Source organism: Tasmannia lanceolata, unplaced genomic scaffold (genome assembly GCF_043159265.1).
Source record: "Tasmannia lanceolata isolate RefF3 unplaced genomic scaffold, GAP_Taslan_0.1 ptg000008l, whole genome shotgun sequence".
NCBI classification, from domain to species: domain Eukaryota; kingdom Viridiplantae; phylum Streptophyta; class Magnoliopsida; order Canellales; family Winteraceae; genus Tasmannia; species Tasmannia lanceolata.
Window position 1 is genome coordinate 65,824,836 of NW_027518685.1, and position 72,089 is coordinate 65,896,924.

The 72,089-nt window shown below is 38.6% G+C and overlaps 5 protein-coding genes and 1 pseudogene across 5 annotated transcripts; all 6 read left to right on the forward strand.

The window, feature by feature from the left end:
• The first annotated feature begins 7,994 nt into the window (after positions 1–7,994).
• On the forward strand, positions 7,995–8,957 carry LOC143883741 (germin-like protein 8-2). The gene is made up of 2 exons (XM_077387061.1): positions 7,995–8,144; positions 8,370–8,957. The coding sequence occupies exons 1-2, from the start codon at positions 8,027–8,029 to the stop codon at positions 8,924–8,926; spliced, it is 675 nt and encodes a 224-aa protein (XP_077243176.1). The 5' UTR covers positions 7,995–8,026; the 3' UTR covers positions 8,927–8,957.
• Positions 8,958–13,263: 4,306 nt separating this feature from the next.
• On the forward strand, positions 13,264–14,180 carry LOC143883180 (germin-like protein 8-2). The gene is made up of 2 exons (XM_077386531.1): positions 13,264–13,381; positions 13,607–14,180. The coding sequence occupies exons 1-2, from the start codon at positions 13,264–13,266 to the stop codon at positions 14,161–14,163; spliced, it is 675 nt and encodes a 224-aa protein (XP_077242646.1). The 3' UTR covers positions 14,164–14,180.
• A 12,777-nt stretch (positions 14,181–26,957) lies between these two features.
• On the forward strand, positions 26,958–27,927 carry LOC143883742 (germin-like protein 8-2). Its single transcript, XM_077387062.1, has 2 exons — positions 26,958–27,109; positions 27,335–27,927. Exons 1-2 carry the CDS (start codon positions 26,992–26,994, stop codon positions 27,889–27,891), a joined length of 675 nt encoding a protein of 224 aa, XP_077243177.1. The 5' UTR covers positions 26,958–26,991; the 3' UTR covers positions 27,892–27,927.
• Positions 27,928–32,220: 4,293 nt separating this feature from the next.
• Positions 32,221–33,137, forward strand: LOC143883181 (germin-like protein 8-2). Its single transcript, XM_077386532.1, has 2 exons — positions 32,221–32,338; positions 32,564–33,137. The coding sequence occupies exons 1-2, from the start codon at positions 32,221–32,223 to the stop codon at positions 33,118–33,120; spliced, it is 675 nt and encodes a 224-aa protein (XP_077242647.1). The 3' UTR covers positions 33,121–33,137.
• A 9,487-nt stretch (positions 33,138–42,624) lies between these two features.
• On the forward strand, positions 42,625–43,572 carry LOC143883745 (germin-like protein 8-2). Its single transcript, XM_077387064.1, has 2 exons — positions 42,625–42,775; positions 43,007–43,572. Exons 1-2 carry the CDS (start codon positions 42,658–42,660, stop codon positions 43,561–43,563), a joined length of 675 nt encoding a protein of 224 aa, XP_077243179.1. The 5' UTR covers positions 42,625–42,657; the 3' UTR covers positions 43,564–43,572.
• Positions 43,573–65,401: 21,829 nt separating this feature from the next.
• Positions 65,402–66,325, forward strand: LOC143883182 (germin-like protein 8-2; annotated as a pseudogene).
• Positions 66,326–72,089: the final 5,764 nt, after the last annotated feature.

Consider the following 72,089-nt stretch of genomic DNA (forward strand, 5'->3'; position numbering starts at 1 on the left):
ATAAATCAACCAATGGGATCTCTCATAACTGTTATCCAATAGGATTTGAGCATTTAATAAGCACATGTTAATTAAGACATGTACACACCATAATATGGTGTATCTCATCTTTAATACATGTGTGTGCACCCTATGTATGGTGCTCTTCCTCCCTGTATCACATATAGTGGATCCAATCCATATCACACATACGATCAAATCTGAAACCCATATTGTCCAACAATCCATAAGGGTCTAGCGAGTTGTGAGTGTGATCGGCCCAGGGATCCAATGATCATTCTCACAGGGTCCACAATGGGCCCTACTGTGATCTCACGCAATGTAGTCCAACTACGATAGCATTAGGCAAGTGACCCCCACCATGACGTTACCCTGAAGAAGACCATTAGATCAAATTACCCAAATCACATCCAATGTGTAGTCCTTCCTCCAATCCTTCATTTACCGAGTTGGGTCTTGTGGAGGGTGGACATCAATTACCCCATGGGCTCACTCAATGGTATACCTTTCTATCTATCAAGCTTGGGCCCGCAAATGCATTTGCAGCTCCCTTTTGAAACAATCAATGTTTTTGAAAAACTTTGATAAACAATTTATCAAACGGATTGGCCAGTCATTATTTAATGGCCTAGCTGAGATCGAAATTGCAAATGATTTTCCTCTATGGGAGGGGTGGAGGATTCAATGATGGGCATCACTATTGACCCCACGGGTTTACCCCATGACCCAGCACTACCCGCTGGTAACCCCGGACCGGGGACTACTGTTAGATAGACCAAAGCCATAAGGTGCGCCCACAGACTAAAAATATCCCTCAGGTCTAAGGACATATCCAAGGGTCCTGTCTGACAGAATAACCTTATCCAATTCCTTGTCCACAGGTTATTCTACGAAGCCATCCGTTCAGTGTGTGATCCAATCATTTCGCCCATTCCACCTACTTAGAATCAACTACCTCAGTGACCTAGATAGGCCACCCCAATGCGTATATGGAGGCAGGTTCGATTCTAGTTGTGTACAGGTACGAGATGTCCAATCTCAACCCCAACCAAGAACATTCTAGGTCTGCAAAGAACCTGAAGATCATATCTCCCCACCACATAATCTCAATGTGCATGACCTATCCTACGATGCTACCTAAGGATAAAGGTGTGCCTAGAAGCACATTAGGTTAATGGTTTATCTATCTTTTAAGGGTTTCTAACATCTAAAACCTAAGGCTCCATGGGTTGACCAGTCTCATGCTTGGGTTGCATTCATGGAAGAGAATTGTGTCTCCACCCTTAAACAATTGGGCATATAAGTTAATAATATATTGTTGCCAGGCATATTCTCACGATTCACTCCAACAAATACCCAATAGATGTCATGTAACAATAAATAATAGTTGCAACATTACAACAACTGGATTTTGATTAGGGCACACACCCTAACAATGACGGCTTCTGAATGCGCTTTACCCAGATTCCCCATAAACCGGCTTAAAACTCCAACCACGTAAGTAATTTTTGGCCTAGTATATACCATGGAAAACATCAAGCTCCCGACAAGGGTAGCATATGGGATTCGATCCATTTTCTTCACATCCTCTTCCGATTTTGGGCACTGATTGGAACATAACTTAAAGTAAGCTGCTAATGTGTCTTTATCGGCTTAGACTTGCTCATCCCAAACCATTCAAGCACCTTTTTTATAAACATCTTTTGTGAAAGCAACAAAGTTCCAAGGATAAAAAGAATGGAACTTTGTTGCTTTCACAAAATATGTTTGTAAAAAAGGGGCTTGAAAGGTTTGGGATAAGCAAATCTAAGCCGATAAAGCCATCATCAGCGGCTCACTTTAAGATATGTTCCGATCAATTCCCAAAATCGGAAGAGGAGATGAAGAAAATGGATCGAGTCCCATATGCTAGCATTGTTGGGAGCTTGATGTTTATCGTGATATGAACTAGGCCGAACATTGCTTATGCGGTTGGAGTTTTAATCCGGTTTATGGCGAATCCAGGTAAAGCACATTCGGAGGCCGCCAAATTGGTGCTTCGCTACCTAAGAAGTACTACTGATTATGTTATGATATATGGAAAGGATTCGAATCCGTTGCATGATTTTGTTGATACAAGTTATGCTAATGATATGGACAAAGAAAGATCTACTACGGGTTATATATTTAGGTTTGGGAATGGTCCTATTAATTAGATGTCAAAGCTGCAACCAACGGTTGCATTATCCACTATCGAGGCATTAAGTTAAAACCTATGGATTTATTTTGTGATAACATGAGTATCATTTATTTGGCCAAGAATTCAATTTTTCACAAAGGACCACATATATATCGGTTCAATATCACTACATTTAGGAAGTCATTAAAGATGGAAGGATCTATTTGTTGAAGGTGTGAACCAAAGAGAATGTGGTGGATATGCTCATAAAGATGGTTCAAGGAGAGAAGTTATATTGAAGTTTATCTTCCCCCAGTCTCAAGAAGGAAGGGTTGGCACGCTGGTGATTGTGCATCAAGGTGGAGATTGTTAAAATGGTGACGCATGAGCACCATTTTTTTATTTCTTTTTTCGAAGTCGGTATCTCTTGGTCTTTTAAATGGGATGTTTTCCTTGCCTCTCTCATATGGTTTTTTAAAGACAAAAGATAAATAGGGTTTAAAAAAGGAGAAGAGTGAGAGATTTGAGAGGAGAAAAGGTTTAGACAAGAAAAGAGGGGTTTCCTCTTGGGGCTTTAGGAGGGCTTTGTGGTAAAGCGAAAACAAGTTTCTTCTTCTTGGTTTTCCAAGGTGTGTTCCTCTTCTTATGGTGTGCCCATCAAATGGATGGTTTGGATCTTCCTATGGTGTGGCACGTACAGTACTTTTTGGCAAGTGGGATTGGAAATTAGGGATCTGCTAGGGACTATCGATCAATTAAATGAATCTGAGAGCAACCACCTTTGTCCTCAGGTTAATAAAATGAATAAGACAAAATCTTAGCCTGTGTGGGTTGTGTGGCTACTCTCACATGCAACAGCCAAGCCGCAACATGCCTGAAGTGATTGTCCCTAGTAAATCTTTAGTTTTAAACCTAACATTTAACAAAGTAAAGTGATTGTCGCCAAAGGATGTGGGGCGGGGATGGGGATTAGATATTCCCCATGGGGAGGGGAGGGGGATTCCCCATGATCCCCGCAGTGGGGAGGGGAAGGGGAGGGGGAAAATTCCCCGCATAGGGCAAGGGGTAGGGGACCCCAACATCCGGCCCCGACCCGCCCCGTTGCCAGCCTTAAGAAAGATCTCTCAAGGAAGAAGATGCTAGTGTGTTTAAATCTGTCAGTGATAACAAACTGATCTTGATCAGTTCTTCTTCATGCATTCAACAAGAAAATAATGGAATGAAGAGAAAAAGGACTATAACACTAGTCTACAATTCCAATTCATTAACAAGGAAAGAAAGAATAAAGGAGAAGAGCCTCTCTCTCTCTCTCTCTCTCTCTCTCTCTCTCTCTCTCTCTCAAATCAATGTCATTCTCAGAAATGAAATGAGATTGGCTTCATATAGACAGCCCTTACAACTAACATCAACCAACATAACCCCCAATGGTAAAGAGACTAAAAAAGGACATGTATAATAATCAAATGATTAATAATGATGACTACTAAATATAACAAAATATGGAAGGACAATAGTATAATAACATTACTATTGCAAGTAATGGTGAAGCAGATGCACCAAAGGATGTAGTGCATCACACTTGCCTTCTTAGAAAGAACTCGGCCCTGAGTTCACATAAATTCCACCCGGGAATTAGTCCACCTGGATCAAAGATGAAGATATACACACCCTCGTCCCAAGGAATATAACCTCCCACCTTAATTCTCTTATTGAGTTGTATCTTACCATGTGATGTGCGTGGGCTAGTAGAATACCTATAATCCCCAATTCAATGTCTGCTGAATATGACATATGTGTAGTAGTCCGCTGTTTAAACCAAATATGACATATGTGTAGCAGTCCACTATGTAAACGTATCATATATAGAATTGACAACCATTAGCCCCATCTCCTTCTCTTTGAAATGACAAGTGTAAGGGCCGTCTCTCTCTCTCTCTCTCTCTCTCTCTCTCTCTCTATCAGCATTAAAATCATTAAATGTTAAAAACGAAATAAATGTAAAGTGTAATGATAAAGGGCGGTGAAACTTTGAGAAATTCGGGTGATAGAATTTTTTTTTAATACTTTATAGGTTCTAATAGTTTATATAAAAATAAGCCATGGAAAATATTAATTATAAGGGCCGTGACTACAAGGTTCTAATTCTTCACACGCACACACATGCACACGCACGCACGCACTAGCACACTGGCGCACACGCACATAGGGATTTGCTAGCATTCATCGCAGAAGCCATTTTACGGCTGCGCTGTTGTATGTGAGGGCAGCCACCTCGTGAATGAAGACAAACTCTCACATCGCGGATGGTCTGTTGATGGATGCTAGCAAATCCCTACGTACACTCACACACGATATAGGTACTTAACTTTTAAAGAGGCAATTCCTTAATATTCTATTTGTAGATACGATTAATTTAAAATTAACCTATTTACACATTATGCCCCTTCGTATTTGATTGTTTAAGGCGTTCATATATTTGGCCCGATTGCGGATGGACCATTGTTTCAAAAATCTCCATTGTGAGACAATCTTAGAATCTAAATTTATGGCATATAAATGGATGAAAATGAATTATTGTAAGTTTAAAAAAAAAAAAAGATTAGCGGCATTAACTTATCTATTTTAGGAATGTTTTAAAAGATCAAGAATGGTAGGGATTATTATTTAAAAACAAGAATAAGTCGCATCCTTAGCGAATTCATCAGAATGATAATCTCTTCAAAATTTGGGGAGTTTTCTTAAAAAAATTGGACCATTTACAAATCCTAATTATAAGATATATAAGACCATATGTAGATACATAAGACATGAGAGATATAATAGCTTATATTACGAAATTTTATTAGTTTTTTTATAAACACATAAGATATAAGAGATTTACTCTTGGCATTTACACTTATCTGTTCAGATTGTATAATTATCTTCGTCATATGCAAAAGAAAATTTAGGGCAGAATGTGAAATTCTCATCATTTTTATTTGTACCATGAGCTTTATCTTAAATGCGAATGATTTTTTAAATTAAAAGAAATTTTGTGTAGTTGTTTGATTTTTTAACTTTTAATAATTTATGGACAAAGGAAGATCTATTATGGGTTATGCTAATGGGAATGGTCCTATTAGTTGGATGGCAAAGTTGCAACCAACGGTTGCCTTATCCACTATCGAGGCCGAGTACATGGAGACAGCGGAAGCTTGCTAGAAAGTAGTTTGGCTTCAAGGTTTGATGGGTGAGATTGGCATCGAGTCAAAACCCATGGATTATTTTTTTGTGATAACATGTGCATCATTTGTTTGGCCATGAATTCGGTTAATCACAAAAGGACCAAACATATATCGGTACAATATCACTACATTCAGGAAGTCTGATGGAAGGATCTATTTGTTGAAAGTGTGAACCAAGGAGAATGTAGTGGATATGATCGTAACGATGGTTCAAGGAGAAAAGTTAGATCGAAGTTTATCTTCTCTCGGTCTCAAGAAGGAAGACTTGGTATGCCGATGATTATGCATCAATGTGGAGATTGTTAAAATGGTGACGCATGAGCACCAGTTTTTTCATTTTTTGTTTTTTTGGAGCGGGTCTCACTTGGTCTTTTAAGTGGGATGTTTTCCATGCCTCTCTCATATGGTTTTGTAAAGGCAAGAGATAAAAAGGTTTTTAAAAAGGAGGAGAAGAGTGAGAGGTTTGAGAGGAGAAAAGGTTACTACAAGAAATGAGGGGTTTTCTCTTTGGGCTCTAGGAGGGCTTCTCTGGTGAGGCGAAAACATGTTTCTTCTTCCTGGTTACTTAGGGTGTGTTCCTCTTCTTTCATTCTTCATTTCCATTAGTTTTTCCTTGCAACCCTAGCATAATGTTGGAGGTTTTTTTAAGGGGATTTCTCCTCATACTTAGTGTATAGATTTGGGGGTTTTTTGTGATTGTATAGAAGGTTGGAGAGAAGGGTTTTTCGGTGGTTTTTACAAGTGTGGAGGTAACGTTGTGCTATTTGGTTTGAAATAATGGACCTGTGTTACCTTGTCGTTGGATGTAGCCCATTATGGTGAACTGCATATATTGTTTTCTTCTTGTGATTGCTTGTGATTTATTTCTTTTGCTCCTCTTAAAAACTGGGCTGCTGTTGGATCAAATATCAAGGGGGTACCGCCCACATGGGACTTGACCGTCGGGCACCGTATTAAAACTCTTGTTTTATAATATTGTAAAGTAGTAACGGTTTGCTAGAAGAACTCTTAATTTGACAATATATTTTCTGAATTATAGTTTATAATGTAAAAGATATTAACAAGGGAAAAGTGTTTCTACTCGGTCAAAAGTAGATAACGTCGTCTACTACGTCGCATGAAACAAAGTGGGCCCACATTGCTTGGATAATCCAGAGCATTCATTTGTTAGGCCCTGAGATAGATAGGGTGTGCCCTAAAAATCAACTTCAAACGATCATCCTAACCCTTCAATTTGTGGAGGTTAAAAATGGGAGGTTCATAGCCCTCCATATTTAACCTCCACAAATAGAAGGGTTGGGATGATCTTATGGTTTTTATTTTATTTTATTTTATTTTGGCACACCCTAACTATTGCGATCAGGACCCAAACAATGTGGGCCCCACTGTAACTTTGGCCGACGGAGTAGATAACGTATCTACTCGGCCGTGTAGAAACACTTTTCCCTATTAACAATTAGATTGGTATGGTAATTCCATCACAATATTATCCGAAAACATGAAATTGTCAAAACGATTTCCCGAAGGAAATGATATATTAAGACGTTTTTTGATAAATTTGCCATCAGTGGATCAGGATCATCCTATCATAGTTTTAACGTAGATGATGGATGGATTTTTTATGTGAGTGGGGGTCCACCATATCAACAGCTTGAACGACAGAAAATCGACACCAATTATTTCTCAAATCGCATATTTGAAAAACATCCAAATGGTCAAAGGAGTTTAAAATATATTTATTTACCATTTAACCAAGTTTTGGCAACTAATCTTTAATAGCGAAGTAACGAAAATAAAATTTTTTATAGATGCTGTAAGTTTTTTTATAATTACAAGTGAAATTTTATTTTCTACCCCATTCCTCCGCATATCCATCCTTTTGTTTGTGCTTTCTTGGAAATGACTATTTTCAGGGAAAGGCAAACAAAAGGTGGAAATATAGCCATTCTTAAGAAAAGATAAACAAGAGGAGGTGGTAATGCTGAAAAGGGGTCGGGAAAAATCAATTTCCTAATTAGAGTGGTATTGGCCAACCTTAAAAAAAGGTCTGCAAATTAGCAATCAAATGGGTAGGTATAAATAGGGTAGGCATTGTTCGAGACCATGTGGGAGATCACCCAGTTTGATTTCAGCATGTCCTTCGCTCGGCTAATAGGGTAGCGGACCGTTTCGCGAGAGATGGAGTAAATTGGATCTTTGATTTTCTTCCTCCATAATATGTTGTTTCTTATTTTTCTTTGTCTGTACTCATGACCAGTTGGGTGGTGGGGCAAGCCCCACTTATTAATTTAGATCTAAGCATTTAAAAAAAGGGCAGGCATTTTTCAACTCAGATAAGTTACATTATAATTTAGTTACGAAAAGATTGTTTCAACTTTCACAGAAAAAAGAGTCTGACGACTGCTTCTATTCTTTGCGGGGAAAGATCTACTTGGATGAAAAAAATAGATTAGATAGCGTAGTTGTTAAACCATATATTGATTAAGTTGTAACAAGACCATTTCCATGAAATCACATGACACTTAAGCCATGCATCTATTTCTCTCTCTCTCTCTCTCTCTCTGCCTATAAATATGCACCCATTCTAAGCTTCTTCCACACCATCAAAACACTCGCACCCAATACTCCTCTTTAGATTGATAAAATGGAGAAGGCTACTCCCCTCCTTGTACTTGTACTCCTTTCCTTGGCATCTTCTCTTACCTTTGCCGCTGATCCCAGTCCTCTACAGGACTTTTGTGTTGCTGACAATATGTCTCCAGGTACAAATGCTTTTTTTTTATTTCTCAATTTAACTTCCATTAGTATCATGATAATCACGTGTTTGTGCAAACCCAATTCCATTTTTGGTAGGTATTGTGGGGTTTGGCTAGATGACTTGAGAAATATTGTTATTGCATTTACTCTGCGTGTGGACACCGGCCCTACGTGCATGGGTTATGTTTTTTTTTATTGGCTGATCTTTTTTTGATGTTTTTCCTTCTCAGTGTTAGTCAATGGCGTGGTTTGCAAGGACCCAATGCTCGCTCAGGCAAGCGATTTCTTCTTTCCAGGGCTTGACATGCCACGCAACACAAATAACCGAGTTGGGTCCAATGTGACAGCAGTGAACGTGGTCCAAATACCAGGACTCAACACTCTTGGCATCTCCATGGCTCGCATAGACTTTGCACCCTACGGACTAAACCCTCCCCACACACACCCAAGGGGCACTGAGATGATTGTAGTTCAAGAGGGCACCCTCCTCGTTGGTTTCGTCACCTCTAACCTTGCAAATGGCGAAAATCGGCTCATATCAAAGGTCCTCAATAAGGGTGATGTGTTTGTGTTTCCAATAGGTCTCATTCACTTCCAATTCAATGTTGGACAGACCAATGCGGTGGCCATTGCCGCTCTGGCAAGTCAGAACCCAGGTGTGATCACCATAGCTAATGCCGTCTTCGGATCAAACCTGCCCATCTCCGATGATGTTCTCGCCAAGGCCTTCCAACTTGACAAGAAAGTAGTTGATTTTCTTCAGGCACAGTTCGGGCCCAAAAACTAGATGACTACCGACAAGGATCCCATGCATTAACTACCATAGTGTATTGGAATATGCAAACTTGATGTTTGCATTTCTTAAAAGAGTAATAATAATACAGTCTGAGTATGTCACTGGGGAAATCAAGGGATTGATTGACTATACAATCTTGTTTTTCATGAATTCGTCTCTCTCTCTCTCTCTCTCTCTCTCTCTCTCTCTCTCTCTCTCTCTCTCACACACACACACACACACACACCGATCATGAAGTCTGCAACAGGATGATCCTAACCCACTGATGGGAAACATAAAGTCAAAGTGAAGCCCAAACTTAAAGCGAGGGATACACTACACATTCTGATGGTTATCTTTTATAGTTCATCACAAAGAAATTCACATAGGGTTCATCACAAGTGATTTGGAACCACACAAGGACCAATGTGAAGTAAAATAGGCATAGAATGAGTAATCAGAGAATCATTTTGCCAAGATACGAACCAAACAGGATCAAATCACATCCCGAGACTAAAAATGTAGCTGAAACTGAAACATGCAACGAGAAGCATGGTCGCGTATTTCAAAAGTTCACAGTGGAGATTTACAAGCATGATCAAACACAAGTAACTAAGATCAAAATATACGAATGAACAAAGTCGCGATATTCAAAAGGATTCATATATCACGTGACATAAACGATGTCTTCATCATAGTAGACCAAAACTGAAAATTAGCACCTTTAAACAAACGAACGTTTTGCTGAAAACTTGAAGAATTGGTATTGCCTGCCATATTGCCAACTTACCGAACCCGTGCCGGTCTTCTTTCGAAATTGTCCCCAGCCTTTCTGCTCTGATACCACTATGTAGAATTTAAAGAACAAGTAATACAGAAACACAGAAGAGAACAGAACACAAAAGAACTTTATTATATTGCTGAATGTATTTAACACACACGAAATAGCCTTTCAATAAGACTTTGACTTTGTATCTCGCGGCCAATCCATAAAGCATGTTTCCTATCTACTTTTAACCGATACAACACTACTCCAATCCGGTGTCTCTCTCTCTCTCCAACGTGCATGAACTGTTGGTGGGCCCAATAATTAATTTGTTTTAATTTGTGAGGAAGGTAGGTCCCACCATAGGATGATCCAAACCATCCATTCGATGGCCCACAACGTAAATAGGTTGCACCGCGAAATATTATTTCCAAAGCTCTGATCTAAAGAGAAACCTCTATAGATTTGAGGGTTGCGATCATCCTTTGAAAATGATATTTTGAAAATGATATTCTGGAGTGAAACCTATTTAAGTTGTGGGCCATCGAATAGATGGTTTGGATCATCCTATGGTTCAGGTCTTACAGTAACATTAAGGCCCAATTGTAGGTAGGGGTGGTTATTGGGTTTAACCGAACCGAATAGACCGAAATTTGGTAACCGAAATAATTTCAGTTACCAAATTTCGGTAACCGAAACCGAACCGAATAAAAATTCGGTTATTCAGTTATAACCGAATAACCGAATTGTAGGAGAAATAGAGGGGAAAAATTAAAATCTCGGTTTGGATCGGAGGGCTAGGATCATCCGATCAGAATGATTTTTTGAGCACAACCTAATTAAGTTGGGATCAATCAAATGGACGGTTTTAATGGACGATCAATCAAAAAAAACCAAAACCGAACCGAACCGACCAATTCGGTTCGGGTATTCGGTTTTAACCGAATAATGCTCACCCCTAACTGTAGGCCCCACTTATATTTTTCAAAATGAACTGTACGGTCCACACAATAGGAGGATCCAAGCCGTTCATTTGATGGGCCGCAACGTAAATAGGTTGTTCCCCCAAAATCATTTCCACGGGATGATCTCAAACCTCCGATCTATAATATTTTGGGGTGCAACCTATTTATGTTGTGGGCCATCAAATGGATGGTTTGGATCATCCTATGGTGGGGCCTACCTTGCTTGATGTAGTGTTGTACAGCTGTAGAGTAGAGTGGGGTGATTTTATCCTGGAAGGGGAGAGAAAAAGGAAATGACTGCTTCGTCGGTAAAAAGTAGATGGGAATCGTACTTTATAGTTAGTGGGCTGTCAAGAGGGAAACTAGCCTCCAAGGGGGCCGTCAAGGGCGAAAATATCAGCGCCCTAAAAATAAATTAACATGCAAAAGGAGTTTTGTATGCTTTCTAGATGACTATACGATGGACTTGAATTAGGTGGGCCCCACAAGTTTTTAATTACTTCATCTAACAATCTCGCAAGGGGGTTTTCCACATCACAAGTTCACAACTACCTCGTCACCTAGTTTAGTGAAATGACGTATACTCAGCTCAACAAATCAATAATTAGTGGGAACAGAAACTTTGAAAATGTATAAAACTGGACGTGGCATGGAACTGCATTGTTCTCTGTCGTTGGAGGATACACATCCTTGGATAAGCAATTCTTTGGATTGGCCTCCTTTCATATATAATTTCAAGACGAAAATGCTAAAATGAATGGTGCCCTTGCAAAAAACCATCTGCATGGGCGCTCCTATTGGGACTTCTGATCAAGGTGGATTTCTTTTTCCATTAATTTAATATCTGTCCGTGCCATTTTCATATTTTTCTGTGCTCTTTCAAATGATTTTTGTTGGGATGGACCAATGTGGAGCGACCTTTAGCTGGTTTTTGCAAGGCAGCCATTCCCATTATCATTTCTCTAATTTATATATGGAATAAACCCCTTGGATTAGCTACATATAGAGTATGCCTTTCCCGCTCAATAAGTGGTGCCCTTTTCAAGATAAATAGGGCATTAATTAAAGGGAAAAATACAGGATACATCCCCTCAACTAGGGCGAAATTCCACTTCTAACCCCGTGGTATCGAAGGTACCAAAGGCAACCCCTCAACTTTCTGACATTTTTAAGTAGATCCCCTACTTTTCACCCTATAGTTCAAAATCCATCAAAGACACCCCCTAACAATTTATTCGTTCCTGTACACCCCGTCATATAACAAGCATTATTGAAAACTAAGGGGGTGTCTTTGGTACCTTTGATACCACGGGGTTAGAAGTGGAATTTTACCATATTTGAGGGGGTGTATCTGTAATTTTCCCTTAATTAAATTATCCAACCTAATGAAAGTCCAGTTGGGAAAAAAGATGTATTAGGTAGTAGTAGATATACTATTGGAGCCATATTGGTACAAATATATAGATAAGGGCGTCTTAGTTGCCCCCAAAATTTATGATATTAAGTTATTGAAAAAATCGTTTTTAAATTCTTTAAGACGTTTTTTGAAAAATTTGCCATCAGTGGGTTAGGATCATCCTACCATAGTTTTAGCGTAGATGATGGATGGCCTTTCGGTGTGAGTGGGGGTCCACCAGATCAACAGCTTCAACGATAGAAAATCGACGCCATTTTTTTTTCTCAAATTGCATATTTGAAAAACAACCAAATGGTGAAAGGAGTTTAAAATATGTTTATTATTTTATTTACAATCTAACTAAGATTTCGCAAAGAATCTTTAATAACGAAGTAACTAAAATAAAAAATTTTAGAGATGCCATAAGTTTTTTTTAACAATTACAAGTGAAATTTTAATTTCTACCTCATTCCTCAGCATATCCATCCTTTTGTTTGTGCTTTCTTGGAAATGACTATTTTCAGAGAAAGGCAAACAAAAGGTGGAAATGTAGCCATTCTTAAGAAAAGATTAACAAAAGGAGAAGGAAATGCTGAAGAGGGGTCGGGAAAAATCAATTTCCTAATTAGAGTGGTATTGGCCAACCTTAAAAAAAGGTCTGCAGATTAGCAATGAAATGGGTAAGTATTTTGGGAATATATACATGGTATAAATAGGGTAGGCATTGTTTGAGGCCGTGTGGGAGATCACCCAGTTTGATTTCAGCATGTCCATCCCTCGGCTAATAGTGTAGCGGACGGTTTTGCGAGAGATGGAGTGAATTGGATCTTTGGTTTTCTTCCTGCATAATATGTCGTTTTTTATTTTTCTTTGTATACTTACGACCAGCTCGGTCGTGGGGCTCGTTCCACTTATTAATTTAGATCTTACCATTTCAAAATATTAAAAACAAAATTTACACACAAAAACAAGTCCGACGACTGCTTCTATTCTTTGCTGGAAAAGATCTACTTGGATAAAAAATTAGATTAGATAGCGTAGTTGTTAAACCGTGTATTGATTTGGTAGTAACAAGACCATTTCCATGAAATCACATGACCCCTAAGCCATGCATCTCTCTATCTATCTCTCTCTCTCTCTCTGCTATAAATATGCACCCTTTCTAAGTTTCTTCCACACCGTCAAAACACTTGCACCCAATACTCTTCTTTAGATTGATAAAATGGAGAAGGCTACTCCCCTCCTTGTACTTGTACTCCTTTCCTTGGCATCTTCTCTTACCTTTGCCGCTGATCCCAGTCCTCTACAGGACTTTTGTGTTGCTGACAATATGTCTCCAGGTACAAATGCTTTTTTTTTATTTCTCAATTTAACTTCCATTAGTATCATGATAATCACGTGTTTGTGCAAACTCAATTCCATTTTTGGTAGGTATTGTGGGGTTTGGCTAGATGACTTGAGAAATATTGTTATTGCATTTACTCTGCGTGTGGACACCGGCCCTACGTGCATGGGTTATGTTTTTTTTTATTGGCTGATCTTTTTTTGATGTTTTTCCTTCTCAGTGTTAGTCAATGGCGTGGTTTGCAAGGACCCAATGCTCGCTCAAGCAAGCGATTTCTTCTTCCCAGGGCTTGACATGCCACGCAACACAAATAACCGAGTTGGGTCCAATGTGACCGCAGTGAACGTGGTCCAAATACCAGGACTCAACACTCTTGGCATCTCCATGGCTCGCATAGACTTTGCACCCTATGGACTAAACCCTCCCCACACACACCCAAGGGGCACTGAGATGATTGTAGTTCAAGAGGGCACCCTCCTCGTTGGTTTCGTCACCTCTAACCTTGCAAATGGCGAAAATCGGCTCATATCAAAGGTCCTCAATAAGGGTGATGTGTTTGTGTTTCCAATAGGTCTCATTCACTTCCAATTCAATGTTGGACAGACCAATGCGGTGGCCATTGCCGCTCTGGCAAGTCAGAACCCAGGTGTGATCACCATAGCTAATGCCGTCTTCGGATCAAACCTGCCCATCTCCGATGATGTTCTCGCCAAGGCCTTCCAACTTGACAAGAAAGTAGTTGATTTTCTTCAGGCACAGTTCGGGCCCAAAAACTAGATAACTACCGACAAGGATCCCATGCATTAACTACAATAGTGTATTTGAATAAGCAAACTTGGTGTTTGCATTTCTTAAAATCGTAATAATAATACAGTTTGAGCATGTCAATGGGACAATCAAGCGATTGATTGAATATACAGTCTTGTTTTTCATGAATTCTCTCTCTCTCTCTCTCTCTCACACACACACACACACACACACACCCAAATCCGAGATCCAGGCCGGGCAAACGACGGTGCCTCATACCTACAACGCGACCCTCACAATCTGGTAAGGTAATTAGAATCATATATCGGAAATAAATCCAGGCATATATCAGAGTAGTAAAGCCAATGTAAAACTAAAACATCGATATCCATCAATACTATTAAAAGATGTATACACGCTCAAGTGCAAATTACTAGTCCTTTGACCAAATAAAACGAGGGTACGCTCCCACTCCAGATCTTTGCACAAGTCCAATTTCAATATCTGAAAATTTTAAACTACGAGTGAGCTAACGCTCAGATAGTAAACAAGCATTACTCTAGCTGGGTCTAGCATGGTAGGGAAACAGAAGGCTGCAACAGAAAGTCAAAGTGAAGCCGAAACTTAGAGTGAGGGATACACTACACATTCTGATGGTTCAACACAAGTAATTTTGAGCCACACAAAATATGCTTAACACAAGGTAAATAATCAGGGATTCATATTACCACAAATGGATAAGAGCCAAAATAGAACATACAAAATTTGCATGTAGAAACCGAAACTGAAATGAGAAGCATGGCCACAATTATAAAAGCCGAAATAGGAGGCAAGGAGCAATGTGAAGTAAAATAGGCATAGAATGAGTAATCAGAGAATCATTTTCCCAAGATACGAACCAAACAAGATCAAATCACATACCTAGACTAAAAATGAAGCTGGAACTGAAATATGCAACAAGAAGCATGGTCGCGTATTTCAAAAGTTCACAGTGGAGATTTTACAAGCAGCATGATCAAACACAAGTAACTGAGATCAAAATATACCAATAGACATAGTCAGGATATTCAAAAGGATTCACTTATCACAAGACATAAACAAGGTCTTCATCATAATATTTTCAAGAAGATCAAAAGTTTGAACCTTCTTCCAAAAATGATTTTAGTAAAGAACTTGAATATTTGAAGAAAGAAAATGAAACCCTCAAGGAAGAAAATGAGGGATTAATTCTTGAATTTTCTTATCAAATTGTTGAATTAAAAAGTGATCATGAAAATTAATAAATACTCAAACAGGGAAAATCAAGAAGAAATTAATGATTTTTTAAACCAAATTCAAGATCTTAAAAGAGAAAATGAAAAGTTGAGAATATGTCTAAATAGGTTTATTAATGGGGATAGAATTGTAGACATTATTCTTAAAAGATCTAGATGCACAACTTACTATAGAACATATTTTGCATCTAGAAGGCATGCTAACCCATCCATAAGATGTCACTATTGTGGATCTTATGGACATTATAAATTTCAATGTGAGCATAGAAATCAATATTCTAAATGGGTTAGAAGGAATGGACCCAATAAAACTTGGGTTCTAAAAGCTCCAACATGAATCATTGTTTGAGTTTTTACTCAGATTTAGGGGCTGGAGCTAAAAATTGAAAAATCTTTACAATTTGAAAATGAATGTTGAAAATCATTTTGAGATGATGAGTTAAGCCGAAGGTTGAACTTAAAATGAAAATTCTTGAGTCCTTGGCAATTTCTTTTTGAAAACCCCCTCTTATATTGAATTTCTAAATAAAAAAAGAGGGAGTTGTAGTTTTAAATTCTATTTGACTGAGGCGAACCTAAAACTTATGTATTAATATTTCAAAACCCCTTGATATTTTGATATGCTCTCATCTCTTCTTTATGTGGATGACAAAGGAGGAAAGAAATTTGGTGTTATGTTTTAAAGTTCTAAGTTGGAATATCATTTACTTCGAAACATATTTTATTGGAAAATCCCTTGTATGATGTCATCAAAAAAGGGGGGAGATGTAAGCCTAATTGTTCAACCCTTGGCTATCTTCTATTTTATGATGATTCAAAACACAAATGATTATATGTACTAATTGTGTTTGTTATTTAAGTTGAAGGTTCGTCAAGGTTCAAAGTCAAAGCAAGAGGAGATCCATGAAGTTGAAAGGGACTAGAAGACACAATTTGAAGAAGATCAAAAGTCAAGTCTTGTGTCAAATAGAATGTAAAATCCAATCCCACACTTAGGATCCAAACAAGGCATCAAAAGAGGGTTAAAATACCCCAAGTAAGCTAATGGAATGAAGAAAATCAAGCGGACCAAGTTCCCAAGGCAAAACAATAGGAAAATATGAAATGGCCAAAATTCAGGGGGGGGGACGATCGATCGAGACATGGTCGGTCGACCGGTGCCATTCTGATATAAAAAAAAGGAAAAAAATACATTTACACCCCCTCTTGTTTCTGACAACTCTAACCCTGACTTTCAAAACGTGACAAGTACACCCCCTGAGGTTTCAATTTGTGACAAGTACACCCCCTCCTTCAACTGTCCGTCGGTTTAACCTGATAGAAAGACTAAAACTAACCATGGTTAATATTTTGACGCCAGAAACACCCTCATTTGCAGAGGGATTAGGGTTACGCCATTTTCCACTGCTGCCGTCGCCACCTTCGGCCACCGCCGACACCTCCGGCCACCGCCGTCACCTCCACCACAAACAATGAAACCCCACCCATGGCTACATCAAAGCCACATTTCAAGAAAAAAAATAAAACAAAAAAAGCCCTAAAATATTAGGGTTTATGTGCAATTCATGATAATGGTGCGAATGAAGATAAATAAAACTCCTAAATCAAGGGTTTATGTTGATAAATAAACAAGGGTTTGAATCAAACCCTAATTTCAGTTTTTAAGTAACCCTAATTTCAGTTTTTAAGTCTGAAAACCTTAATTTTCAGTTGGGGAAGACGAGGGCATTTTGGTCATTTCTACCTCGCCATCTACTCCGTCACGTTAAAACAACTTCAGGGGGTGTACTTGTCACGTTTTGAAAGTCAGGGTTAGAATTGAATGTGTTAGAAACTAAAGGGGGTGTGTCTGTATTTTTCCCTTAAAAAACATGAGAGAGCCTCTGGCGGTCCACCGTGAGTGACTTCGCAAGTATTTTAAATAGCCTAACGGCTAGTTTAAACTATCCATTACAGAGCCGTTGGGGGTGTCCCAAATGGCTAGTTTTTGGGTTTTTGGCTATAAAAGGGTTCTCAAACCACTTAGACAAAATCAACAAGCTCTAATATACACTTAAAGCATCTCTTGAGTGAAAAGTCACTCCTTGTGCCTCTCTTCGAGAAATCTTATGAGGGATTGGATTCAAGCTTTAAATTGTATATCTTTATGAGAGCATCTTGTGTAATTGCCTTTGAACAATGCATTCCTTCATTCTTTTAATCTTATATTTGGCAAGTAATCAGAGATGCAGAGCCTTCTCCGAAGGTGAGTGTTGGGAGACATAGATCCGTCTCCGTCGACAAGTGTTGAGGCGCAGAGCAACTTCGTTGTATTGGTTTGATCTTCACCGTTAAGAACAGATTTTAGTGACCATCAACAGTTGTGGTGGAGATGTAGGTCTGGGGTTTTAAACCGAACCCCTATTAAATCTCATTGTACTCCTTCCCTTATCTCCTTTACTTTACTTGTGCATTGATTTTAAGTTCTTTGTGTTTATTGTTAAAATTTTCTTTGATTTAATTTCTTAATCAATCCTTTAAAAGGGCACAATTTTATAAATCTAATTCGCTTCCCCTTTGGGTTGCAATCACCTAGGCCTACACATATTTATTTTCAGATTCCTTGCAAGATTCCATTGCCGCCATGTATTCGGGCTCGGTACAGGATAATGCAACCGTTGGTAGCAAGTTTGACATCAAACTAATAAGACCATTCCTAAACTCGAATACATTACCCATAATAGATCTTCCTTTGTCCATAACATTAGCATAACTTGCATAAAAAAAACCATGCAGCGACTTCGAATCCTTCTCATATGTGATAGCATAATCACTAGTACCTCTTACATAGAAAAGCGCTCATTTGACTGAAACTCGGCAGTGGAATCAATATGCACGGCAGAAACAAGATTGAGCTAAAAACAAAAACTTTTCGATCCACCAACTGAACCAAGATCTTAGTTGCTAGATTAATCAATGTTTATGAATTGAAATTCGGATGGTTAAGGACATTTACCAATTGGTTGACCGATACTGCCAATCTCTGCTTGATCTACTCCCCATTAGGTACCCGACGTTTCTGAAACCCAAGCTGGTCCGGAAGTCGAAGTAGTGGCTTCTCAAACCGTGCGGTTGAAGGAGAAATAGGAGAGAACTTGGAATCCTCTCCCAAACTAAAACCAATAAGGCTTTCAAGTTCTTCTAAAGAACTAGAAACAAAACTAGAAGCGGGAAAAAGAAAGGAGAAAAATGAAATTGGGAGGGGAGATGGGCTGGACGAATTTTGCATATGGGTTTCCAAATTGTGCAAGTAATCCAAATTGTCCACCCATCCCCTCCGTTTATAGAGTTCCCTCTAGCAATTCGTTCCCTTGTATGTGTCCCCTTGATTTTGGAAACTAAATTCAATTAAAACTCTCTGTTTCTTAAACATGTAAAACACATGGATACTCAAAATGATTTTTTCTTATTGAATGTTACCAATAACCAATGGGACTTTTAGAAATAGGAAACCTTCTCCAACTCAAATTCTCTCTTTTCCTTTTTAAATTTCCACCAATAGGAAATTAGAATAAATCAACCAATGGGATCTCTCATAACTGTTATCCAATAGGATTTGAGCATTTAATAAGCACATGTTAATTAAGACATGTACACACCATAATATGGTGTATCTCATCTTTAATACATGTGTGTGCACCCTATGTATGGTGCTCTTCCTCCCTGTATCACATATAGTGGATCCAATCCATATCACACATACGATCAAATCTGAAACCCATATTGTCCAACAATCCATAAGGGTCTAGCGAGTTGTGAGTGTGATCGGCCCAGGGATCCAATGATCATTCTCACAGGGTCCACAATGGGCCCTACTGTGATCTCACGCAATGTAGTCCAACTACGATAGCATTAGGCAAGTGACCCCCACCATGACGTTACCCTGAAGAAGACCATTAGATCAAATTACCCAAATCACATCCAATGTGTAGTCCTTCCTCCAATCCTTCATTTACCGAGTTGGGTCTTGTGGAGGGTGGACATCAATTACCCCATGGGCTCACTCAATGGTATACCTTTCTATCTATCAAGCTTGGGCCCGCAAATGCATTTGCAGCTCCCTTTTGAAACAATCAATGTTTTTGAAAAACTTTGATAAACAATTTATCAAACGGATTGGCCAGTCATTATTTAATGGCCTAGCTGAGATCGAAATTGCAAATGATTTTCCTCTATGGGAGGGGTGGAGGATTCAATGATGGGCATCACTATTGACCCCACGGGTTTACCCCATGACCCAGCACTACCCGCTGGTAACCCCGGACCGGGGACTACTGTTAGATAGACCAAAGCCATAAGGTGCGCCCACAGACTAAAAATATCCCTCAGGTCTAAGGACATATCCAAGGGTCCTGTCTGACAGAATAACCTTATCCAATTCCTTGTCCACAGGTTATTCTACGAAGCCATCCGTTCAGTGTGTGATCCAATCATTTCGCCCATTCCACCTACTTAGAATCAACTACCTCAGTGACCTAGATAGGCCACCCCAATGCGTATATGGAGGCAGGTTCGATTCTAGTTGTGTACAGGTACGAGATGTCCAATCTCAACCCCAACCAAGAACATTCTAGGTCTGCAAAGAACCTGAAGATCATATCTCCCCACCACATAATCTCAATGTGCATGACCTATCCTACGATGCTACCTAAGGATAAAGGTGTGCCTAGAAGCACATTAGGTTAATGGTTTATCTATCTTTTAAGGGTTTCTAACATCTAAAACCTAAGGCTCCATGGGTTGACCAGTCTCATGCTTGGGTTGCATTCATGGAAGAGAATTGTGTCTCCACCCTTAAACAATTGGGCATATAAGTTAATAATATATTGTTGCCAGGCATATTCTCACGATTCACTCCAACAAATACCCAATAGATGTCATGTAACAATAAATAATAGTTGCAACATTACAACAACTGGATTTTGATTAGGGCACACACCCTAACAATGACGGCTTCTGAATGCGCTTTACCCAGATTCCCCATAAACCGGCTTAAAACTCCAACCGCGTAAGTAATTTTTGGCCTAGTATATACCATGGAAAACATCAAGCTCCCGACAAGGGTAGCATATGGGATTCGATCCATTTTCTTCACATCCTCTTCCGATTTTGGGCACTGATTGGAACATAACTTAAAGTAAGCTGCTAATGTGTCTTTATCGGCTTAGACTTGCTCATCCCAAACCATTCAAGCACCTTTTTTATAAACATCTTTTGTGAAAGCAACAAAGTTCCAAGGATAAAAAGAATGGAACTTTGTTGCTTTCACAAAATATGTTTGTAAAAAAGGGGCTTGAAAGGTTTGGGATAAGCAAATCTAAGCCGATAAAGCCATCATCAGCAGCTCACTTTAAGATATGTTCCGATCAATTCCCAAAATCGGAAGAGGAGATGAAGAAAATGGATCGAGTCCCATATGCTAGCATTGTTGGGAGCTTGATGTTTATCGTGATATGAACTAGGCCGAACATTGCTTATGCGGTTGGAGTTTTAATCCGGTTTATGGCGAATCCAGGTAAAGCACATTCGGAGGCCGCCAAATTGGTGCTTCGCTACCTAAGAAGTACTACTGATTATGTTATGATATATGGAAAGGATTCGAATCCGTTGCATGATTTTGTTGATACAAGTTATGCTAATGATATGGACAAAGAAAGATCTACTACGGGTTATATATTTAGGTTTGGGAATGGTCCTATTAATTAGATGTCAAAGCTGCAACCAACGGTTGCATTATCCACTATCGAGGCATTAAGTTAAAACCTATGGATTTATTTTGTGATAACATGAGTATCATTTATTTGGCCAAGAATTCAATTTTTCACAAAGGACCACATATATATCGGTTCAATATCACTACATTTAGGAAGTCATTAAAGATGGAAGGATCTATTTGTTGAAGGTGTGAACCAAAGAGAATGTGGTGGATATGCTCATAAAGATGGTTCAAGGAGAGAAGTTATATTGAAGTTTATCTTCCCCCAGTCTCAAGAAGGAAGGGTTGGCACGCTGGTGATTGTGCATCAAGGTGGAGATTGTTAAAATGGTGACGCATGAGCACCATTTTTTTATTTCTTTTTTCGAAGTCGGTATCTCTTGGTCTTTTAAATGGGATGTTTTCCTTGCCTCTCTCATATGGTTTTTTAAAGACAAAAGATAAATAGGGTTTAAAAAAGGAGAAGAGTGAGAGATTTGACAGGAGAAAAGGTTTAGACAAGAAAAGAGGGGTTTCCTCTTGGGGCTTTAGGAGGGCTTTGTGGTAAAGCGGAAACAAGTTTCTTCTTCTTGGTTTTCCAAGGTGTGTTCCTCTTCTTATGGTGTGCCCATCAAATGGATGGTTTGGATCTTCCTATGGTGTGGCACATACAGTACTTTTTGGCAAGTGGGATTGGAAATTAGGGATCTGCTAGGGACTATCGATCAATTAAATGAATCTGAGAGCAACCACCTTTGTCCTCAGGTTAATAAAATGAATAAGACAAAATCTTAGCCTGTGTGAGTTGTGTGGCTACTCTCACATGCAACAGCCAAGCCGCAACATGCCTGAAGTGATTGTCCCTAGTAAATCTTTAGTTTTAAACCTAACATTTAACAAAGTAAAGTGATTGTCGCCAAAGGATGTGGGGCGGGGATGGGGATTAGATATTCCCCATGGGGAGGGGAGGGGGATTCCCCATGATCCCCGCAGTGGGGAGGGGAAGGGGAGGGGGAAAATTCCCCGCATAGGGCAAGGGGTAGGGGACCCCAACATCCGGCCCCGACCCGCCCCGTTGCCAGCCTTAAGAAAGATCTCTCAAGGAAGAAGATGCTAGTGTGTTTAAATCTGTCAGTGATAACAAACTGATCTTGATCAGTTCTTCTTCATGCATTCAACAAGAAAATAATGGAATGAAGAGAAAAAGGACTATAACACTAGTCTACAATTCCAATTCATTAACAAGGAAAGAAAGAATAAAGGAGAAGAGCCTCTCTCTCTCTCTCTCTCTCTCTCTCTCTCTCTCTCTCTCTCTCTCTCTCAAATCAATGTCATTCTCAGAAATGAAATGAGATTGGCTTCATATAGACAGCCCTTACAACTAACATCAACCAACATAACCCCCAATGGTAAAGAGACTAAAAAAGGACATGTATAATAATCAAATGATTAATAATGATGACTACTAAATATAACAAAATATGGAAGGACAATAGTATAATAACATTACTATTGCAAGTAATGGTGAAGCAGATGCACCAAAGGATGTAGTGCATCACACTTGCCTTCTTAGAAAGAACTCGGCCCTGAGTTCACATAAATTCCACCCGGGAATTAGTCCACCTGGATCAAAGATGAAGATATACACACCCTCGTCCCAAGGAATATAACCTCCCACCTTAATTCTCTTATTGAGTTGTATCTTACCATGTGATGTGCGTGGGCTAGTAGAATACCTATAATCCCCAATTCAATGTCTGCTGAATATGACATATGTGTAGTAGTCCGCTGTTTAAACCAAATATGACATATGTGTAGCAGTCCACTATGTAAACGTATCATATATAGAATTGACAACCATTAGCCCCATCTCCTTCTCTTTGAAATGACAAGTGTAAGGGCCGTCTCTCTCTCTCTCTCTCTCTCTCTCTCTCTCTCTCTCTATCAGCATTAAAATCATTAAATGTTAAAAACGAAATAAATGTAAAGTGTAATGATAAAGGGCGGTGAAACTTTGAGAAATTCGGGTGATAGAATTTTTTTTTAATACTTTATAGGTTCTAATAGTTTATATAAAAATAAGCCATGGAAAATATTAATTATAAGGGCCGTGACTACAAGGTTCTAATTCTTCACACGCACACACACGCACACGCACGCACGCACTAGCACACTGGCGCACACGCACATAGGGATTTGCTAGCATTCATCGCAGAAGCCATTTTACGGCTGCGCTGTTGTATGTGAGGGCAGCCACCTCGTGAATGAAGACAAACTCTCACATCGCGGATGGTCTGTTGATGGATGCTAGCAAATCCCTACGTACACTCACACACGATATAGTTACTTAACTTTTAAAGAGGCAATTCCTTAATATTCTATTTGTAGATACGATTAATTTAAAATTAACCTATTTACACATTATGCCCCTTCGTATTTGATTGTTTAAGGCGTTCATATATTTGGCCCGATTGCGGATGGACCATTGTTTCAAAAATCTCCATTGTGAGACAATCTTAGAATCTAAATTTATGGCATATAAATGGATGAAAATGAATTATTGTAAGTTTAAAAAAAAAAAAAGATTAGCGGCATTAACTTATCTATTTTAGGAATGTTTTAAAAGATCAAGAATGGTAGGGATTATTATTTAAAAACAAGAATAAGTCGCACCCTTAGCGAATTCATCAGAATGATAATCTCTTCAAAATTTGGGGAGTTTTCTTAAAAAAATTGGACCATTTACAAATCCTAATTATAAGATATATAAGACCATATGTAGATACATAAGACATGAGAGATATAATAGCTTATATTACGAAATTTTATTAGTTTTTTTATAAACACATAAGATATAAGAGATTTACTCTTGGCATTTACACTTATCTGTTCAGATTGTATAATTATCTTCGTCATATGCAAAAGAAAATTTAGGGCAGAATGTGAAATTCTCATCATTTTTATTTGTACCATGAGCTTTATCTTAAATGCGAATGATTTTTTAAATTAAAAGAAATTTTGTGTAGTTGTTTGATTTTTTAACTTTTAATAATTTATGGACAAAGGAAGATCTATTATGGGTTATGCTAATGGGAATGGTCCTATTAGTTGGATGGCAAAGTTGCAACCAACGGTTGCCTTATCCACTATCGAGGCCGAGTACATGGAGACAGCGGAAGCTTGCTAGAAAGTAGTTTGGCTTCAAGGTTTGATGGGTGAGATTGGCATCGAGTCAAAACCCATGGATTATTTTTTTGTGATAACATGTGCATCATTTGTTTGGCCATGAATTCGGTTAATCACAAAAGGACCAAACATATATCGGTACAATATCACTACATTCAGGAAGTCTGATGGAAGGATCTATTTGTTGAAAGTGTGAACCAAGGAGAATGTAGTGGATATGATCGTAACGATGGTTCAAGGAGAAAAGTTAGATCGAAGTTTATCTTCTCTCGGTCTCAAGAAGGAAGACTTGGTATGCCGATGATTATGCATCAATGTGGAGATTGTTAAAATGGTGACGCATGAGCACCAGTTTTTTCATTTTTTGTTTTTTTGGAGCGGGTCTCACTTGGTCTTTTAAGTGGGATGTTTTCCATGCCTCTCTCATATGGTTTTGTAAAGGCAAGAGATAAAAAGGTTTTTAAAAAGGAGGAGAAGAGTGAGAGGTTTGAGAGGAGAAAAGGTTACTACAAGAAATGAGGGGTTTTCTCTTTGGGCTCTAGGAGGGCTTCTCTGGTGAGGCGAAAACATGTTTCTTCTTCCTGGTTACTTAGGGTGTGTTCCTCTTCTTTCATTCTTCATTTCCATTAGTTTTTCCTTGCAACCCTAGCATAATGTTGGAGGTTTTTTTAAGGGGATTTCTCCTCATACTTAGTGTATAGATTTGGGGGTTTTTTGTGATTGTATAGAAGGTTGGAGAGAAGGGTTTTTCGGTGGTTTTTACAAGTGTGGAGGTAACGTTGTGCTATTTGGTTTGAAATAATGGACCTGTGTTACCTTGTCGTTGGATGTAGCCCATTATGGTGAACTGCATATATTGTTTTCTTCTTGTGATTGCTTGTGATTTATTTCTTTTGCTCCTCTTAAAAACTGGGCTGCTGTTGGATCAAATATCAAGGGGGTACCGCCCACATGGGACTTGACCGTCGGGCACCGTATTAAAACTCTTGTTTTATAATATTGTAAAGTAGTAACGGTTTGCTAGAAGAACTCTTAATTTGACAATATATTTTCTGAATTATAGTTTATAATGTAAAAGATATTAACAAGGGAAAAGTGTTTCTACTCGGTCAAAAGTAGATAACGTCGTCTACTACGTCGCATGAAACAAAGTGGGCCCACATTGCTTGGATAATCCAGAGCATTCATTTGTTAGGCCCTGAGATAGATAGGGTGTGCCCTAAAAATCAACTTCAAACGATCATCCTAACCCTTCAATTTGTGGAGGTTAAAAATGGGAGGTTCATAGCCCTCCATATTTAACCTCCACAAATAGAAGGGTTGGGATGATCTTATGGTTTTTATTTTATTTTATTTTATTTTGGCACACCCTAACTATTGCGATCAGGACCCAAACAATGTGGGCCCCACTGTAACTTTGGCCGACGGAGTAGATAACGTATCTACTCGGCCGTGTAGAAACACTTTTCCCTATTAACAATTAGATTGGTATGGTAATTCCATCACAATATTATCCGAAAACATGAAATTGTCAAAACGATTTCCCGAAGGAAATGATATATTAAGACGTTTTTTGATAAATTTGCCATCAGTGGATCAGGATCATCCTATCATAGTTTTAACGTAGATGATGGATGGATTTTTTATGTGAGTGGGGGTCCACCATATCAACAGCTTGAACGACAGAAAATCGACACCAATTATTTCTCAAATCGCATATTTGAAAAACATCCAAATGGTCAAAGGAGTTTAAAATATATTTATTTACCATTTAACCAAGTTTTGGCAACTAATCTTTAATAGCGAAGTAACGAAAATAAATTTTTTTATAGATGCTGTAAGTTTTTTTATAATTACAAGTGAAATTTTATTTTCTACCCCATTCCTCCGCATATCCATCCTTTTGTTTGTGCTTTCTTGGAAATGACTATTTTCAGGGAAAGGCAAACAAAAGGTGGAAATATAGCCATTCTTAAGAAAAGATAAACAAGAGGAGGTGGTAATGCTGAAAAGGGGTCGGGAAAAATCAATTTCCTAATTAGAGTGGTATTGGCCAACCTTAAAAAAAGGTCTGCAAATTAGCAATCAAATGGGTAGGTATAAATAGGGTAGGCATTGTTCGAGACCATGTGGGAGATCACCCAGTTTGATTTCAGCATGTCCTTCGCTCGGCTAATAGGGTAGCGGACCGTTTCGCGAGAGATGGAGTAAATTGGATCTTTGATTTTCTTCCTCCATAATATGTTGTTTCTTATTTTTCTTTGTCTGTACTCATGACCAGTTGGGTGGTGGGGCAAGCCCCACTTATTAATTTAGATCTAAGCATTTAAAAAAAGGGCAGGCATTTTTCAACTCAGATAAGTTACATTATAATTTAGGTACGAAAAGATTGTTTCAACTTTCACAGAAAAAAGAGTCTGACGACTGCTTCTATTCTTTGCGGGGAAAGATCTACTTGGATGAAAAAAATAGATTAGATAGCGTAGTTGTTAAACCATATATTGATTAAGTTGTAACAAGACCATTTCCATGAAATCACATGACACTTAAGCCATGCATCTGTTTCTCTCTCTCTCTCTCTCTGCCTATAAATATGCACCCATTCTAAGCTTCTTCCACACCATCAAAACACTCGCACCCAATACTCCTCTTTAGATTGATAAAATGGAGAAGGCTACTCCCCTCCTTGTACTTGTACTCCTTTCCTTGGCATCTTCTCTTACCTTTGCCGCTGATCCCAGTCCTCTACAGGACTTTTGTGTTGCTGACAATATGTCTCCAGGTACAAATGCTTTTTTTTTATTTCTCAATTTAACTTCCATTAGTATCATGATAATCACGTGTTTGTGCAAACCCAATTCCATTTTTGGTAGGTATTGTGGGGTTTGGCTAGATGACTTGAGAAATATTGTTATTGCATTTACTCTGCGTGTGGACACCGGCCCTACGTGCATGGGTTATGTTTTTTTTTATTGGCTGATCTTTTTTTGATGTTTTTCCTTCTCAGTGTTAGTCAATGGCGTGGTTTGCAAGGACCCAATGCTCGCTCAGGCAAGCGATTTCTTCTTTCCAGGGCTTGACATGCCACGCAACACAAATAACCGAGTTGGGTCCAATGTGACCGCAGTGAACGTGGTCCAAATACCAGGACTCAACACTCTTGGCATCTCCATGGCTCGCATAGACTTTGCACCCTACGGACTAAACCCTCCCCACACACACCCAAGGGGCACTGAGATGATTGTAGTTCAAGAGGGCACCCTCCTCGTTGGTTTCGTCACCTCTAACCTTGCAAATGGCGAAAATCGGCTCATATCAAAGGTCCTCAATAAGGGTGATGTGTTTGTGTTTCCAATAGGTCTCATTCACTTCCAATTCAATGTTGGACAGACCAATGCGGTGGCCATTGCCGCTCTGGCAAGTCAGAACCCAGGTGTGATCACCATAGCTAATGCCGTCTTCGGATCAAACCTGCCCATCTCCGATGATGTTCTCGCCAAGGCCTTCCAACTTGACAAGAAAGTAGTTGATTTTCTTCAGGCACAGTTCGGGCCCAAAAACTAGATGACTACCGACAAGGATCCCATGCATTAACTACCATAGTGTATTGGAATATGCAAACTTGATGTTTGCATTTCTTAAAAGAGTAATAATAATACAGTCTGAGTATGTCACTGGGGAAATCAAGGGATTGATTGACTATACAATCTTGTTTTTCATGAATTCGTCTCTCTCTCTCTCTCTCTCTCTCTCTCTCTCTCTCTCTCTCTCACACACACACACACACACCGATCATGAAGTCTGCAACAGGATGATCCTAACCCACTGATGGGAAACATAAAGTCAAAGTGAAGCCCAAACTTAAAGCGAGGGATACACTACACATTCTGATGGTTATCTTTTATAGTTCATCACAAAGAAATTCACATAGGGTTCATCACAAGTGATTTGGAACCACACAAGGACCAATGTGAAGTAAAATAGGCATAGAATGAGTAATCAGAGAATCATTTTGCCAAGATACGAACCAAACAGGATCAAATCACATCCCGAGACTAAAAATGTAGCTGAAACTGAAACATGCAACGAGAAGCATGGTCGCGTATTTCAAAAGTTCACAGTGGAGATTTACAAGCATGATCAAACACAAGTAACTAAGATCAAAATATAGGAATGAACAAAGTCGCGATATTCAAAAGGATTCATATATCACGTGACATAAACGATGTCTTCATCATAGTAGACCAAAACTGAAAATTAGCACCTTTAAACAAACGAACGTTTTGCTGAAAACTTGAAGAATTGGTATTGCCTGCCATATTGCCAACTTACCGAACCCGTGCCGGTCTTCTTTCGAAATTGTCCCCAGCCTTTCTGCTCTGATACCACTATGTAGAATTTAAAGAACAAGTAATACAGAAACACAGAAGAGAACAGAACACAAAAGAACTTTATTATATTGCTGAATGTATTTAACACACACGAAATAGCCTTTCAATAAGACTTTGACTTTGTATCTCGCGGCCAATCCATAAAGCATGTTTCCTATCTACTTTTAACCGATACAACACTACTCCAATCCGGTGTCTCTCTCTCTCTCCAACGTGCATGAACTGTTGGTGGGCCCAATAATTAATTTGTTTTAATTTGTGAGGAAGGTAGGTCCCACCATAGGATGATCCAAACCATCCATTCGATGGCCCACAACGTAAATAGGTTGCACCGCGAAATATTATTTCCAAAGCTCTGATCTAAAGAGAAACCTCTATAGATTTGAGGGTTGCGATCATCCTTTGAAAATGATATTTTGAAAATGATATTCTGGAGTGAAACCTATTTAAGTTGTGGGCCATCGAATAGATGGTTTGGATCATCCTATGGTTCAGGTCTTACAGTAACATTAAGGCCCAATTGTAGGTAGGGGTGGTTATTGGGTTTAACCGAACCGAATAGACCGAAATTTGGTAACCGAAATAATTTCAGTTACCAAATTTCGGTAACCGAAACCGAACCGAATAAAAATTCGGTTATTCAGTTATAACCGAATAACCGAATTGTAGGAGAAATAGAGGGGAAAAATTAAAATCTCGGTTTGGATCGGAGGGCTAGGATCATCCGATCAGAATGATTTTTTGAGCACAACCTAATTAAGTTGGGATCAATCAAATGGACGGTTTTAATGGACGATCAATCAAAAAAAACCAAAACCGAACCGAACCGACCAATTCGGTTCGGGTATTCGGTTTTAACCGAATAATGCTCACCCCTAACTGTAGGCCCCACTTATATTTTTCAAAATGAACTGTACGGTCCACACAATAGGAGGATCCAAGCCGTTCATTTGATGGGCCGCAACGTAAATAGGTTGTTCCCCCAAAATCATTTCCACGGGATGATCTCAAACCTCCGATCTATAATATTTTGGGGTGCAACCTATTTATGTTGTGGGCCATCAAATGGATGGTTTGGATCATCCTATGGTGGGGCCTACCTTGCTTGATGTAGTGTTGTACAGCTGTAGAGTAGAGTGGGGTGATTTTATCCTGGAAGGGGAGAGAAAAAGGAAATGACTGCTTCGTCGGTAAAAAGTAGATGGGAATCGTACTTTATAGTTAGTGGGCTGTCAAGAGGGAAACTAGCCTCCAAGGGGGCCGTCAAGGGCGAAAATATCAGCGCCCTAAAAATAAATTAACATGCAAAAGGAGTTTTGTATGCTTTCTAGATGACTATACGATGGACTTGAATTAGGTGGGCCCCACAAGTTTTTAATTACTTCATCTAACAATCTCGCAAGGGGGTTTTCCACATCACAAGTTCACAACTACCTCGTCACCTAGTTTAGTGAAATGACGTATACTCAGCTCAACAAATCAATAATTAGTGGGAACAGAAACTTTGAAAATGTATAAAACTGGACGTGGCATGGAACTGCATTGTTCTCTGTCGTTGGAGGATACACATCCTTGGATAAGCAATTCTTTGGATTGGCCTCCTTTCATATATAATTTCAAGACGAAAATGCTAAAATGAATGGTGCCCTTGCAAAAAACCATCTGCATGGGCGCTCCTATTGGGACTTCTGATCAAGGTGGATTTCTTTTTCCATTAATTTAATATCTGTCCGTGCCATTTTCATATTTTTCTGTGCTCTTTCAAATGATTTTTGTTGGGATGGACCAATGTGGAGCGACCTTTAGCTGGTTTTTGCAAGGCAGCCATTCCCATTATCATTTCTCTAATTTATATATGGAATAAACCCCTTGGATTAGCTACATATAGAGTATGCCTTTCCCGCTCAATAAGTGGTGCCCTTTTCAAGATAAATAGGGCATTAATTAAAGGGAAAAATACAGGATACATCCCCTCAACTAGGGCGAAATTCCACTTCTAACCCCGTGGTATCGAAGGTACCAAAGGCAACCCCTCAACTTTCTGACATTTTTAAGTAGATCCCCTACTTTTCACCCTATAGTTCAAAATCCATCAAAGACACCCCCTAACAATTTATTCGTTCCTGTACACCCCGTCATATAACAAGCATTATTGAAAACTAAGGGGGTGTCTTTGGTACCTTTGATACCACGGGGTTAGAAGTGGAATTTTACCATATTTGAGGGGGTGTATCTGTAATTTTCCCTTAATTAAATTATCCAACCTAATGAAAGTCCAGTTGGGAAAAAAGATGTATTAGGTAGTAGTAGATATACTATTGGAGCCATATTGGTACAAATATATAGATAAGGGCGTCTTAGTTGCCCCCAAAATTTATGATATTAAGTTATTGAAAAAATCGTTTTTAAATTCTTTAAGACGTTTTTTGAAAAATTTGCCATCAGTGGGTTAGGATCATCCTACCATAGTTTTAGCGTAGATGATGGATGGCCTTTCGGTGTGAGTGGGGGTCCACCAGATCAACAGCTTCAACGATAGAAAATCGACGCCATTTTTTTTTCTCAAATTGCATATTTGAAAAACAACCAAATGGTAAAAGGAGTTTAAAATATGTTTATTATTTTATTTACAATCTAACTAAGATTTCGCAAAGAATCTTTAATAACGAAGTAACTAAAATAAAAAATTTTAGAGATGCCATAAGTTTTTTTTAACAATTACAAGTGAAATTTTAATTTCTACCTCATTCCTCAGCATATCCATCCTTTTGTTTGTGCTTTCTTGGAAATGACTATTTTCAGAGAAAGGCAAACAAAAGGTGGAAATGTAGCCATTCTTAAGAAAAGATTAACAAAAGGAGAAGGAAATGCTGAAGAGGGGTCGGGAAAAATCAATTTCCTAATTAGAGTGGTATTGGCCAACCTTAAAAAAAGGTCTGCAGATTAGCAATGAAATGGGTAAGTATTTTGGGAATATATACATGGTATAAATAGGGTAGGCATTGTTTGAGGCCGTGTGGGAGATCACCCAGTTTGATTTCAGCATGTCCATCCCTCGGCTAATAGTGTAGCGGACGGTTTTGCGAGAGATGGAGTGAATTGGATCTTTGGTTTTCTTCCTGCATAATATGTCGTTTTTTATTTTTCTTTGTATACTTACGACCAGCTCGGTCGTGGGGCTCGCTCCACTTATTAATTTAGATCTTACCATTTCAAAATATTAAAAACAAAATTTACACACAAAAACAAGTCCGACGACTGCTTCTATTCTTTGCTGGAAAAGATCTACTTGGATAAAAAATTAGATTAGATAGCGTAGTTGTTAAACCGTGTATTGATTTGGTAGTAACAAGACCATTTCCATGAAATCACATGACCCCTAAGCCATGCATCTCTCTATCTATCTCTCTCTCTCTCTCTCTGCTATAAATATGCACCCTTTCTAAGTTTCTTCCACACCGTCAAAACACTTGCACCCAATACTCTTCTTTAGATTGATAAAATGGAGAAGGCTACTCCCCTCCTTGTACTTGTACTCCTTTCCTTGGCATCTTCTCTTACCTTTGCCGCTGATCCCAGTCCTCTACAGGACTTTTGTGTTGCTGACAATATGTCTCCAGGTACAAATGCTTTTTTTTTATTTCTCAATTTAACTTCCATTAGTATCATGATAATCACGTGTTTGTGCAAACTCAATTCCATTTTTGGTAGGTATTGTGGGGTTTGGCTAGATGACTTGAGAAATATTGTTATTGCATTTACTCTGCGTGTGGACACCGGCCCTACGTGCATGGGTTATGTTTTTTTTTATTGGCTGATCTTTTTTTGATGTTTTTCCTTCTCAGTGTTAGTCAATGGCGTGGTTTGCAAGGACCCAATGCTCGCTCAAGCAAGCGATTTCTTCTTCCCAGGGCTTGACATGCCACGCAACACAAATAACCGAGTTGGGTCCAATGTGACCGCAGTGAACGTGGTCCAAATACCAGGACTCAACACTCTTGGCATCTCCATGGCTCGCATAGACTTTGCACCCTATGGACTAAACCCTCCCCACACACACCCAAGGGGCACTGAGATGATTGTAGTTCAAGAGGGCACCCTCCTCGTTGGTTTCGTCACCTCTAACCTTGCAAATGGCGAAAATCGGCTCATATCAAAGGTCCTCAATAAGGGTGATGTGTTTGTGTTTCCAATAGGTCTCATTCACTTCCAATTCAATGTTGGACAGACCAATGCGGTGGCCATTGCCGCTCTGGCAAGTCAGAACCCAGGTGTGATCACCATAGCTAATGCCGTCTTCGGATCAAACCTGCCCATCTCCGATGATGTTCTCGCCAAGGCCTTCCAACTTGACAAGAAAGTAGTTGATTTTCTTCAGGCACAGTTCGGGCCCAAAAACTAGATAACTACCGACAAGGATCCCATGCATTAACTACAATAGTGTATTTGAATAAGCAAACTTGGTGTTTGCATTTCTTAAAATCGTAATAATAATACAGTTTGAGCATGTCAATGGGACAATCAAGCGATTGATTGAATATACAGTCTTGTTTTTCATGAATTCTCTCTCTCTCTCTCTCTCTCTCTCTCTCACACACACACACACACACACCCAAATCCGAGATCCAGGCCGGGCAAACGACGGTGCCTCATACCTACAACGCGACCCTCACAATCTGGTAAGGTAATTAGAATCATATATCGGAAATAAATCCAGGCATATATCAGAGTAGTAAAGCCAATGTAAAACTAAAACATCGATATCCATCAATACTATTAAAAGATGTATACACGCTCAAGTGCAAATTACTAGTCCTTTGACCAAATAAAACGAGGGTACGCTCCCACTCCAGATCTTTGCACAAGTCCAATTTCAATATCTGAAAATTTTAAACTACGAGTGAGCTAACGCTCAGATAGTAAACAAGCATTACTCTAGCTGGGTCTAGCATGGTAGGGAAACAGAAGGCTGCAACAGAAAGTCAAAGTGAAGCCGAAACTTAGAGTGAGGGATACACTACACATTCTGATGGTTCAACACAAGTAATTTTGAGCCACACAAAATATGCTTAACACAAGGTAAATAATCAGGGATTCATATTACCACAAATGGATAAGAGCCAAAATAGAACATACAAAATTTGCATGTAGAAACCGAAACTGAAATGAGAAGCATGGCCACAATTATAAAAGCCGAAATAGGAGGCAAGGAGCAATGTGAAGTAAAATAGGCATAGAATGAGTAATCAGAGAATCATTTTCCCAAGATACGAACCAAACAAGATCAAATCACATACCTAGACTAAAAATGAAGCTGGAACTGAAATATGCAACAAGAAGCATGGTCGCGTATTTCAAAAGTTCACAGTGGAGATTTTACAAGCAGCATGATCAAACACAAGTAACTGAGATCAAAATATACCAATAGACATAGTCAGGATATTCAAAAGGATTCACTTATCACAAGACATAAACAAGGTCTTCATCATAATATTTTCAAGAAGATCAAAAGTTTGAACCTTCTTCCAAAAATGATTTTAGTAAAGAACTTGAATATTTGAAGAAAGAAAATGAAACCCTCAAGGAAGAAAATGAGGGATTAATTCTTGAATTTTCTTATCAAATTGTTGAATTAAAAAGTGATCATGAAAATTAATAAATACTCAAACAGGGAAAATCAAGAAGAAATTAATGATTTTTTAAACCAAATTCAAGATCTTAAAAGAGAAAATGAAAAGTTGAGAATATGTCTAAATAGGTTTATTAATGGGGATAGAATTGTAGACATTATTCTTAAAAGATCTAGATGCACAACTTACTATAGAACATATTTTGCATCTAGAAGGCATGCTAACCCATCCATAAGATGTCACTATTGTGGATCTTATGGACATTATAAATTTCAATGTGAGCATAGAAATCAATATTCTAAATGGGTTAGAAGGAATGGACCCAATAAAACTTGGGTTCTAAAAGCTCCAACATGAATCATTGTTTGAGTTTTTACTCAGATTTAGGGGCTGGAGCTAAAAATTGAAAAATCTTTACAATTTGAAAATGAATGTTGAAAATCATTTTGAGATGATGAGTTAAGCCGAAGGTTGAACTTAAAATGAAAATTCTAGAGTCCTTGGCAATTTCTTTTTGAAAACCCCCTCTTATATTGAATTTCTAAATAAAAAAAGAGGGAGTTGTAGTTTTAAATTCTATTTGACTAAGGCGAACCTAAAACTTATGTATTAATATTTCAAAACCCCTTGATATTTTGATATGCTCTCATCTCTTCTTTATGTGGATGACAAAGGAGGAAAGAAATTTGGTGTTATGTTTTAAAGTTCTAAGTTGGAATATCATTTACTTCAAAACATATTTTATTGGAAAATCCCTTGTATGATGTCATCAAAAAAGGGGGGAGATGTAAGCCTAATTGTTCAACCCTTGGCTATCTTCTATTTTATGATGATTCAAAACACAAATGATTATATGTACTAATTGTGTTTGTTATTTAAGTTGAAGGTTCGTCAAGGTTCAAAGTCAAAGCAAGAGGAGATCCATGAAGTTGAAAGGGACTAGAAGACACAATTTGAAGAAGATCAAAAGTCAAGTCTTGTGTCAAATAGAATGTAAAATCCAATCCCACACTTAGGATCCAAACAAGGCATCAAAAGAGGGTTAAAATACCCCAAGTAAGCTAATGGAATGAAGAAAATCAAGCGGACCAAGTTCCCAAGGCAAAACAATAGGAAAATATGAAATGGCCAAAATTCAGGGGGGGGACGGTCGATCGAGACATGGTCGGTCGACCGGTGCCATTCTGATATAAAAAAAAGGAAAAAAATACATTTACACCCCCTCTTGTTTCTGACAACTCTAACAGTGACTTTCAAAACGTGACAAGTACACCCCCTGAGGTTTCAATTTGTGACAAGTACACCCCCTCCTTCAACTGTCCGTCGGTTTAACCTGATAGAAAGACTAAAACTAACCATGGTTAATATTTTGACGCCAGAAACACCCTCATTTGCAGAGGGATTAGGGTTACGCCATTTTCCACTGCTGCCGTCGCCACCTTCGGCCACCGCCGACACCTCCGGCCACCGCCGTCACCTCCACCACAAACAATGAAACCCCACCCATGGCTACATCAAAGCCACATTTCAAGAAAAAAAATAAAACAAAAAAAGCCCTAAAATATTAGGGTTTATGTGCAATTCATGATAATGGTGCGAATGAAGATAAATAAAACTCCTAAATCAAGGGTTTATGTTGATAAATAAACAAGGGTTTGAATCAAACCCTAATTTCAGTTTTTAAGTAACCCTAATTTCAGTTTTTAAGTCTGAAAACCTTAATTTTCAGTTGGGGAAGACGAGGGCATTTTGGTCATTTCTACCTCGCCATCTACTCCGTCACGTTAAAACAACTTCAGGGGGTGTACTTGTCACGTTTTGAAAGTCAGGGTTAGAATTGAATGTGTTAGAAACTAAAGGGGGTGTGTCTGTATTTTTCCCTTAAAAAACATGAGAGAGCCTCTGGCGGTCCACCGTGAGTGACTTCGCAAGTATTTTAAATAGCCTAACGGCTAGTTTAAACTATCCATTACAGAGCCGTTGGGGGTGTCCCAAATGGCTAGTTTTTGGGTTTTTGGCTATAAAAGGGTTCTCAAACCACTTAGACAAAATCAACAAGCTCTAATATACACTTAAAGCATCTCTTGAGTGAAAAGTCACTCCTTGTGCCTCTCTTCGAGAAATCTTATGAGGGATTGGATTCAAGGCTTAAAATTGTATATCTTTATGAGAGCATCTTGTGTAATTGCCTTTGAACAATGCATTCCTTCATTCTTTTAATCTTATATTTGGCAAGTAATCAGAGATGCAGAGCCTTCTCCGAAGGTGAGTGTTGGGAGACATAGATCCGTCTCCGTCGACAAGTGTTGAGGCGCAGAGCAACCTCGTTGTATTGGTTTGATCTTCACCGTTAAGAACAGATTTTAGTGACCATCAACAGTTGTGGTGGAGATGTAGGTCTGGGGTTTTAAACCGAACCCCTATTAAATCTCATTGTACTCCTTCCCTTATCTCCTTTACTTTACTTGTGAGTGCGATCGTCCTAGGGATCCAATGATCACTTTTGCAGGGTCCACAATGGGCCCTACTGTGATCTCATGCAATGTAGTCCAACTACAATAGCATTAGGCAAGTGACCCCCACCATGACGTTACCCTGAAGAAGACCATTAGATCAAATTACCCAAATCACATCCAATGTGTTGTCCTTCATCCGATCCTACATTTACCGAGTTGGGTCTTGTGGAGGGTGAACATCAATTACGCCATGGGCTCACTCAATGGTATACTTTTCTATCTATCAAGCTTGGGCCCGCAAATGCATTTGCAAATCCCTTCTGAAACAATCAATGTTTTTGAAAAACTTTGATAAACAATTTATCAAACGGATAGGCCAGTCATTATTTAATGGCCTAGCTGAGATCGAAATTGTAAATGATTTTCCTCTATGGGAGGGGTGGAGGATTCCATGTTAGGCATCACTATTGATCACATGGGTTTACCCCATGACCCGGCACTACTCGCTGGTAATCCCGGACCGGGGAGTACTGTTAGATAGACCAAAGCCATAAGGTGCGCCCATAGACTAAAACTATCCCTCAGGTGTAAGGACATATCCAACGGTCCTGACATAATAACCTTATTCAAATCCTTGTCCACAGGTTATTTTACAAAGCCATCCGTTCAGTGTGTGGTCCAAACATTTCGCCCATTCCACCTACTTAGAATCAACTACCCCAGTGACCTAGATAGGCCACCCCAATGCGTATATGGAGGCATGTTCGATTCTAGTAGTGTACAGGTTCGAGATGTCCAATCTCAACCCCAACCAATAACATTCTAGCCCTGCAAAGAACCTGAAGATCATATCTCACCACCACATAATCTCATTGTGCATGACCTATCCTACGATGCCACCTAAGGATAAAGGTGTGTCTAGAAGCACATTACACACCCCAACAAATACCAAATAGATGTCATGTAACAATAAATAATAGTTGCAACATTACAACAACTGGCTTTTAATTAGGGCACACACCCTAACAATGACGGCTTCTGAATGCGTTTTACCCAGATTCCCCATAAACCGGCTTAAAACTCCAACCGCGTAAGTAATTTCCGGCCTAGTATATACCATGGCAAACATCAAGCTCCCAACAAGGGTAGCATATGGGATTCGATCCATTTTCTTCACATCCTCTTCCGATTTTGGGCACTGATTGGAACATAACTTAAAGTAAGCTGCTAATGTGTCTTTATCGGCTTAGACTTGCTCATCCCAAACCATTCAAGCACCTTTTTTATAAACATCTTTTGTGAAAGCAACAAAGTTCCAAGGATAAAAGGAATGGAACTTTGTTGCTTTCACAAAATATGTTTGTAAAAAAGGTGCTTGAAAAGTCTGGGATGAGCAAGTCTAAACCGATAAAGACATCATTAGCGGCTCACTTTAAGATATGTTTCGATCAATTCCCGAAATCGGAAGAGGAGATGAAGAAAATGGATTGAGTCCCATATGCTAACATTGTTGGGAGCTTGATGTTTTTCGTGATATGAACTAGGCCGAACATTACTTAAGCGGTTGGAGTTTTAATCCGGTTTATGGCGAATCCAGGTAAAGCACATTCGGAGGTCGCCAAATTGGTGCTTCGCTACCTAAGAAGTACTACAGATTATGTTATCAGATATGGAGAGGATTCGAATCCATTGCATGATTTTGTTGATACAACTTACGCTAATGATATGGACAAAGAAAGATCTACTACGGGTTATATATTTCGGTTTGAGAATGGTCCTATTAATTGGATGTCAAAGTTGCAACCAACGGTTGCATTATCCACTATCGAGGCATTAAGTTAAAACCTATGGTTTTATTTTGTGATAACATGAGTATCATTTATTTGGCCAAGAGTTCAGTTCCCCCCCTCACACACACACACACACACACATATCGATATATATATATATATATATATATATATCGGTTCAATATCACTACATTTTGGAAGTCATTAAAGATGGAAGGATCTATTTGTTGAAAGTGTGAACCAAAGAGAATGTGGTGGATATGCTCATAAAGATGGTTCAAGGAGAGAAGTTATATTGAAGTTTATCTTCTCCCACTCTCAAGAAGGAAGGGTTGATAAGCTGGTGATTATGCATCAAGGTGGAGATTGTTAAAATGGTGACGCATGAGCACCATTTTTTTATTTCTTTTTTGGAAGTCGGTATCACTTGGTCTTTTAAATGGGATGTTTTCCTTGCCTCTCTCATATGGTTTTTTAAAGGCAAGAGATAAATAGGGTTTAAAAAAGGAGAAGAGTGAGAGGTTTGAGAGGAGAAAAGGTTAAGATTAAAAAAGAAGGGTTTCCTCTTGGGGCTTTAGGAGGGCTTTGTGGTAAAGCGAAAACAAGTTTTTTCTTCTTGGTTTTCCAAGGTGTGTTCCTCTTCTTCCATTCTTCAGCTCCATTAGTTTTTCCTTGAAGCATAGCTTTGGATGGTATTTTAAAGACGGTTTTCCTCATACTCAATGTAGAGATTTGGGGTTATTTTGTGGTTGTATAGAATGTTAGAGAGAAAGGTTTTTTAGTGGCTTTTACCAAGGTAGAGATAACACTTTACTATTCGGTTTGAAATAATGGATTTGCGTTGCCTTGTCCATGGATGTAGCCTATAGTGGTGAACTACGTATATTATTCTCTTCTTGTGGTTGCTTCTAATTTATTCTTTTGCTCCTTTTGTGGTTGTGATTATTTGACACATATTTTCTCCAATCTTATTTAGGCAAGATCTTCGATATTTTCTATATATTCGAAGGTAGAAGATTCACCGGTGTCAATGGCAGTGGGTAGTGACCACAACAGTCAATATCAAAGTTTTGTACAAAATCAAATGTCCTCTTTCGAACACTGTACATATACAACGAGTATTGTGGCTATTTTGAGTGGGCCATCATCTTTTGTATTAGACTGAGGTAGGGGTGTAAACGAGCCGAGCCGAGCTTGGGCAGGCTCGGCTCGGCTCGGCTCGTTAAGCTCAAAGGCTAGGCTCGGGCTCGGCCAGGCTCGGCTAGGCTCGCGAGCCTTATCGAGCTTGGGTTATATTAAATTCAGTACAACATTTTTGGAAAAATTCTGGAATATACGTGACATATCAAATGAACGGTTTGGATTATCACAGTGAGAGTGCCCTCGTAAGAAAACAGTAGTTGATAACATTTTTTTTTTAATAGGAATTTGCTAGCAAACTTCTCCTATGCCACTTCTCGGGCATGTGACTATCTTTGGTGCAGAGATTCGCACATACCAAAGGTGGCTAGCAAAAGCAAAAATAATAAAAAAAAAGTAATCATTACGAAAAAAAAGTAAAATAGGTATAAAGTTTTAAATGAAAAATTACCAACAGAAGGTAGAAAGTTATGACAATTACCAAAAAAATACCAACAAAAAAGTAGGAAGTCATGACAATTACGGAAAAAAGTTATGACAACACAAATTATATTTATATTATATTTAGGACTATTGTTTTATACGGGTTTTCTTAACGAGCCTTAAGAAGCCGAGCCGAGCCTGGCCTAACTCGGGCTCGGCTCGTTAAGCTTAACGAGCCTGGCCAGCCGGCTCGGCTCGGCTCGTTAAGGATTCGAGCCGAGCTTCCGAGCCCGAGCTAAAATTGACACCCCTAGACTGAGGACTAGGCAACAGGGCTTTGTCAAATAAGTTCAATGTGATTTTAAATATTTTCTACATTTGTCTTAGGGAGTTATACACGCCATTAATATTTGAAATCACTAAGTCACTCATACAGATAAGTGGGTAGTTCACCCTTTCTTATCAAAAGAATAGTAGACCTGGTCATTTCATACGAATGGCATCCTAGGGTTACATGTTAGACATTTTCTAAACATAAAATACACAAAACAAGAGGCACAAAAGACGTGGTGAGGAGGCCTGATACTTGTAGACATGTGCCATGTGACCAATTCAGAGAGAGAGAGAGAGAGAGAGAGAGAGAGAGAGAGAGAGATAGATGGTTTTGTTTTGTAATATTGTCAAGCAGTAAAGGTTTGCTAGAAGATCTCTTAATTTGACAACATATTTCTGAATTAAAGTTTATTATGTAAAGGATATTAACAATTATGGATTTGCTAGGAACCATCGCAGAAGGCATTTCACGGACGGGCTGTTGCATGTCCGTCGTGACCATATAGGATGAATTAAATGAATAAGGCAAAAAGAGAGCCTGTGCGATGGTCCCTAGCAAACCCCATAATATAGATTGGAAGAAAATTCCATCACAGAATTATCCTAAAACATCAAATTGTCAAAAAGATTTCCCAAAAGGAAATGATTTATGCACCTTTTTTTTACTTGGGACAACCTCCTCTAGTGTAAAAGAGTGGTCATAAATACACTAGAGGGGGCTGTCCCATCCAAAAAAAAAAAAAAAAACACTAGAGGGGGCCGTCCCAAGTAAAAAAAGGTGAATATGTCACTTCCCTTTGCCAAATGATTTTATATGAATTAGTTCTTGAACTAGTCCTCAATTTCTCAGCATATCCGAAGGAATACATGGTGTGAAAATTAGCAACTGATGTAACACATTAATAATCAGTTCAATTGATGTAACACATTAATAATCAGTTACTGGGCTAGAAATTTGGCAAGGTGGTTTTCCACATCACAACCACCACGTCAGCTAGTTTGGTGAAATGATGTATACTTGGTCAACAAAATAAAATTACATCTTCAAGCTCTTAAAAAAATTATTTGCTTCGTTTTATATGGATGCAAGCAATGGAACGATAAGAGAGAGAGAGAGAGAGAGAGAGAGAGAGAGTGAGAGTGCATGTAGTCCCTTAGTAAATCAGAGCACAATGCAATGATGTTTACACCAAACAGTGGGATATGCTTGGATTTTCTTGAGGGTGATGAATATGGGGCTGGATTTGGGGTTTTTTGAAGGTATTCGGTTGTATAGATGCTGTAAGTTTTTTTTTACACAACCAAATTGTCAAAGGAATTTAAAATATATTTACTTTCAATTTAACTAAGTTTTGGCAAAGAGTCTTTAATAGAAGTTACTAAAATAACAAATTTTATAGACGGTGTAAGTTTTTTTTACCAATTACAAGTGAGAAAAAAAAAAAAAAACACAAACAAAAGGTTGAAATGTAGCCATTCTTTAGAAAAGATAAACAAGAGGGGTGGAAATGGTGAAAAACGATCGGGAAAAATCAAGTTTCTAATTAGAATGGTATTTACCAACCTTAAACAATTAAGGACTGCAAAATAGCAATCAAATGGGTGGGCATTTTGGGAATACACGGTATAAATAGGGGAGGCATGGTTCGATACCATGTAGGAGATCACCCAGTTTGATTTCAGCATGTCCATCGCTCGGCTAATAGTGTGGCGGATGGGATGGAGTGAATTGGATTTTCGATTTTTTCCCTCCATAATATGCCATTTCCTATTTTTATTCATGACCAGCTCCGTCGTGGGGCTTGCCCCATTTACTAATTCAGATCTTACCATTTCAAAACATAAAATTGGGAAGGCATTGTTTCAACTCAGATAAGTTGCATTTTTAATTTAGGTAAGAAAAGGATTGTTTCAACTTTCAACTAAAATGACATTTACACAGAAAAACGAGTCCGACGACTGCTTCTAGTAGGATAAAAAATTAGATTAGATAGCGTAGTTGTTAAAACATATATTGATTTGCTAGTAACAAGACCATTTCCATGAAATCACATGACCCTTAAGCCATGCATCTCTCTCTCCTTCTCCCTATAAATATGCACCCTTTCTAAGCTTCTTTCACACCATCAAAACATTTGCATCCAATATTCTTCTTTAGGTTGATAAAATGGAGATGGCTACTCCCCTCCTTGTACTTGTACTCCTTTCCTTGGCTTCTTCTCTTGCCTTTGCCGATGATCCCAGTCCTCTACAGGACTTTTGTGTTGCTGACAATATGTCTCCAGGTACAAATGCTTTTTTTATTTTATTTCTCAATTTAACTTCCATTAGTATCATGATAATCACGTGTTTGTGCAAACTAAATTCCATTTTTTTCTAGGTAATGTGGGGTTTGGCTAGATGACTTAAGAAATATTGTTTTTGCATTTACTTTGTGTGTGGAGACCGGCCCTACGTGCATGGGTTATGTTTTTTTTTCTATTGGCTGATCTTTTTATGATGTTTTTCCTTCTCAGTGTTAGTCAATGGCGTGGTTTGCAAGGACCCAATGCTCGCTCAAGCAAGCGATTTCTTCTTCCCAGGGCTTGACATGCCACGCGACACAAATAACCGAGTTGGGTCCAATGTGACCGCAGTGAACGTGGTCCAAATACCAGGACTCAACACTCTTGGCATCTCCATGGCTCGCATAGACTTTGCACTCTATGGACTAAACCCTCCCCACACACACCCAAGGGGCACTGAGATGATTGTAGTTCAAGAGGGCACCCTCCTCGTTGGTTTCGTCACCTCCAACCTTGCAAATGGCGAAAATCGGCTCATATCAAAGGTCCTCAATAAGGGTGATGTGTTTGTGTTTCCAATAGGTCTCATTCACTTCCAATTCAATGTTGGAAAGACCAATGCAGTGGCCATTGCCGCTCTGGCAAGTCAGAACCCAGGTGTGATCACCATAGCTAATGCCGTCTTCGGATCAAACCTGCCCATCTCCGACGATGTTCTTGCCAAGGCCTTCCAACTTGACAAGAAAGTAGTTGATTTTCTTCAGGCACAGTTCGGGCCCAAAAACTAGATAACTACTGACAGGGATCCCATTCATTAACTACCATAGTGTATTTGAATAAGCAAACTTGATGTTTGCATTTCTTAAAGTAGTAATGATAATACAGTTTGAGTATGTCACGGGGGAAATCAAGGGATTGATTCACTATACAATCTTGTTTTTATGAATTCGTCTCTCTCTCTCTCTCACACACACACACACACACACACACACACCCCGATCCGAGATCCAGGCCGGGCAAGCGACGGTGCCGCATACCTACACTGCGAACCTTACAATCTTGTTGTTGAATTTGAGAACCAAATACTTAACACAAGAAAACAATAAAAGAACTTTTATTGAAGGAGAAAATAAGAACACTAAATTATGGTGAAATTTTTTTCTGATCAAAACTACTGTTTCATAACTCTATTCCAATTATTAATAAAATAAGTACAACATAGAGCTGCTCCTTTGTACGGTGAATAGCCATATGACCATACGTTTCTTGACTTTCATGCTTGTAGTAGAACTCCTCCTAACACTATACTCTTTAAAGGATAAGAATAAACAAATACTACTTCACACTAGGAACTCATGACGGACTCAAAGTCTATAAGATAAAGTTAAACTAGACTTGGGTGGGCCCCACACAGTAATTCACTGTTTAAAATTACTTTCCAACACGCCCCCTAATTCATACTAGGTGAATGATTGTACTCCCATCATCTGACGAAATTTCTTGAACTTTTTTTCTGGCAAAGCTTTGGTGAAAATATCCTCCACTTGATCTTCAGTGTTGCAATGTTTTAGTTCTAGTTCTTCTTTGGCTGTGACTTCTCTAATGAAATGGTGACGAATTTCAATGTGCTTCGTCCTCCCTTGAAGAACTAGATTCCTTGTCAAGGCAACTGTGGATTTGTTGTCATAAAACATCCACGCAGGCCAACTTTCTTCGTCTTTCAAATCACGCAAAATCCTTCGTAGTCAAATTGCTTGAAAAGGTGTAGTTGTGGCAGCGATATACTCGGCTTCCATGCTTGAGAGCGCCGTAGTGAGTTGCTTCTTAGATGCCCAAGCTATGACACCCGATCCAAGGCTAAAACAATAGCCCGTTGTGCTTTTCCGATCATCTATGAAACCTGCCAAATCACTATGAGAAAACTAAATCAATTTGCAGTTAGTGGCTTTTGAGTACACAATACCAAAATCGATTGTGCCTTGGATGTATCTTATAATTCTCTTTGCTGTCCCAAAATGATGCTTGCTTGGACTGTGCATAAATCTGGAAATAATGCTAACTGCAAACATAATATCTGGCCTTGTATGTGTTAGATAAATCAAACCACCAACTATGCTTCTAAAATTCTTCTCGTCTGCCTTTTCAACCCCATCTTCTAAAGTCAGTTTCTCATTAGTATTGATAGGTGTTTTTGTAGGCGTACAATTTGTCATACCAAAATTTTACAATAAATCCAAACATACTTTTTCTGAAATATGAAAATTCGATTAGATCCTTGAAGAACTTCAATTCCAAAAAAAATAATGCAATAGACCCAAATCTAATATTTCAAAATTTTTCAACATGCTCTCTTTAAATTCCTTAACCATATCAAGAGAACTCCCAGTGTCTACCATGTCATCCACATATAAACAAACAACTATGATATCATCACCATGAATTTTAACATAAAGAGTTGGTTCACTAGCACTCTTTTGAAATGAGCTTTCAAGAAAATACCTGTCAATTTTACTATACCATGCTCTTAGTGCTTGTTTGAGCCCATAGAGTGCCTTCTTCAATTTGTACAGTTTATGCTCCATGCCTTTTGTAACACCCAGCCCCAATGCTTGAACATGTTTTAACTACTTGAAATGGGTGTTAATATCAAATTGAACTTATAGCCTTTTTTTTCTATTTCTCTAATGGGTGCCGTTACCAATATCGAGATTAGGATTAATTGCTTGGAATGGGTGTTGTTATCACAATTGAGCTTATGATCTTTGAAATGGGGTGTTTTTATCAGTTAAATAGATGAGTAATATGGATGTTTGGATGGTTGAGATTAGAGTCAAATAGCACATCTTATTGCTAAATTATTGCTATGGTATTTTATTTTATCAAGGGGAGATTTCTAATTTGGATTGCAGATAGTTGCGGAGGGATCGAATGAGACTGGGTCTATTATAAGAAGCCTGGTTTTCTTTGGATTTGTATCCAATATAAGAAGTGGAACATGATTTACACAGTAAGACTATGTTTGGGAAAGCAAAGTTACTATTTATATGTGGGTCGGTCAACTTTCTTTTGGATGTTTTCCTTATAGAAAGGGCATGTGAACCACAAATTGGACTAATTCCAGTAAGAATCAATTGGGCATTTGGGCAAATTAGAAAGGAGAAGATTCTAGGCTAATTGGAGTGGCATGTTACTATTTTCATGTGGGATGAGATTCCATTTTTTTAGTAATCTTTCACCTCTCTATCCCTTATTGGAAGTAACTTCCATTTAGGATTTTTGGGCTGATATAGCTAGAAATTAAAGTTGGAATGGTCGGTCATAGGCAAGTTTCCTTCATTGACCCATTTACTCACGGCAATACAATTACAACCTACCAATTTGGAGTGCCAAGATTCTTTCTCATTCGGCTAACAATTGTAACATAAATCTATTCCTCTATATATGTATTGAGAGATTAGGAAGGCAGAGTTTGCTTTTGGAAACACATTGAGAGAATTCATTCATCCATTTTTACATTTGAAGACATCAAATGCTCGTGAATGATTGAAGTTGTGGGGTGGTCATCTCATTAAAGGGCTAATGGATTACTTCCTTTGAAGATCATAAAACTCATCCAAGAATAGCTTGAGGTATGTTTCTTTTAGTTTCGAATTTAGATGTAGAAGGGAGTTCTTCCTAATCATATGAGATGAATATCTTGATGGAATCACCTATTCTTGATGATTAATTAATTTTTCAGTCGAGTCTCTACCGTGAGCCTCCTTGATCAAGGGCAGTTCGTTGATCATGTGAAGATTATTTCTCTTGTGGGAATTGGCTTTGACTATTGGGCTTCTTTTAACACACAAAAAAGAAGAAGAGGGAGTGCATGGGATGTCGTGGGTTCATTTTGTTGTTGCTTCTCGGATCGAAGTCCTATGGGTCTTCATTGCATGTTCTTCCGCAAAATCCAGCATAGAGTTTGAACCATCAAATGCCTTAGCTACCTAAACCTCTCCTGAAAGATCAAATTGTCCCTTAAAATCCTTTCCCTTACTTCATGTGTTAAGCCTAGAACAACTGTTTTATTTATTGCCCTTTGTTGCCAAGTAGATCACGTCAAGAGTCTAGCGTTGAAGATACCCACTGCCCCATTTGTTTTCAAGGATCCGTAACCATCTTCTGTCCATATTTCTCGGGCTAGGAGTTATGTCTGCAGACAAAGGATTGTAGAATTTACACTAGTTCTCGTCTCTCTACTGTTTAGAAGGATCTACTCTTGGGTCTTGGCCTCAACCTTTCAAAAGGAAATTTCTGGAGATTACGCTTAAAGTAGGTGATCCTACCCTATGTCAGTGTATTACGTATATTTGCATATATTTAGATTTGTTGCAAGCTTTTATTACAGTTCATTTTATGGAACTTGTTTTGAAAAGGTTTCTCACTGATATCTTTTAGCATGTCATACTAAATGGTTGAACTGTCATTATCCATGAAATGTTTTTAGTCTTAACATGCTTCCTTATTTATACAAAAAAAGAGTTTTGTGACTAACATGTTTTTGGAAACTCAAATTCATGAAACACTATTGAAAAGCATTCTATATATGATATGGTTTCAATGGTTTGGAACGGGGGAGCCCCCAATGGTTTGAAACGTCTTCAAAATTTATGGCACGGTATTGAAAACATTAAATTTCTTTTCTCAATATTTGTATACAGTCTTGGTATGGAATGGATTCCGCCAGTAAGGTTGATCTCTGGTGGGATGTAGTGCCCAACCTGCCAGTGGGTGAGTACACTGGACGTGATCACGTAGACCGGTCGAGTTTATTTGCCCGTAAGGTTGATCTCAGGCGGCCAGTAGGGAGTCCTCTTGCTATTGATATTGTGATATTGCGCGCTTTAGGACCTGTGAGTCCTGCAAACGAGTGTTTGCCTTGGGTTACGCTACTTGCCAATAAGGTTGAAAATTGGCCACAGAGAAGACTGTTAAGTATTTGTTTTCTAAATGAAAAACTGCAAAACCAAGTGTTTGAAAATATATATTCTTTGTCATTGATTTCAAAGTGGAAAACTGCATAACCGAGTGGTGGGAACCGTTTTTAGTAAAAGAATGTATTTTTCTTATGTAACTTATGTAGAAATGATTTTCTTGCTTCTTATCAATTTCTGCATTGGCTAAATTTTATGGCATGTTACTTCTTTTCCGCACCAGCATGTTTTTGTTTTCCTATTAGCTGACTTGGATTTGGAAAACCAGCTGGGCTGTTAGCTCATTATGTGGTTTAGCAATTTTCAGATACAGAGGAGCGGCAGTAGGCTTGCTGAGGAATTCAAGCACTTGGATTGGAACCTAAGACATTTCTTGCTTTCTTTCATTATTGCCAGTTTAGAAGCGTTTGTTATTTTATTGTGGATTTAGACTTTTGGACCTATATATGTATTTCGTTTGAGCTTTAATTGGGACTAAAATTTCCACTTTTATTAGTCGCTCTAAATATTGAGAATAGTTGGTTGTGAAGAAGCCTTGCATGCTTGTGGGGGCGACCCTACCGGTGTGCGGCGGCTGTCACGTGCGCCGTACCCCGGATTTTGGGTTCGGGGCATGAAACCTTTGATTTGAAAGCCTTGAGGTTGATCCACATACACTTCTTCCTCAAGTTCTCCATTTAGAAAAGCTGATTTCACATCAAGCTGAAAAACTTGCCAATTCTTTTGAGCAGCTAAAGCCAAAATTGTTCTAATAGTATCCATTCTAGCCACAAGTGCAAATGTTTCAAAGAAATTAATACATGGCTTTTGGGCATAACCCTTTGCAACTAACCAAGCTTTATGCCTTTGGAGAGAACCATCGGCATTGAACTTGGACTTGTAGATCCACTTAAGTCCAATTGCTTTTTTATTTGGAGGCAAATCCACCAATGTCCAAGTGTTGTTTTTAGTAATTGCATCAATCTCTTCCTTCATTGCTTCACACCATTCTTTCTTGTAGGGAATTTACCGAGTAGAACTCAACCCTAAAAGCTAGCTGGTAGAGGGAGGGTGCTCATTCCCTCATAACCCATCCACATCCATCTCACATGTCCGATGTGGGAATATTGCTTTTGCGTGGAACCCTAACAATATCCCCCCTCCACGCGGAAGCAACGTGGACAATCTCGCCCCTCCACGCGGCGGCAACGTGGGAACTACGAAATCTTCTCCGAGGGAATTCCACCATCCTCGGAGGCACACCGGGGTTACCGAGATCTTCCCGGGTTACCACGCCCTAGCTCTGATACCACTTGTAGGGAATTTACAGAGAAGAACTCACCCCTAAAAGCTACCTGTTAGAGGGAGGGTGCTGATTCCCTTATAACCCATCCACATCCATCTCACATGTCTGATGTGGGACTATTGCTTTTGCGTGGAACCCCAACATTTCTTTTTTACTGCATATAAAACTAGAAGGCTCCATTGCAAAATAGGCCAACTCACATCAATCATATATATCAGCAAGACTTCTCATTCTCATGGGAGTTAAATCACTCATCAGGATTTGGTAAACAAATCTCAAGGGAAGGTGCCTCACATGATGTGTTTTCATTTAGAACACATATGGGGGTTTCTACACCATTTTTTCAATTCCAAGCATCTTTTTCATTAAAAATAACATCACGACTTATAATCAATTTTTTAGAAATAGGATCATAAAGCCGGTACCCTTTTGTCTCCACACTATAGCCAATAGAAATACACATTTTACTTTTATCTTTCTTCAGATAGAACAAAATCATAGGCTATAAAACCGAAAACTTTAAAATGACTCACATTGGGTTTTCTTCCACTCCAAGCCTCATATGGAGTTTTTCCTTGAACTGCTTTTGTAGGAGGGCGATTGCATATGTATACTGTTGTGGCCACAACTTCAGCCCAATAAACATTAGGCAACCCCTTGTCTTTAAGCATGCTTCTTGCCGCCTCAACAAATGTTCTATTTTTCCGCTCTGCGATTCCATTATATTGTGGGGTATAGCTTAATGTCAACTGTCTTTTGATTCCACTTTCTTTGTAGAAATCCTGAAATTCCTTGAAAATAAATTCACCACCACGGTCAGTACGAAGAGTAATAATAGAATGAACACTTTAGTTTTCAACAAGTGCCTTGAACTGTTTGAAGATAGAGAAAGCCTCATATTTTCGTTCCAGAAAATAAACCTGTGTCATCCTTGTGTAATCATCAACAAATAGAATAAAATATTTATTTCTGGTCAAGGATAAGGTTTGCATAGGGCCACAAATATCGGCATGTATAAGCATCAAAGGCTTATATGCCCTCAAAGACTTACCACTTGGAAATTGCTCACGGTAGTGTTTTCCCAAAACGCAAGCTTCACACACTTTTCCACCAGATTTCAAAGAAGGAAAACCAACAATCATATTCAACTTTTGCATTAAAGACAATGCACCAAAATTCAAATGTCCATATCTCCTATGCCATAACATAGAGTCATCATCAGTTGCACTAAAAGCATTTAATACTAGTTTTGACAACACTAGTGGAAACATCTTATTTTCTGTTATCTTAATAGAAAACACTAATTTTATACTTTTCTTCTCATAGAGTTTACATTCTCCTTCATCAAAGATAGCACGGTACCCTTTTTTATCAATTGTCCCAAATTTAGCAAATTTTGAGCCAACCCAGGAACATACATAACATCATGAATTTGTTTCTTGCCGACCATTGTAGAAACCACGATGGGACCAATTCCATGGGCATTAACATGATTGTTATCACCTATTCTTACTCGTGGTTTGACAGTTTCATCTATTTCAAGAAAATAATCCTTGTTCCCGGTCATATCGTTACTACAACCACTATCTAAATACCATATTTCATCATTCAATTCAACATTGGCTTGAAATAATGGATCTGTATTACTTTGTCCGTGGATATAGCCCATTCTGGTGAACTGTATATATTATTGTCTTCTTGTGATAGCTTGTGATTTATTTCTTTTGGTCCTCTTAAAAACTGGGTTGCTGTTGGATCAAATATGAAGGGCGGTACCGCCCACATGAGACTTGACTGTTGGGCACGGTATTAAAAATCTTGTTTTATAATATTGTCAAGTAGTAACGGTTTGCTAGAAGAACTCTTAATTTGACAATATGTTTTCTAAATTATATTTATTATGTAAAAGATATTAACAGGTGAAAAGTGTTTCTACTCGGTCGAGTAGATAACGTTATCTACTCCGTCGCATGAAACACAGTGGGCCCACATTGTTTGGATAATCCAGAGCATTCATTTGTTATGCCCTGAGATAGATAGGGTGTGCCCAAAAAATCAGCTGAATAGGATCATCCTAACCCTTCGATTTGTGGAGGTTTATAGCCGTCCATTTTAAACCTCCACAAATAGAAGGGTTGGGATGATCCTATGGAGATGTTATTTATTTATTTATTTATTTATTTGGCACACCCTATCTATTGCGACCAGGACCCAAACAGTGGGGGCCCCATTGTAATTTTGGCCAACGGAGTAGATAACAAATCTACTCTGCCGTGTAGAAACACTTTTCCCTTTTAACAATTAGATTGGTAAGAAAATTCCATCACAATATTATCTGAAAACTTGAAATTATCAAAAAGATTTCCCAGAGGAAATGATATATGTGCCCCCTTTTCACTTGGGACAGCCTCGTCTAGTGTAAAAGAGTAGTCATAAATACAATAGAGGGGGCTCTCCCAAGTAAAAAAAAAAAGGCGAATGCGTCACTTCCTTTTCCCAAATGATTTTATACGAATCAATTCTTGAACTAGTCCTCAATTTGTCAGCATATCCAAAGGAAATAATGGTGTGAAAATTAGCTAAGATCTATATTGACATGACTATCCGCTCCTTGAAGTATACTAAGTTCAATTGATGTAAACCATTAGGGAGAGTGTAGGAAATTTCGCACGGCATCCTAGGGATACACATTAGACATTTTCTACACATAAAATACACAAAACAAGAGGCACTCAAGACGTGCGGATAGCGGTGCAACTTGGGTCGGGTTGGATCGGGTCGAGTCCAAACCTAACCCCACCCGAGATAGCATTCCCTCAACCCTAAGCCAACCCAACCCAAGGCTCGGGTTGAGGATGGTCAACCCTAACCCAACCCGACTCTAAATCTCTCAACCCTAACCCAATCCATCTAACCTGAAATCGGGTTGGGTTGGTTCGGGTTCACCTTGGGCCAAACAGAAAAATACAATAACCCAAAGAAAATCAAGGTAAAATCAGAGGATGAAGGTCGGGTTCGGGTCAGGTAAGATTGCCAAGGCCTCAACCCTAACAAACCCGAAATTAAATCAGATTGGCTTTTCCCAACCCTAACCCAACCCAACCTGAGGAAATGGCAACCCAACCTGAGCCAAAATTGGGTTGAACCCGACCCAAGTTGCACCCCTACGTGCGGAGGCCTGATGCTTGCAGACATGTGCTTGTGACTAATTGAGAGAGAGAGAGAGAGAGAGAGAGAGAGAGAGAGAGAGAGAGAGAGAGAGAGAGAGAGAGAGAGAGAGAGAGAGATGGGTTTTTGTAGAAAGGGTTTGCTAGAAGATCTCTTAATTTGACATGATATTTTATGAATTAAAGTTTATTGTGTAAAAGATATTTACAATTAGATTGGAAAGAAAATTCCATCACAGAATTATCCGAAAAGTTGAAACTGTCAAAAAGATTTCCCAAAGGAAATGATATATTCGACCCTATTTTACTCGGGACAGATTGAACTAGTGTAAAAGAGTAGTCATAAATACACTAGAGTGGGCTGTCCGAAGTAAAAAAAGGGCGAATATATCACTTCGCATTCCCAAATAATTTTATATGAATCAGTTCTTGAACTAGTCCTCAATTTCTCAGCATATCCAAAGGAAAATATAGTCAATAAGGTTGGAAATTGGCCACAGAGAAGACTGTTAAGTATTTGTTTTCTAAATGAAAAACTGCAAAACCAAGTGTTTGAAAATATATATTCTTTGTCATTGATTTCAAAGTGGAAAACTGCATAACCGAGTGGTGGGAACCGTTTTTAGTAAAAGAATGTATTTTTCTTATGTAACTTATGTAGAAATGATTTTCTTGCTTCTTATCAATTTCTGCATTGGCTAAATTTTATGGCATGTTACTTCTTTTCCGCACCAGCATGTTTTTGTTTTCCTATTAGCTGACTTGGATTTGGAAAACCGGCTGGGTGTTAGCTCATTATGTGGTTTAGCAATTTTCAGATACAGAGGAGCGGCAGTAGGCTTGCTGAGGAATTAAAGCACTTGGATTGGAACCTAAGACATTTCTTGCTTTCTTTCATTATTTCCAGTTTAGAAGCGTTTGTTATTTTATTGTGGATTTAGACTTTTGGACCTTTATATGTATTTCGTTTGAGCTTTAATTGGGACTAAAATTTCCGCTTTTATTAGTCGCTCTAAATATTGAGAATAGTTGGTTGTGAAGAAGCCTTGCATGCTTGTGGGGGCGACCCTACCGGTGTGCGGCGGCTGTCACGTGCGCCGTACCCCGGATTTTGGGTTCGGGGCGTGACACCTTTGATTTCAAAGCCTTGAGGTTGATCCACATACACTTCTTCCTCAAGTTCTCCATTTAGAAAAGCTGATTTCACATCAAGCTGAAAAACTTGCCAATTCTTTTGAGCAGCTAAAGCCAAAATTGTTCTAATAGTATCCATTCTAGCCACAAGTGCAAATGTTTCAAAGAAATTAATACATGGCTTTTGGGCATAACCCTTTGCAACTAACCAAGCTTTATGCCTTTGGAGAGAACCATCGGCATTGAACTTGGACTTGTAGATCCACTTAAGTCCAATTGCTTTTTTATTTGGAGGCAAATCCACCAATGTCCAAGTGTTGTTTTTAGTAATTGCATCAATCTCTTCCTTCATTGCTTCACACCATTCTTTCTTGTAGGGAATTTACCGAGTAGAACTCAACCCTAAAAGCTAGCTGTTAGAGGGAGGGTGCTCATTCCCTCATAACCCATCCACATCCATCTCACATGTCCGATGTGGGACTATTGCTTTTGCGTGGAACCCTAACAATATCCCCCCTCCACGCGGAAGCAACGTGGACAATCTCGCCCCTCCACGCAGCGGCAACGTGGGAACTACGAAATCTTCTCCGAGGGAATTCCACCGTCCTCGGAGGCACATAGGGCTGGCAACGGGGCGGGTCGGGGCCGGATGTTGGGGTCCCCTACCCCTTCCCCTTTGCGGGGAATTTTCCCCCTCCCCTCTGCGGGGATGGTGGGGAATCCCCCTCCCCTCCCCGCGGGGAATATCTAATCCCCTTCCCCTTCCCCTTCCCCTCCCCGCATCCTTCGGGGACAAAATCCCCTCCCCGCCCCGCCCCTCTTTGGAACCCAACCAAACCAGGCAACCTGCAAACAAAGCTGCAAACAGAAGATGTGCAAATAATGGGACATTATAAACATGCCAATATGCCATCTAGATAATGCAATTATGTCATGCTAGAATGTATTTCCTTCTAATCCAGTTCTCTCCTTTGACAGAGAAGCTTATTGGAAGGAAACAAAATAGAGAATTAGCAGGAGTGTAATTACAAGAAACGTAATTACAAGAAACAGAGCTTCTTTCTTCTACGTCCATTACAGACATGAACTTTAAAAGTCCATAAGTGGGCGCTCACACACGCAAAATAATGTTCATTAGTTCATTCTGTATAGCATGTTAACGGTTAACCCCCAGATGAGCATGAGAAATGAGAATGGAGAAGAGAACAAATGACTTATTTCTTTAACTGCAATTCAGTCTAGTGCTGACATGAAACAAATTCTAGTAGCTAAATTTTTCTTGTTGAAAATCAAAACCTGCAATGCAACCCTGAAATTCTGCTTTGACAACCCGCTGTGACCTTTGTTGGTGAAGATATATGAAGTACGCCATTGAGACTTGTAGTTGTAATACACAAGACAAGGCAAGGATTCTATCTCAAAATTCACAGGTTCATCTTCCTTAATTGTAGCAGCTGGTCCATAAGCAATTCAAAGTGAAATTCTCAGTTTTCTTTACTTCAGCTATGCCCTTGATGCCTTCCATTCTCAGCAGCAATACTTGGTTGTCAATAGGTACCAAAGAATTCTCAATTGTGGGATGAAGCATCTCTTTCTGGGAACTATAACAGACTTCAAGGGGTAATTGCTACCAGTACTCCACTGGCAACACCTGTTGGAATTCAATTGAAATTCCAACCACAAAAGGAAATTTCAAATGACTTGTGATTGGCTCTGAAGTCAACAACTCAAATGACCTTGGGTTAAGTATCTTGTAGCTGATTGTATTATACATTAACTATCCTCAGGTTAGAGCATCACAGAGGTTGCAGCTCCTTTTGGAAGTTTAATTCTGTTCCAAGGTATTCAGTTAAGACTATTGTCTGTTGGTGGTGGCAACTTTCAGAACAATTTAGAAACTCAAACCATAACCTGAGCTCACAACAATCAAGAGGAGAAATTAGCTCACAACATACAGAGTTCCAAACTAATCAAGAGGAGAAATTAGCTCACAACAATTTGTTTTCTAGTCAAAGGTCTTACCTAAATTGCAACCAGCAATAGAATTCCCACATAGATGGTAACTCGGTTCACCCTACAGATAAGTCATAAAAACAAGAATAATTAATAGCAGTCCTGCCAGTCCAACAAAAAATGAAAAAATGACAGAGCTTCAAAATCATTAAATCTTCCCACCACTAGCCTGCTGAAATTCATCTGCATAGCAAGTTCTAATCAAATACTTATTTTCTATTGATGAAGATCAAATTCCAAAAGTAAAACAAAAAAGAGCAAATTGCAAGAGTAAAACAAAAAAGGCTTACCTATATTCCTGGATGTCATTTGATGCTATAGAGCATGGAATACTTCTCATCCAATTAAGAGTGAAAATTGATGAAAGTAAACGAACTAAGTCTCTAAAATTCTAAAAAGACTTTATAGCATAAAGATATAATATTAACATAAACATTGTCCAATGATAGTAATAATAACACATTGTCTAATAAGTATTAAGAATAGCAAAAGGATATAAACCAACTCCACATTATCCAAAAAAAAAACACGACATTGTCCAAAAAGAACACCACATTGTCCAAAAAGAACATCATATTTTAACCACAAACAATACAACATTGTCCATAGCTTTCCTCTCGATGAGTCACTCTATACTTCCCCCCCTTGTCCACAGTCTCCACTTACCTAATAAGCAAAACAAACAAAAATTAGTTCATCTAATAATAAGCTGTCAATATCATAAAAGTGACAAAAAACTTTAATAGTTATGTATACTATAGTACCTCATCATCAACATCATTATCCTAAAAAATAGTGCAATACTGCTGATCATTTGCAGAACAAGAACCTTGACCTAACATAAACAAATACATTAAAGACTAATACAACATCATTAAATAATTAAATAAATATTTGATTCGACCATTCAAAAAATAATAATAAATATTTAATGAGATTACCTTGTATCTCAGCCGACAACCAATTTTGAGAACACATTAATGCCTCTAATGTTTCAGGATGAAGGCTATTGCGACGTGGACTCACTACCCTCCCACCCGTGCTAAAAGCTGACTCGGAAGCAACCGTAGAAACAGGGATCGCAAGAATATCTCTAGCAATCATCTGTAAGGTGGGATACTTAGGTCCATTCGATTTCCACCAAGCCAACACATCGAAATCAGGAGTTCTAGGCAAAACTTTTTCCTCTAAGTAATGGTCCAATTCTGACTTTCCTTCATTATTATTTACTTCTTGTTCCATAAAGATGTCATACTCCTCAAGATAATCCGAAGGATTGTGAACATTGTGTTGAGAAGAACATGAACCATAGGCTTGATAATGTCCTTCCTTAGATTGATACTCCCATAGCATATCATAACAAAGTTTTTGAATTCTCCCAATTTCATCTTTAGAAGCATCTCCATAAATCTTAGGAAAGAAAAAAATTAGCAACCCCATCTTATATCTTGGATCTAAAACAATTGCTACTCCCATAATATCGTGAATGACACTCCAATATTTATCAAATTTATCACGCATTTTTTTTGCCATCTTTTCTATAACATCTTTTCCACATATGACCCACTTAGATAACTCAATTTTCAGCTTACAAATTATTGGAAAATAAATATTTGCAGTGGGATACTGTGTTCCGGAGAATGAAAGTGTTGAAGTGTAAAAAAATTGTAACTTTTCACAAATTTCTTGTGCCATCTCCCATTCATCCTCACTTGGCAAACATTTATATTGTGCCTCCCGATGCTTTAAACGATAGAATACTTCTCTATATATCAAAGTAGTTTCAAGCATTAAATATGTTGAGTTCCAACGGGTCTTGCAATCAAGAGCCAACTTCTTACTACTTGGAATGCACAATTGGCGCGATGCTTCTTCAAATCTTTGCACTCTTTTAGGTGATGCACTCCAATAACCGACGCTTTCACGAATTTTCTCGATTGCTTCCCTTATCACCGATAAGCCGTCTTGTACAATTAAATTCAAAATGTGTACACAACACCGCATATGGAACAATGTACCATCTAACATTAGCCTATTCCTTGGAAGCTTAATCAATAGATCATCAATAAGTGCATCATTAGTAGTGCAATTATCAACCGTCAAAGTTGATAACTTCCTATCAATATTCCACTTATAAAAGGAATCCACCAACACCGCAGAAAGGATTTCCTTAGTACGTGGACAAGGCACATATACAAACCTAAAATATAACATTAAAAAGAATGCAATATTATAAGTAAAACAAGAATTATAAAAATATGAATTATAAAAAGTAAAAAATTTGAATAAGATAATACCTTATAATTCGACTTTGCAACACCCACGAGTTATCAATGAAATGTGTTGTAATAGTCATATATCCCTTGTTTTGATTATTTGCAGTCCACATATCACAAGTGATGGCAACTCTACCTTGATTTTTGTTTAACAATTTCATTGTCTTCTCCTTCTCAATGTCGTAAATGTTCAAAATGTCCTTCTTAATAGTGTTCCTCGAAACAACCTTGAACAAAGGTTGAATAGAGTTGCAAAATCTTCGAAACCCATAATGATCGACCATAGAAAGAGGATATTCATGCAAAATAATCATAGTTGCAAGATCCTTCCTCCCCTTCTCTTGATCAAAATGGTAAGTAGTCAATGTCATTTTATTATCCTCATACTTCTGGGATCCAGCAAGTATCATTTTTCCTACATCTTGAGACTTTCGCCTTGGACAAATTCTATAATGATCATGCAAATGCTTTGTCCCATTCTTTGCACCACCAACAAGCTTTCTACTACAATAGTTACACTCCACTTTATCCTTCCCATCAACTTTTACTTTCTTGAAGTGCTGCCATACAATTGATGGAGACCTCCCAAGAGATTAATTAGGATGTGAAGGCACATCATGAGGTTTATCATCAGATCTGGGTGTAATATTGGGAGGACTTGAACAAGGGGTATCAAAATCTGCCGAATCAAGAAATTTGTGGATTGAGATATTTGTTTGAGCTTCAGAGATTTGTTGATTGCTACCATCTTCTGACCTTTTTCTTTAAGAATGTAAAGGGCTTTGATTACCGTCAGGAGATGACATTTTCCAACCTAAGAGAATGAGCATTTAAAATTATGAATTAAAATCAAGGGCCATCATTACGCATCGACGAAATCATTAGCACTCCTAGAAATATGAACAAAAGAAATATTACTACTCTTAAACAATTAGACAATTATCTTATCTCCTCTTCATGGGCCATCACTAATTCACTATTACCTTTCACTCCACAAAGTGATATTAGAGAGGTATTTATCCACCTCATCAAGATCGCCTTTCATTTTATATTTTGACAACATATTGTTAGTCCAAAACCCTCTTCCTCGAAAAAAATACACCCAAAAAAACAGAGATCTAGGAAAAAAATCCAAAAAAAATATATTTACATCCACATAGAACACGGATCCGAAACCTACATCAGGGGAAAAATATTTACATGCAACAAAAATACAGATCCGAACCCTAAAGCACAAGGAACCCATGAAGAGGTCCCAAAAAATCCAGATCAGAACTATGAAGAGGGAAAAAATACAGATCCGAACCATGAAGAACCCTCGGATTCACAAATCCCAAGTTCCCAACCACAGAAATGAGAGTTCTTCAAAGGGATCCAAAACCCCTCTGCAAAACCAAAAAAATACCTCAAGCTGAAACCCTAGTTGTAGAAACCTTGTTTTTTATTTTTAAAAATAAAACCAAGTTGAAACCCTAAAATACAGAGAAGATAGAGAGAGAGCTGAGACTGAGAGAGAGTTGCAGGAAAAAACCCGAATACAAAGAACAAAATGTGTCCCCCCACCCCAAAAAAAAAATAAAATCAGATCATTGGAGAGAGAGAGAGAGAGAGAGAGAGAGAGAGAGAGCACATACCTTGCTAGAGAATCAGAGATAGCGTGGTTGCGGGTTGCCAGAGAGGAGAGGCCGACGGAGGGCTCGAGCTCGACGGAGGTCTCTTCTGCGACTGCGAGAGCGAGAGAGGAGTTCAAAAAAAAAGAGGTCACGATAGAACGGATGTGATCTCTTTTGATGATTCAATCAATTTGATATTCTCTGTGTTGTGTCTCTGAAGGCCTAAATAAATACATCTCAATCTAATTACTAGGGAACTGATAGAACCATCTAATTTGGGATGATTTTTGGCCGTTCAATACCATACCAAATTAGGGACTAGCAAATGAACAATCCAGATCATCCGAAGGAGTCATGTTCTCGGTTGTTGTTTTTTGTGACCTAATGTAGTAATGTGGTACGTGACACACACGCAAGGTGATCCGAGCTGTTGGTATGGTTTGGCAATTGGCACTTTGGCCACCGCCTGCTAGATTTGAGATTAGCTGATCCACAACTAGGGGGCGAAAAATCATCTCCCACAAATAAATTTTGCTAATCCACAACTTTGGCCACCGCCTGCTAGGATCGTTCAGATCAGTTTTAAGCCGTTTCTTTCGTGGGAAGGAATTAAGGAAACCCTAAGTCCCTAACCAAAATAAAAATGCAATTTATTATTTTATTTTCGCCACCGATATTGGGCCTATTGGCACTACGAGTTTTTGCTAATTGCATACACTCAGCGTCTCAGCTTGTCTTTATTATTTCAACATCTGTCAAAAGGTTATTATAGTTCCCAAAATGCTCTCAGAAGCTAATTAAAAGGAAAAGACAAGCAAAGTTTATCTTTGGGGGAATCTTGTAGCCGATCCACAGAGTTTCTAGTAGTTTTTCTTAAAAAAAAACAATTAAAAATATACAAAAAAATGGCAGTGATGATTGATTAGTGGGGCGTATCGGGGCGGGGCGGGGACAACTCCATCCCCTTCTCCTTCCCCTCCCTGCACCGGGGAATTTTTAAATTCCCCTTCCCCTCTCAAATCGGGGAATCCCCGCCCCAAACGGGGCGGGGAGGGGCGGATCCCCGCTTTTTCGGGTGAAATTGCCAGCCCTAATCTTTCAGGCACACCGGGGTTACCGAGATCTTCCCGGGTTACCACGCCCTAGCTCTGATACCACTTGTAGGGAATTTACAGAGAAGAACTCTCCCCTAAAAGCTACCTGTTAGAGGGAGGGTGCTGATTCCCTTATAACCCATCCACATCCATCTCACATGTCTGATGTGGGACTATTGCTTTTGCGTGGAACCCCAACATTTCTTTTTTACTGCATCTAAAACTAGAAGGCTCCATTGCAAAATAGGCAAACTCACATCAATCATATATATCAGCAAGATTTCTCATTCTCATGGGAGTTAAATCACTCATCAGGATTTGGTAAACAAAACTCAAGGGAAGGTGCCTCACATGATGTGTTTTCATTTAGAACACATATGGGGGTTTCTACACCATTTTTTCAATTCCAAGCATCTTTTTCATTAAAAATAACATCACGACTTATAATCAATTTTTTAGAAATAGGATCATAAAGCCGGTACCCTTTTGTCTCCACACTATAGCCAATAGAAATACACATTTTACTTTTATCATCTAACTTTTATCTTTCTTCAGATAGAACAAAATCATAGGCTATAAAACCGAAAACTTTAAAATGACTCACATTGGGTTTTCTTCCACTCCAAGCCTCATATGGAGTTTTTCCTTGAACTGCTTTTGTAGGAGGGCGATTGCATATGTATACTGTTGTGGCTACAACTTCAGCCCAATAATCATTAGGCAACCCCTTGTCTTTAAGCATGCTTCTTGCCGCCTCAACAAATGTTCTATTTTTCCGCTCTGCGACTCCATTATATTGTGGGGTATAGCTTAATGTCAACTGTCTTTTGATTCCACTTTCTTTGTAGAAATCCTGAAATTCCTTGAAAATAAATTCACCACCACGGTCAGTACGAAGAGTAATAATAGAATGAACACTTTGGTTTTCAACATGTGCCTTGAACTGTTTGAAGATAGAGAAAGCCTCATATTTTCGTTCCAGAAAACAAACCTGTGTCATCCTTGTGTAATCAACAAATAGAATAAAATATTTATTTCTGGTCAAGGATAAGGTTTGCATAGGGCCACAAATATCGGCATGTATAACCATCAAAGGCTTATATGCCCTCAAAGACTTACCACTTGGATTTTGCTCACGGTAGTGTTTTCCCAAAACGCAAGCTTTGTACACTTTTCCACCAGATTTCAAAGAAGGAAAACCAACAATCATATTCAACTTTTGAAATAAAGACAATGCACCAAAATTCAAATGTCCATATCTCCTATGCCATAACATAGAGTCATCATCAGTTGCACTTAAAGCATTTAATACTAGTTTTTGACAACACTAGTGGAAACATCTTATTTTCTGTTATCTTAATAGAAAACACTAATTTTATACTTTTCTTCTCATAGAGTTTACATTCTCCTTCATCAAAGATAGCACGGTACCCCTTTTTATCAATTGTCCCAAATTTAGCAAATTTTGAGCCAACCCAGGAACATACATAACATCATGAATTTGTTTCTTGCCGACCATTGTAGAAACCACGATGGGACCAATTCCATGGGCATTAACATGATTGTTATCACCTATTCTTACTCGTGGTTTGACAGTTTCATTTATTTCAAGAAAATAATCATTGTTCCCGGTCATATAGTTACTACAACCACTATCTAAATACCATATTTCATCATTCAATTCAACATTGGCTTGAAATAATGGATCTGTATTACTTTGTCCGTGGATATAGCCCATTCTGGTGAACTGTATATATTATTGTCTTTTTGTGATAGCTTGTGATTTATTTCTTTTGCTCATCTTAAAAACTGAGTTGCTGTTGGATCAAATATGAAGGGCGGTACCGCCCACATGAGACTTGACTGTTGGGCACGGTATTAAAAATCTTGTTTTATAATATTGTCAAGTAGTAACGGTTTGCTAGAAGAATTCTTAATTTGACAATATGTTTTCCGAATTATATTTTTTATGTAAAAGATATTAACAGGGGAAAAGTGTTTCTACTCAGTCGAGTAGATAACGTTATCTACTCCGTCGCATGAAACACAGTGGGCCCACATTGTTTGGATAATCCGGAGCATTCATTTGTTAGGCCCTGAGATAGATAGGGTGTGCCCAAAAAATCAGCTGAATAGGATCATCCTAACCCTTCGATTTGTGAAGGTTTATAGCCGTCCATTTTAAACCTCCACAAATAGAAGGGTTGGGATGATCCTATGGAGCTGTTATTTATTTATTTATTTATTTGGCACACCCTATCTATTGCGATCAGGACCCAAACAGTGGGGGCCCCATTGTAATTTTGGCCAACGGAGTAGATATGAAATCTACTCCGCCGTGTAGAAACACTTTTCCCTTTTAACAATTAGATTGGTAAGAAAATTCCATCACAATATTATCTGAAAACTTGAAATTATCAAAAAGATTTCCTAAAGGAAATGATATATGTGCCCCCTTTTCACTTGGGACAGCGTCGTCTAGTGTAAAAGCGTAGTCATAAATACAATAGAGGGGGCTCTCCCAAGTAAAAAAAAAGGCGAATGCGTCACTTCCTTTTCCCAAATGATTTTATACGAATCAATTCTTGAACTAGTCCTCAATTTGTCAGCATATCCAAAGGAAATAATGGTGTGAAAATTAGCTAAGATCTATATTGACATGACTATCCGCTCCTTGAAGTATACTAAGTTCAATTGATGTAAACCATTAGGGAGAGTGTAGGAAATTTCGCACGGCATCCTAGGGATACACATTAGACATTTTCTACACATAAAATACACAAAACAAGAGGCACTCAAGACGTGCGGATAGCGGTGCAACTTGGGTCGGGTTGGATCGGGTCGATTCCAAACCTAACCCAACCTGAGATAGCATTCCCTCAACCCTAAGCCAACCCAAGCCGAGCCTCGGGTTGAGGATGGTCAACCCTAACCCAACCCGCCTCTAAATCTCTCAACCCTAACCCAATCCATCTAACCCGAAATCGGGTTGGGTTGGTTCGGGTTCACCTTGGGCCAAACAGAAAAATACAATAACCCAAAGAAAATCAAGGTAAAATCAGAGGACGAAGGTCGGGTTTGGGTCAGGTAAGATTACCAAGGCCTCAACCCTAACCCAACCCGAAATTAAATCAGGTTGGCTTTTCCCAACCCTAACCCAACCCAACCTGAGGAAATGCCAACCCAACCTGAGCCAAAATTGGGTTGAACCCGACCCAAGTTGCACCCCTACGTGCGGAGGCCTGATGCTTGCAGACATGTGCTTGTGACTAATTGAGAGAGAGAGAGAGAGAGAGAGAGAGAGAGAGAGAGAGAGAGAGAGAGAGAGAGAGAGAGAGAGAGAGAGAGATGGGTTTTTGTAGAAAGGGTTTGCTAGAAGATCTCTTAATTTGACATGATATTTTATGAATTAAAGTTTATTGTGTAAAAGATATTAACAATTAGATTGGAAAGAAAATTCCATCACAGAATTATCCGAAAAGTTGAAACTGTCAAAAAGATTTCCCAAAGGAAATGATATATTCGACCCTATTTTACTCGGGACAGATTAAACTAGTGTAAAAGAGTAGTCATAAATACACTAGAGTGGGCTGTCCGAAGTAAAAAAAGGGCGAATATATCACTTCGCATTCCCAAATAATTTTATATGAATCAGATCTTGAACTAGTCCTCAATTTCTCAGCATATCCAAAGGAAAATATAGTCAGAAAATTAGCTAAGATCTATATTGACATGACTATCCGTTCCTTTGAAGTATACTAAGTTGAATTGATGTAACACGTTGGGAAATTTGGGAAGGTGGTTTTCCACATGACAACCACCACGTCAGCTAGTTTGGTGAAATGATGTATACTTGGTCGACAAAATAAAATTACATCTTCAAGCTCTTAAAAAAATTATTTGCTTCGTTTTATATGGATGAAAGCAATGGAACGATAAGAGAGAGAGAGAGAGAGAGAGAGAGAGAGAGAGAGAGAGAGAGAGAGAGAGAGAGATGGCCTTTTGGTGTGAATGGGGGTGAAAACTTAAAAAAATAAATTATGAGATCCCACTTCAGCCAAGAGTGCATGTAGTCCCTTAGTAAATCAGAGCACAATGCATTGATGTTTACACCAAATAGTGGGATTTGATTGGATTTTCTTGAGGGAGGATGAATATGGGGCTCGATTTGGAGTTTTTTGAAGGTATTCGGTTGTATAGATGGTGTAAGTTTTTTTTTTACACAACCAAATGGTCAAAGGAATTTAAAATATATTTACTTACAATTTAACTAAGTTTTGGCAAAGAATCTTTAATAGAAGTTACTAAAATAACAAATTTTATAGATGGTGTATGCTTTTTTTTACAATTACAAGTGAGAAAAAAAAAAAACACAAACAAAAGGTGGAAATGTAGCCATTCTTAAGAAAAGATAAACAAGAGGGGTGGAAATGGTGAAAAACGATCGGGAAAAATCAAGTTTCTAATTAGAATGGTATTTACCAACCTTAAAAAATTAAGGACTGCAAAATAGCAATCAAATGGGTGGGCATTTTGGGAATACATGGTATAAATAGGGGAGGCATGGTTCGATACCATGTAGGAGATCACCCAGTTTGATTTCAGCATGTCCATCGCTCGGCTAATAGTGTGGCGGATGGGATGGAGTGAATTGGATTTTTGATTTTTTTTCCTCCATAATATGCCATTTCCTATTTTTATTCATGACGAGCTCCGTCGTGGGGCTTGCCCCATTTACTAATTCAGATCTTACCATTTCAAAACATAAAATTGGGTAGGCATTGTTTCAACTCAGATAAGTTGCATTTTTAATTTAGGTAAGAAAAGGATTGTTTCAACTTTCAACTAAAATGACATTTACACAGAAAAACGAGTCCGACGACTGCTTCTACTAGGATAAAAAATTAGATTAGATAGCGTAGTTGTTAAAACATATATTGATTTGCTAGTAACAAGACCATTTCCATGAAATCACATGACCCTTAAGCCATGCATCTCTCTCTCCTTCTCCCTATAAATATGCACCCTTTCTAAGCTTCTTTCACACCATCAAAACATTTGCACCCAATATTCTTCTTTAGGTTGATAAAATGGAGATGGCTACTCCCCTCCTTGTACTTGTACTCCTTTCCTTGGCATCTTCTCTTACCTTTGCCGATGATGCCAGTCCTCTACAGGACTTTTGTGTTGCTGACAATATGTCTCCAGGTACAAATGCTTTTTTATTTTATTTCTCAATTTAACTTCCATTAGTATCATGATAATCACGTGTTTGTGCAAACTAAATTCCATTTTTTTGTAGGTAATGTGGGGTTTGGCTAGATGACTTAAGAAATATTGTTTTTGCATTTACTTTGTGTGTGGAGACCGGCCCTACGTGCATGGGTTATGTTTTTTTTCTATTGTGCTGATCTTTTTATGATGTTTTTCCTTCTCAGTGTTAGTCAATGGCGTGGTTTGCAAGGACCCAATGCTCGCTCAAGCAAGCGATTTCTTCTTCCCAGGGCTTGACATGCCACGCGACACAAATAACCGAGTTGGGTCCAATGTGACCGCAGTGAACGTGGTCCAAATACCAGGACTCAACACTCTTGGCATCTCCATGGCTCGCATAGACTTTGCACCCTATGGACTAAACCCTCCCCACACACACCCAAGGGGCACTGAGATGATTGTAGTTCAAGAGGGCACCCTCCTCGTTGGTTTCGTCACCTCCAACCTTGCAAATGGCGAAAATCGGCTCATATGAAAGGTCCTCAATAAGGGTGATGTGTTTGTATTTCCAATAGGTCTCATTCACTTCCAATTCAATGTTGGAAAGACCAATGCGGTGGCCATTGCCGCTCTGGCAAGTCAGAACCCAGGTGTGATCACCATAGCTAATGCCGTCTTCGGATCAAACCTGCCCATCTCCGACGATGTTCTTGCCAAGGCCTTCCAACTTGACAAGAAAGTAGTTGATTTTCTTCAGGCACAGTTCGGGCCCAAAAACTAGATAACTACTGACAGGGATCCCATTCATTAACTACCATAGTGTATTTGAATAAGCAAACTTGATGTTTGCATTTCTTAAAGTAGTAATAATAATACAGTTTGAGTATGTCACTGGGGAAATCAAGGGATTGATTCACTCTACAATCTTGTTTTTCATGAATTCGTCTCTCTCTCTCTCTCTCTCACACACACACACACACACACAGACACACACACCCCGATCCGAGATCCAGGCCGGGCAAGTGACGGTGCTGCATACCTACAACGCGAACCTTACAATCTTGTTGTTGAATTTGAGAACCAAATACTTAACTCAAGAAAACAATAAAAGAACTTTTATTGAAGGAGAAAATAAGAACACTAAATTATGGTGAAATTTTTTTCTGATAAAAAATACTGTTTCATAACTCTATTCCAATTATTAATAAAATAAGTACAACATAGAGCTGCTCCTTTGTTCGGTGAACAGCCATATGACCATACGTTTCTTGACTTTCATGCTTGTAGTAGAACTCCTCCTAACACTATGACTCTTTAAAGGATAAGAATAAACAAATACTACTTCACACTAGGAACTCATGACCGACTCAAACTCTATAAGATAAAGTTAAACTAGACTTGGGTGGACTTGGGTGGGCCCCACATTGTTTAAAATTACTTTCCAACACGCCCCCTAATTCAAACTAGGTGAATGATTGTACTCCCATCATGTGATGAAATTTCTTGAACTTTTTTTCTGGCAAAACTTTGGTGAAAATATCCTCCACTTGATCTTCAGTGTTGCAATGTTTTAGTTCTAGTTCTTCTTTGGCTGTGACTTCTCTAATGAAATGGTGACGAATTTCAATGTGCTTCGTCCTCCCTTGAAGAACTAGATTCCTTGTCAAGGCAATTGTGGATTTGTTGTCACAAAATATCCACGCAGGCCAGCTTTCTTCGTCTTTCAAATCACGCAAAATCCTTCGTAGTTAAATTGCTTGAAAAGTGGTAGTTGTGGCAGCGATATACTCGGCTTCCGTGCTTGAGAGCACCGTAGTGAGTTGCTTCTTAGATGCCCAAGCTATGACACCCGATCCAAGGCTAAAACAATAGCCCGTTGTGCTTTTCCGATCATCTATGAAACCTGCCAAATCACTATGAGAAAACTAAATCAATTTGTAGTTAGTGGCCTTTGACTACACAATACCAAAATCGATTGTGCCTTGGATGTATCTTATAATTCTCCTTGCTGTCCCAAAATGATGCTTGCTTGGACTGTGGATAAATCTGGAAATAATGCTAATTGCAAACATAATATCTGGCCTTGTATGTGTTAGATAAATCAAACCACCAGCTATGCTTCTAAAATTCTTCTCGTCTGCTTTTTCAACCTCATCTTGTAAAGTGAGTTTCTCATTAGTATTGATAGGTGTTTATGTAGGTGTATAATTTGTCATACCAAAATTTTACAACAAATCCAAACATACTTTTTATGAAATATGAAATTTGATTAGGTCCTTGAATAACTTCAATTCCAAGAAAATAATGCAATAGATTCAAATCTAACATTTCAAAAAATTTCAACATGCTCTCTTTAAATTCCTTAACCATATCAAGAGAACTCCCAGTGTCTACCATGTCATCGACATATAAACAAACAAATATGATATCATCACCATGAATTTTAACATAAAGAGTTGGTTCACTAGCACTCTTTTGAAATGAGCTTTCAAGAAAATACCTGTAAATTTTACTATACCATGCTCTTAGTGCTTGTTTGAGCACATAGAGTGCCTTCTTCAATTTGTACAGTTTATGCTCCATGCCTTTGATTTCAAAGACTTGAGGTTGATCCACATACACTTATTCCTCAAGTTCTCCATTTAGAAAAGCTAATTACACATCAAGCTGAAAAACTTGCCAATTCTTTTGAGCAGTTAAAGCCAAATTTTTTGTAATAGTATCCATTCTAGCCACAAGTGCAAATGTTTCAAAGAAATTAATACTTGGCTTTTGGGAATAATCCTTTGCAACTAACCAAGCTTTATGCCTTTGGAGAGAACCATCGGCATTGAACTTGGACTTGTAGATCCACTTAAGTCCAATTGCTTTTTTATTTGGAGGCAAATCCACCAATGTCCAAGTGTTGTTTTTAGTAATTGCATCAATCCCTTCCTTCATTGCTTCACACCATTATTTCTTGTAGGGAATTTACCGAGTAGAACTCAACCCTAAAAGCTAGCTGTTAGAGGGAGGGTGCTCATTCCCTCATAACCCATCCACATCCATCTCACATGTCCGATGTGGGACTATTGCTTTTGCGTGGAACCCTAACAATATCCCCCCTCCACGCGGAAGCAACGTGGACAATCTCGCCCCTCCACGTGGCGGCAACATGGGAACTACGAGATCTTCTCCGAGGGAATTCCACCGTCCTCGGAGGCACACTGGGGTTAGCGAGATCTTCTCGGGTTACCACGCCCTAGCTCTGATACCACTTGCAGGGAATTTATAGAGTAGAACTCACCCCTAAATGCTAGCTGTTAGAGGGAGGGTGCTGATTCCCTTATAACCCATCCACATCCATCTCACATGTTTGATGTGAGACTATCTGTCACGCCCCGAACCCAAAATCCGAGGTCCGGCGCACGTGACAGCCGCCGCACACCGGTAGGGTCGCCCCCACAAGCATGCAAGGCTTCTTCACAACCAACTATTCTCAATATTTAGAGCGACTAATAAAAGTGGAAATTTTAGTTTCAATTAAAGCTCATACGAAATACATATATAGGTCCAAAAGTCTAAATCCACAATAAAACAACAAACGCTTCTAAACTGGAAATAATGAAAGAAAGCAAGAAATGTCTTAGGTTCCAATCCAAGTGCTTGAATTCCTCAGCAAGTCTATTGCCGCTCCTCTGTATCTGAAAATTGTTAAACCACATAATGAGCTAACAGCCCAGCCGGTTTTCCAAATCCAAGTCAGTTAATAGGAAAACGAAAACATGCTGGTGCGGAAAAGAAGTAACATGCCATAAAATTTAGCCAATGCAGAAATTGATAAGAAGCAAGAAAATCATTTCTACATAAGTTACATAAGAAAAATACATTCTTTTACTAAAAACGGTTCCAACCACTCGGTTATGCAGTTTTCCACTTTGAAATCAATGACAAAGAATATATATTTTCAAACACTTGGTTTTGCATTTTTCCACTTGGAAATCAAATACTTAACAGTCTTCTCTGTGGCCAATTTCCAACCTTATTGGCAAGTAGCGTAGCCCAAGGCGAACACTCGTTCGAAAGTAGCGTAGCCCAAGGCGAACACTCGTTCGCAGGACTCACAGGTCCAAAAGCGCGCAATATCACAATATCAATAGCCAGAGGACTCCCTACTGGCCGCCCGAGATCAACCTTACGGGCAATTAAACTCGACCGGTCTACGTGATCACGTCCAGTGTACTCACCCACTGGCAGGTTGGGCACTAGATCCCCACCAGAGATCAACCTTACTGGCGGAATCGATTCCATACCAATACTGTTTACAAATATAGAGAAAAGCAATTTAATGTTTTCAATACCGTGCCATAAATTTTTTTGAAGACGTTTCAAACCATTGGGGGCTCCCCCGTTCCAAACCATTGAAACCATATGATATATAGAATGCTTTCCAATAGTGTTTCATGAATTTGAGTTTCCAAAATCATGTTAGTCACAAAGCTCTTTTTTTGTATAAATAAGAAAGCATGTTAAGACTAAAGCATTTCATGGATAATGACAATTCAACCATTTAGTATGACATGCTAAAAGATATCAGTGAGAAACCTTTCCAAAGAAGTTCCATATAATGGACTGTAATAAAAGCTTGCAACAATTCTAAGTATATGAAATATACGTAATACACTGACATAGGGTAGGATCACCTACTTTAAGCGTAATCTCCAGAAATTTCCTTTTGAAAGGTTGAGGCCAAGACCCAAGAGTAGATCCTTCTAAACAGTAGAGAGACGAGAAGTAGTGTAAATTCTACAATCCTTTGTTTGGAGACATAACTCCTAGCCCGAGAAATATGGACAGAAGATGGTTCCGGATCCTTGAAAACAAATGGGGCAGTGGGTATCTTCAACGCTAGACTCTTGACGTGATCTACTTGGCAACAAAGGGCAACAAATAAAATAGTTGTTCTAGGCTTAACACATGAAGTAAGGGAAAGGATTTTAAGGGAAAATTTGATCTTTCAGGGGAGGTTTAGGTAGCTAAGGCATTTGATGGCTCAAACTCTATGCTGGATTTTGCGGAAGAACATGCAATGAAGACCCATAGGACTTCGATCCGAGAAGCAACAACAAAATGAACCCACGACAGCCCATGCACTCCCTTTTTTTTTTGTGTTAAAAGAAGCCCAATAGTCAAAGCCAATTCCCACAAGAGAAATAATCTTCACATGATCAACGAACTGCCCTTGATCAAGGAGGCTCACGGTAGAGACTCGACTGAAAAATTAATTAATCATCAAGAATAGGTGATTCCATCAAGATATTCATCTCATATGATTAGGAAGAACTCCCTTCTACATCTAAATTCGAAACTAAAAGAAACAGTACCTCAAGCCATTCTTGGATGAGTTTTATGATCTTCAAAGGAAGTAATCCATTAGCCCTTTAATGAGATGACCACCCCACAACTTCAATTGTTCACGAGCATTTGATGTCTTCAAGAGATCTAGTGTAAACAATGTGAAAATGGATGAATGAATTCTCTCAATGGTTTCCAAAAGCAAACTCTGCCTTCCTAATCTCTCAATACTTATATAGAGGAATAGATTTATGTTACAATTGTTAGCCTAATGAGAAAGAATCTTGGCACTCCAAATTGGTAGGTTGTAATTGTATTGCCAAGAGTGAATGGGTCAATGAAGGAAACTTGCCTATGACCGACCATTCCAACTTTAATTTCTAGCTATATTAGCCCAAAAATCCTATATGGAAGTTACTTCCAATAAGGGATAGAGAGGTGAAAGATTACTAAAAAAATGGAATCTCATCCCACATGAAAATAGTAACATGCCACTCCAATTAGCCTAGAATCTTCTCCTTTCTAATTTGCCCAAATGCCCAATTGATTCTTACTGGAATTAGTCCAATTTGTGGTTCACATGCCCTTTTTATAAGGAAAACATCAAAAAGAAAGTTGACCGACCCACATATAAATAGTAACTTTGCTTTCCCAAACATAGTCTTACTATGTAAATCATGTTCCACTTCTTATATTGGATACAAATCCAAAGAAAACTAGGCTTCTTATAATAGACCCAGTCTCATTCGATCCCTCCGCAACTATCTGCAATCCAAATTAGAAATCGACCCTTGATAAAATAAAATACCATAGCAATAATTTAGAAATAAGATGTGCTATTTGACTCTAATCTCAACCATCCAAACATCCATATTACTCATCTATTTAACTGATAAAAACACCCCATTTCAAAGATCATAAGCTCAATTGTGATAACAACGCCCATTCCAAGCAATTAATCCTAATCTTGATATTGGTAACGACACCCATTAGAGAAATAGAAAAAAAGGCTATAAGTTCAATTTGATATTAACACCCATTTCAAGCAATTAAAACATGTTCAAGCATTGGGGCTGGGTGTTACATCATTACCCCCTTTAAAGAATTTCGTCCTTGAAATTCACATACAGTAGTAGTTTTTTTTTTTTTTTTTTTTTTCTCAACGATTTCCAAACTGAAACTTAACACTTGAAACAATGCACCTCCACAGA

Bases quoted from the DNA above. Each gene is read 5' to 3' on its own strand.
- LOC143883741 (XM_077387061.1), top strand. From the start codon at position 8,027: ATGGAGAAGGCTACTCCCCTCCTTGTACTTGTACTCCTTTCCTTGGCA. The intron at 8,145-8,369 runs GTACAAATGCTT...TTTCCTTCTCAG, and splicing joins TGCTGACAATATGTCTCCAG to TGTTAGTCAATGGCGTGGTT.
- LOC143883180 (XM_077386531.1), top strand. From the start codon at position 13,264: ATGGAGAAGGCTACTCCCCTCCTTGTACTTGTACTCCTTTCCTTGGCA. The intron at 13,382-13,606 runs GTACAAATGCTT...TTTCCTTCTCAG, and splicing joins TGCTGACAATATGTCTCCAG to TGTTAGTCAATGGCGTGGTT.
- LOC143883742 (XM_077387062.1), top strand. From the start codon at position 26,992: ATGGAGAAGGCTACTCCCCTCCTTGTACTTGTACTCCTTTCCTTGGCA. The intron at 27,110-27,334 runs GTACAAATGCTT...TTTCCTTCTCAG, and splicing joins TGCTGACAATATGTCTCCAG to TGTTAGTCAATGGCGTGGTT.
- LOC143883181 (XM_077386532.1), top strand. From the start codon at position 32,221: ATGGAGAAGGCTACTCCCCTCCTTGTACTTGTACTCCTTTCCTTGGCA. The intron at 32,339-32,563 runs GTACAAATGCTT...TTTCCTTCTCAG, and splicing joins TGCTGACAATATGTCTCCAG to TGTTAGTCAATGGCGTGGTT.
- LOC143883745 (XM_077387064.1), top strand. From the start codon at position 42,658: ATGGAGATGGCTACTCCCCTCCTTGTACTTGTACTCCTTTCCTTGGCT. The intron at 42,776-43,006 runs GTACAAATGCTT...TTTCCTTCTCAG, and splicing joins TGCTGACAATATGTCTCCAG to TGTTAGTCAATGGCGTGGTT.